This window comes from Eucyclogobius newberryi, unplaced genomic scaffold, assembly GCF_026437365.1.
Source record: "Eucyclogobius newberryi isolate DKJ021-1_F unplaced genomic scaffold, fEucNew1.0.hap1 SCAF_16, whole genome shotgun sequence".
NCBI lineage: Eukaryota > Metazoa > Chordata > Actinopteri > Gobiiformes > Gobiidae > Eucyclogobius > Eucyclogobius newberryi.
Genome location: NW_027315790.1, coordinates 10,521,111 through 10,591,382, shown reverse-complemented (window position 1 = coordinate 10,591,382; position 70,272 = coordinate 10,521,111). Strand labels below are relative to the sequence as shown.

General features: G+C 40.2%; 6 protein-coding genes across 11 annotated transcripts; 1 reads left to right on the top strand and 5 right to left on the bottom strand.

Moving 5' to 3' along the window:
• Window positions 1-7,582: 7,582 nt before the first annotated feature.
• Window positions 7,583-8,653, bottom strand: lratd2a (LRAT domain containing 2a). The gene has a single exon (XM_072447458.1). It carries the CDS (start codon window positions 8,576-8,578, stop codon window positions 7,700-7,702), a length of 879 nt encoding a protein of 292 aa, XP_072303559.1. The 5' UTR covers window positions 8,579-8,653; the 3' UTR covers window positions 7,583-7,699.
• A 2,951-nt stretch (window positions 8,654-11,604) lies between these two features.
• On the bottom strand, window positions 11,605-25,908 carry fam91a1 (family with sequence similarity 91 member A1). Of its 2 annotated transcripts, none has more exons than XM_072447456.1 (24): window positions 25,574-25,908; window positions 24,553-24,637; window positions 24,089-24,240; window positions 22,438-22,495; window positions 21,401-21,468; window positions 21,215-21,328; window positions 20,065-20,155; window positions 19,910-19,972; window positions 19,640-19,746; window positions 19,505-19,543; window positions 17,511-17,623; window positions 17,315-17,424; window positions 16,977-17,092; window positions 16,810-16,896; window positions 16,569-16,698; window positions 16,315-16,463; window positions 15,690-15,824; window positions 15,128-15,241; window positions 14,989-15,061; window positions 14,753-14,899; window positions 14,285-14,386; window positions 14,044-14,167; window positions 13,864-13,933; window positions 11,605-13,557 (listed from the first exon to the last, which is right to left on the bottom strand). In XM_072447456.1, the coding sequence occupies exons 1-24, from the start codon at window positions 25,643-25,645 to the stop codon at window positions 13,375-13,377; spliced, it is 2,502 nt and encodes an 833-aa protein (XP_072303557.1). In that variant the 5' UTR covers window positions 25,646-25,908; the 3' UTR covers window positions 11,605-13,374. The 2 variants fall into 2 exon arrangements, with proteins under 2 accessions (XP_072303557.1, XP_072303558.1); XM_072447457.1 differs by having other exon boundaries at window positions 16,977-17,089.
• A 2,305-nt stretch (window positions 25,909-28,213) lies between these two features.
• On the top strand, window positions 28,214-31,627 carry klhl38a (kelch-like family member 38a). The gene is made up of 3 exons (XM_072447455.1): window positions 28,214-29,569; window positions 30,886-30,991; window positions 31,049-31,627. The coding sequence occupies exons 1-3, from the start codon at window positions 28,214-28,216 to the stop codon at window positions 31,336-31,338; spliced, it is 1,752 nt and encodes a 583-aa protein (XP_072303556.1). The 3' UTR covers window positions 31,339-31,627.
• Window positions 31,628-33,540: 1,913 nt separating this feature from the next.
• spire1a (spire-type actin nucleation factor 1a) lies at window positions 33,541-59,752 on the bottom strand. 4 transcript variants are annotated; one of them, XM_072447451.1, is made up of 19 exons: window positions 59,359-59,752; window positions 54,398-54,429; window positions 47,521-47,790; window positions 44,353-44,478; window positions 43,134-43,205; window positions 42,775-42,939; window positions 42,564-42,650; window positions 41,730-41,859; window positions 40,763-40,804; window positions 39,349-39,396; window positions 39,075-39,229; window positions 38,578-38,644; window positions 38,343-38,488; window positions 37,064-37,093; window positions 36,490-36,627; window positions 36,334-36,404; window positions 36,207-36,234; window positions 35,972-36,123; window positions 33,541-35,185 (listed from the first exon to the last, which is right to left on the bottom strand). In XM_072447451.1, exons 1-19 carry the CDS (start codon window positions 59,711-59,713, stop codon window positions 34,927-34,929), a joined length of 2,373 nt encoding a protein of 790 aa, XP_072303552.1. In that variant the 5' UTR covers window positions 59,714-59,752; the 3' UTR covers window positions 33,541-34,926. The 4 variants fall into 4 exon arrangements, with proteins under 4 accessions (XP_072303552.1, XP_072303553.1, XP_072303554.1 ...); XM_072447452.1 differs by lacking the exon at window positions 37,064-37,093 and having other exon boundaries at window positions 59,359-59,751; XM_072447453.1 differs by lacking the exon at window positions 40,763-40,804 and having other exon boundaries at window positions 59,359-59,751.
• Window positions 59,753-61,035: 1,283 nt separating this feature from the next.
• Window positions 61,036-62,940, bottom strand: LOC140361682 (uncharacterized). 2 transcript variants are annotated; one of them, XR_011927031.1, is made up of 4 exons: window positions 62,656-62,940; window positions 62,381-62,505; window positions 61,689-62,054; window positions 61,036-61,657 (listed from the first exon to the last, which is right to left on the bottom strand). XR_011927031.1 is itself a non-coding variant. In XM_072447450.1 (3 exons), exons 1-3 carry the CDS (start codon window positions 62,792-62,794, stop codon window positions 61,929-61,931), a joined length of 390 nt encoding a protein of 129 aa, XP_072303551.1. In that variant the 5' UTR covers window positions 62,795-62,940; the 3' UTR covers window positions 61,036-61,928. The 2 variants fall into 2 exon arrangements, 1 of the variants encoding a protein (XP_072303551.1); XM_072447450.1 differs by having other exon boundaries at window positions 61,036-62,054.
• Window positions 62,941-64,804: 1,864 nt separating this feature from the next.
• atp6v1c1b (ATPase H+ transporting V1 subunit C1b) lies at window positions 64,805-69,077 on the bottom strand. Its single transcript, XM_072447449.1, has 12 exons — window positions 68,901-69,077; window positions 68,757-68,824; window positions 68,562-68,647; window positions 68,384-68,478; window positions 68,198-68,289; window positions 67,847-67,945; window positions 67,594-67,662; window positions 66,371-66,463; window positions 66,020-66,113; window positions 65,796-65,893; window positions 65,597-65,720; window positions 64,805-65,434 (listed from the first exon to the last, which is right to left on the bottom strand). Exons 1-12 carry the CDS (start codon window positions 69,030-69,032, stop codon window positions 65,336-65,338), a joined length of 1,149 nt encoding a protein of 382 aa, XP_072303550.1. The 5' UTR covers window positions 69,033-69,077; the 3' UTR covers window positions 64,805-65,335.
• Window positions 69,078-70,272: the final 1,195 nt, after the last annotated feature.

The following is a 70,272-nucleotide window of genomic DNA, read 5'->3' as shown; positions in this document are numbered from 1 at the left end:
TGGAAGAATATGGACATTCTTGTCATTATGGTTGGAGTTCCTATGGTATTGTCGGATTTGACGAAGTATATCTCCTCCTGTGCTTTTCTTTCAGCTCTGACCTACAGCTATTTTCTCCATAGGGAGCCAGACCCAGCAGCCCCGGGTGAGTGCGTTTCAAGGTTAGGATCTAAAGAGCTGTGCATGCGTCTGTGGCTCTGGAGGCATCGACCTCCAACAGCGTTTGTGTCATGTCTGCAACAGTTTGGTGGCAAATAATGAGGCTTGTCCCTTTCTAATTTCACCCACAGTTATTTAACAAGGGAACAGAAAAGGTGGAAATTAAACTTTCAGTACAGAATCACCTAATTAGAGAAAGTGTAAAGGTCAACATTCACACAGCTGCTGTGTCCACGTGTCACACTCAGCATCTGTCTGTTTGGGTAGACGTCTGATAGATACTCATTTGGTCTAATTTGTTCCCCAGACTCAGATTTTAAAGAGACAATAACTGCATAATGTGGATGTGACCTGACTGCAGCCAGTTCTGAGCTGTCCAGCTTTCCAGAGGAGTCACTTGTGCCTTTCCACAGCAGAGCAGGTGACAGCTCCACCTCCCAGAGAATCATTAGCACTGGAAGCAGGGCACACTGACAATCTGTGTGAGCAAATGCGCTGTGTGAAGAGACAGGAGAGAGAGCTGGCGCCGCATTCACACGACTCAGGCTCAGGCTGATTAAGTCACTGGGGACATAGTCCCAGCAGAGAACCGGCCAAACCCAAATAGAGCTTGTTTCACCCTGCAAATGTGTGTCTTTGATTACCTCAACTCTCAGACAGGACCTTAGCTCCTGTGGAGACAAGTGGCATGCAGTGATCGATGGATCCATTTGAACAGCACAACAGTGATGTGAACTCAAGGCCTCAGACCCAGTCTCTGACAGATGGCATGTGCCATTCTGTGTCCATCAGACACAATACCTCTGTGTGTGCTGCACATTCTGCTCTGTGGCCAGACTGAAATGATTCCACACTATCTCTATCAGGACGAGCCAAGAGCACGCCATTATGTTTCATTTACATCATGTCTTTTTCTGCTCCAATAGAGGGAGAATAGATGTTGTATATGTGGGACAGTGTTGCAAACACTGCAGAAGCCTCCTCAATATGAAGAAAACAGATAACTGTGTGACATTTAAGTCATGTCAGATAAATACATACTATTGTCTTGTACTTCATAGGTTGATAAAAGAACAAAGCTGCCCTGTTGGAATATAACTGCATAAGCACACAGCAGTCATTAAAAATCTCTAAATGCATTCATTCATAACTGAAAATTACTAACACTGCATGCTACAATTTTGTGTTTTTTAAGAACATGACACTTTGAACAGTAATTACTCTGGCAGCCTCATGAAAGTTGCTGTAATTTTCTTTGTGAGGGGAATTGTAGCGGGACGAAGAGAAGACGCAGAATGGAAATCAATTTGGAGCACCTCGCTCACACCTCTTAGTTTTCTTTGCTGTCAACTTTGTTTGATTGAAAAATAAAAGTAAATGAGGAACTGCGCAGCACATGGTGAACAATGGCACACACTGTACTGAAGAAAGAAATAAACTTTAGCCTGTAGCTTTAAAAGAAAAACAGAGGTCAATAAAGAAACGTTATGAAATGTTTCGGGTGGAGGGGACGCCAACTGTTCCATTTCAACATTAAACTTATCTTAACTAATCTCTATAGAGACGTGAAGGTGGCGCCAAGTTATATTTCATATCTGTGGTGAGATTTGATTAATGTCACACTGTGGAACATTCCAGGCAAAGCCATAACATCTCTATTTAGTCAACTATTATGTACTTGAATTATTATGTAGTGCACCTTAAGAAACATGCAAGTCAAGTATATTAATGAAAAGAATCAGATGTTGTCCTTGGAATATTAGACTGAATAGAATTAAACCCAGTGGCATTTATAAAGAACAAATGTAATCACTGATTAAAATGATTGTCTATCTTTTTAAGCACACAAACAGGAAATAATGAAGCTCTTGGTTCTGTGTGTCCTCTGAATCACCAGCGCCCTGCCCTTGCGTCCTCTGATTTAGCCGCCTAATGGTGCGTTATGGTAGGTTACAATATGGTAATGTGGCTTTTATGTTTCAAAGTGACTCACTGCTTCCCACACCACAAACAAGGTTTAAACTAAACACCCCACAGGAGTAAAGCTGCTGTTAAAAAACGATCATCCCATCACAACACAGCTACGGTAATGAACAACTCAATGAATGTGATCTTGGCTCGAGATAGCAAGAAAAATGTCCAGAGCACATTCACAAGTGGTGCCAAAAAAGAGCTGCCGTGGGGAAGCGCCACATCAGCTGCAGACAATGAAGCCACCTGCCTCTTGTGCGTCTCAAGCCACTCAGCTGTGCCACAAACAAGAGCCCGCTGCTGCTGGCAACACCCACACCAACACATACATCCTAAAACAGAAAACACAACAACAGGCTGACAAATTAGTTCAACATTAGATAAGTAATTTTTGACTTAATTAATCAGACACAACATTATGACCACTGAATTCACCTGTAGTACAATGAATTCACTTGTAGTACAATGAATTCATGAAAGCATTCTCAAAGGTCATGTGGAAGTGAGAACATGATCAAATGAGGATCTGAAATTGCAATTAAGCTTGTAAGTGATGCATAAAAAATGCGGTTCAGGCTGAAGAACCCAACATTGTAAGAGTATTTCCTGAATGTCTTTCTCCACTCTTTATTCTCATTTCACTTACAAAAGTAACACAGGCTAAAATAATCTACAAAATAGACTTACCCAAAGTTAGGTACTGGCAACTAAGAAGAATCTGTTTAAAGCCATACTGTGGAATAGTGCTGGGCAATAATGAACAAATAATAACCATCATTTGTTTTTTTTTTGTCTTAATTTCCATCTGGTACCATTTATTTATATATTTAAATGTCTTTCTCCTAAAACCACATATTTTTACTGACAGGGGCTTGAATACAGATTTCTCGATTAAAAAGACCTTAACGCTGATGATTAGACATGACTGAATCTCAATCTCTCGATTCATTTAATCCAGGCAAAGCATTTTTTTTAATCAATATTAGTTCTGATAGAAAGGTCAGCTTACACTAAAGAGGTGGTCCTGATGGTACGTCTGATATTCCACAACATTTCTACTACTGCGACGACATGACAGCATCATTATTGCAGGTAGTGCTCGGGGCTTTGGGGGAGTTTCCAGGCATCACTGCAGCACAAAAGGCCAGTGTGTTTCCATTGTGCACACAGGTACTCACAGACCACATGGCAGGTGCAATCAGACCACCAGACTATTATTATTACTGCTGTTGGTCTCTCCAGGAAATTAACCCGCCCCCAAAACAGCAAACACTTATGAATACGGCTAATCTTCACAGTAAGTTCCCAGAAAGGTATGAATTGTTGTTTTAATTTGAGCGCTCTTAGAGACATTTATAGGTATAACATTGTTGTGCACCAAGGGCATTTCTGTACTTATAAAGATGATCATGAACATAAAATCAAACCACATCTTCCAGACGTATGATGGAACAAAGTGAGTTCACAGCTTTGTAATAACATTATAGCATGAGTAAGAGTGAGGGATTGCCTGAAGAAAACAACATTTAATGGTCGTTATATAAGGTTTCTCTGTCAACAAGCACTTACCAACATGAGTGGAGCATGAGTGGTTTGCTCAAAGTAGAATGATGATGGCAGTAACTAAGTATATCAGGTATTGCAAAAATAGAACTGACAAAACATGAAACGCCAACGTATGATATGGGTAAAGATAAATAATCACAAATGAATCAAAAATGTAATTAGTGACTGTAACTCCTAGAGCTATAACTCGTACACAAGTAGGAATGTTAATGTGCTGACAGCAATCCCAAATAAATTATTTAAAGCCCACTCCAAATTCCATTCAGTTTGCTGTAGAAATGTTACAGGGAGGATTTCTCCTACATTTCAGGGAGCCATGAAAAAGAGCAATTTATACAGAGACATCAGTGGGCAGTCGTCTAAGAGGTTTTTTCACTGTGTGCTTCAGACTGGCCTTGTGTGTCGAGAACAGGCGGGACAACAAGACGAGGCTTTTACATCACATTGTTGAGAAAAAGTAGAAAACAAATTTGGCTCGTCCACAATCTGCTAACATAAGTGTAAAAGCATCTAATACACTAAAGGAAATGCATATCCAGGCGTGGATAAATATGCCACTGTTATCAGAATTTTGCCACGACAATTAAAGTCCATAGTTGGAAGGGAGCAGACACATTCATTTTACTACTGTGCAGGGCCACGAGCTAAAGTTACTTCTTCAATGCTGCCAAATCATGATTAAATAACATTACAATTATGGCTGTAGAAGACATTCTTGGTGAACTAAAAACATGCCAATTAGTCAACATAAAAAGGGGCGTGACAAAAGCTCTCAAATGTATCTTAGTACATTTATTTATGTAAATGCCCTCAAAAGTTTACAAAGCCACGGGAGCAACAAGAATTATGTATACAGAAAGGTACTAGAATGTAACAAGGTTGATTCAACTCCCAAATCTTCCTTTCGGTTCCATATAAATCCTGAATATCTAAAGAAATTAGACCTACAGGACCTACAGCCCTATTACAACCAGTACAGACATAAAACATGTCATGTACATGTATAGGCTTCTACAAGATGAAAACTGTCCTGGTAAAGGCGAGGTCAGCATACTGGCAATGTTATGAACATGTCATTAATATGGATCTTGGAAAATAAAGGAAATGTGGCTAGTTTATGAGATAAGAGTAGGACTATTTTATATGGTTGTGGCATATTATTAGCATATTAATGGGTAAACCGTTAATTCCCTGAACAAGAATACTCTTTGTTTAAGTCTTAACATAATATTCTTACTAATGTAAGATGGAGTCTGTGTTTTTGTAAGTATATGCATATTATAAATTTTGTCAAAACAGTATTCATATCCACTGTATTTTCACAGTTGAGTAAGACAGTCAAAGCCCTTGACATTGAGCAGTAATCACTTTGTTCAAAAACATCACACCAAGGCTATGAATGTGTTTCCCTTCACAATACTGCATCTAAATGTATGTGCATACATATGTATGCCATATATATATATATATATATATATATATATATATATATATATATATATATATATATATATATATATATATGCTGCAGTCTATGTTGATAAAAGGCAGTTATAATCACAGTCTTTGTTGGTGTTGAATGCGGGTGCATGATGTGAATGTGCAGATGGTCCGAGCTGTATATTATGAAAGAGTCATCGAGGGCTTGTTTAAAAGCATTGTTATCCAAATGGTCCTTCTGCTATCAATCAATTCAATCTGGAGACTGGTCGTTGTTTTAACAGTATCAGCAAACCAACATATCCTTTGATTATTATATTCAAATACTGCATCAAGTCATATACATTGATTCATCCATTTTCTACCGCTTGTATGTATGTATGTATGTAGTATGTATGTATGTATGTATGTATGTATGTATGTATGTATATATATAAGATTGTATATTTATTTATAAATATACAAATATTATTTATGTATAAATATAATTTCATATATATATATATATATAATTATATTTATATGTATATTTATACATAAATAAACGCCATTCCACTATATATATCAAACATGAATGGGAAAGAGAAGGGAGTTGAAAATTAGCTCTGGCTATAAACTTTGTATGCATCACGTCGGCTTCAGGCTTTGTTTTGTAACTATGTATGACTGTATTCCTAAGTAAATAAATCCAAACAAATTTGAAAGATGGGGAAATAAATCACATTCTGACTTAATTTGAAAGATTACCTTTTTGTCACTCTTAAATAGGACTCATTTGTTGGACAAGATGTTCCGAAATTTTTGTTTTATTTATTGGATGTCTTGAATTTCTACTTTCTCTCTGTGTCGTCTCCTTTGTTTTGTGTTTTATGTGATAACATTTTGATGAAAAAAAAGAAAAAAAGAAAAGGTCACCAAAAGTCTAAATGTGCTCAACTTTCTCTTTGGAGAAGTGTGAGTCCTGGTTTCATTCACTGAGCAGCTATAACAGTGTTGTTTGGATAAGAAAGAAGAAAGTCACAAGTATCAAGACACCAGACAAATTCTTAAAGAACTTTGACAGTCTGTGGTGCATCGACTTAAAAGAACAAAAGACGTGACTAATTAGTAAAATGTGATTTAATGTTCTCTTCAATTCCATTCAACTAAGACCATTTGACTTACAACAGCAGTGGTTTTCAAAGGTCACCAGCAAGTCCATAGGCATCTGGAAGTACATTCGAGAATTGTCAAAAGTTTCTAAAATCCAATAATAAGCTAAATAGGCTACGCATTTGAGAATTTATTGACAGGGTACAATCATAATAATAAACTGGGGTACACGGTGGCAGAGGTGTTAGATCAGGCCCAACATCACATGATCTCTCTGAGTGAAGTCTGCAGGTCCTCCCCGTGTTACCGTGGGTTCTCCCCGTGTTACCGTGGGTTCTCCCTGTGTTACCGTGGGTTCTCTCTGGGTCCTCTGACTTCCACCCCCCAAAGACATGCATGTGTTAAGTAAATTGGAAACTCTAAATTGCCCTCTGTGTGTCTCTGTGTTGGCCCCTGTCCAGGTTGTGTCCCGCCTAAGGCCCAAAGCCACTGGGAGAGGCTCCAGTCACACACGACCCCGAATGGGAACAACCGGTAGAAAATAATAAAAATGTTCATGAACAGTTTTATAATGATCTTGAGCTTTATCAGATCTGAACACCTGGTAACATTAAAGGCGGTATGGACGATTTTTTGGCGATTTGAGAACGCAGGCAGAAGTGCGTATGCGCACTCCCCTGTGCGGACTGATACAACACACACATGCGTTTGTTTATTAGCGCAACGGAGCGCATCGCATCTCTCGTCTCCCGTAGATTTCTGTCCACTTCTGCGTCAGCTCGAACTGTCTTTCTCCGTCTTCATTTTGCCCCGCACACTGAGGGAACTATATTATGATAGATCCATGCGCTTAGGCACGCGGAAACGTGGGGACGAGCCTGACACGGCTGCAGGTGAGCGATAGGTGCGTTTTATGATTGATACGTGGCAGGACAAATGATTTATCCACGCCACGAGAAAATATGATAAAAAAAATTGCTGAAAAAAATCGTCCATACCACCTTTAAGCTGGTTCTGTTTTTTGTGTGGAAAATTACAGTTTATTTTGTACAAAAAGAGGTATCGAGTCTCATCTTTAGCATTATGACAAGTACGTTCATTATTTTACTTTGAGACACTTTTATTCCCTGTCTCTTCATTACATTCTGGGTTAACTTGCTCTAGTTTACACATGGTTAATAGGTTTGACTTGGTTGGATCCTGCTTTAGTCCTGGTCCAGTCCAGGTTTAATTATGGCTTAAGTCACAGTTTAGTCTCAGTTTTGATGTGATGAATGAGTCTGGATTTGGTATAGAATTAAACTACATGGAAAGCTCACTAATTCTAGAGCGGGATGTGGTCAGTTCATATTTGTAGTTTTCACACTGTAGTTTGAGGACCACCACTGCTTTAACTGATGATACTTTAAGGCAACACAATCACACATGAAAACAGCAGCACATTGTCAGGATGATGCCAGTTTGCTACAGATCAAAAGTAGCTGGTGAAGTCCGTTAGTCCTATTTGGCCGTGGGTCAGTGCGTCCTGGGCCGGCTGACCCTGAGCCTCCTTGCCGCTGCTCCGGTGCCCCGCCAGCTCCTGTAATACGGCTGTCCTGCCCTGCCGGTCGTGTCTGCGCTTCTCCATGACCATGTCCTCCAGGCTCTGAAACTCCAGCACGTGCGAGAGTTTATCCGACACAAATATGTTGTATCTGTAGGGCTGTTTCCCGATGCGTATCTCTCCTCCACTTTTAAACTCCCTCTTCCCAAACCTGCACCACGCCGCGAAGCACTCCGCGTTCCTCCAGCTCAGTTCCCGGTCCTTGAGTCCCACCTGCTCCATGGCGTTCTGCACCACCATGTCCGCGCCCAGAGCTTTGAACTGATAAAAGTCGTTGACGATCCTGCCGCGTCTCCCTTGGCTCGCGTCCGTCAGGAAGCTGTTCTTGATCTCCGCCCGGTGCAAGTGGACCACCTGGAAGTCCCCCACGTACACGGCCCAGTGCGGGTACTGCCCCGTGGCCACGAACTCCACCAGGTCCCCGGCGCGGCACTTGTTCAGCAGGTTCTCCGCGGAGTACACGTCCAGGCGGGCGGACGTGGCGCTCTTCTCGTAGATGCGCTCGTCACGGTTGTAGTAGACGACGCAGCGCACCTCGTCCCCCGGGTTGAACGGCTTCTCTTCCCGGTGCGGGTCCCGCTGCGAGCCGTCCGCCGCGCCGCCGTCCTCCCGCTCGTCCTCGTCGTTGGAAAAGATGTAGGAAACGCCGATGCGCGGTCCGTCCTCCGCGTCCGCGCCGCCGTTCGGGTCCATGGTGGGAACTTCGGCGTAACTTAGATGAGACAACTTGTCGACCTGGTTCCCCATGGCGCCGCCGGCTCGCGCGGCTCCTCCGGTGCGCTCGCGGCTCTGCACCTGCGGCGGTGAGCGCGACGTGTCACGCGAGACCCGAGAAGCGAGCGTCCTACTCCGCGGACATCACGGCCCAAGACGAGCGCCTTCAACTTGACTCGTTTTTCCCCGCGCGGCGCATTCGTTTGAACCAAATTACGCACGAAATGCCGAAACATCAACAAGTGGAGACGAGCTTCCGCGCGCTCACGGAGTCTGGCGTCCGGCCGCGCGGGGACATGTTGCTCGAGTCCCGCGCGCGAATAAGACGCGAGTGAAGGAAATAGTCTCGAGTCATTTGAAGGTAAATGAAGAGTGTAATACTGCGGTTTGGAGCTGGCGCGTGGCTCGGAGACAGGTCCTTATGGTCCAGGCTCCGCTTCGCTTTAGCTCTTTATTTAAAGCGGAAGTGCCCCACCTCCAGTAAACACACCTTCTTGTCCTCTGTTTGCACCATAGATGTATTATATTATCCGTTTGCACATATGGCTAAAACTAATGTTATACAAATAAGTTTGCTAAGCATCAGTAGCAACCAATTATATAAATAGAATATAAATACATAAAAACAATAATTATAATAATTTTAGACATGTATGCGATTAGCCATTGCTTTAATCATCTTAAATGCAAATACATTTAGGGAACATTAAAAAAAAACATAAATTAGCCTGGGCTCAGAGGACCACTGCCTCCTCTTTAAGCACTTATTACGCTCATAATTTAAAACTAAAGAGACTATCTATATACTCATTTGCAATGTAAACACTAGTTAACAGTTTTAAAAGTGGGTTCAAGTAGCTAATATATGTAATTGTATTGCTTTTAGCACCTGTCCGTCCTTGACTGAACTGAGCAATCATGTCATTTGCACCCTTGTGTCTCCTACTGGGGCAATAAAGTCTGAATTTCAGTAGCACTGGCTTGTGGCCTGCCTTGACTCGTTCTCAGTTATGGGCTATTTTCTCACCACCATATCCCGAAGGAGAGTAGAATGTGCTCAATGTGCACCCAAAATGGCAGTCTCTGAGAGAGAGCATCTGTCCTGCAAGTGTCAGTGAGTCTGGAGGAGAGGATGATGCTGGGGCATGATCTATGAAAAGTACCATAAAAGGTAAATGTGCACTTTCACAGTATTGCAGTAAAACCAACAGCATATTTTGATTATCACAAAAACCCATGGCAACAGATTACCTCAGTTTCCTCCTTGAAACACTTTGAGGACTCTACATCTCACAAGAGCCACAGTTTTGGGAGGTTCGGATTCTGTTATCTATCAATTATCCGTCATACAGTCATTCATTTTCTACCGCTTGTTCCCGTTAGGCTTCGCGGGTGACTGGAGCCTATCCCAGTGACTTTGGGCCTTATTTTGAGCCCTTCTAATGCTTTTACAAACCAACTTTGAAGACAAAATGTTCTCTCATTGGCACAATATGCCAATTGTCATTATGTCATATTGTCATAATAATAGTTTCCATAATGCAGAAACAAACTTCATCTGTCATGATCTTAATGTTATGTTAAGCAGATATTTCAAATTATGGAAACTCATAAGATTAAAGTGCATAGATACACAGAAACACTGTAACTGCAGCAAAATGTTTTGCATTTTCACTTCCAAATCATAAACCAAAAGAGCTCTTTTCTCCTCTTGACCTTTCAGTTGTTCGGCAGCCAGATAACACAGATTACAGACTCTCTGTGAAACCATGCAGCTGACTCGACCAGCTCCAACTGAAAGAAGAATCTTTTCTAATGTAGCCGTGGTGTACAGAGGCGGTCGAGCTCTCTCATACCAGCGTTAAGGTAATTATTGAAGTGGGCCAAGCCTGATCTCAAAGCCTGATTGCTGCCTTGTGTAATCCATAGTGAATGCTTTTGTTGTCGAGGCTAAATCTAGGTTATCCTGGATTTTACATAGATTGAATCCATGTTATTATCGACAAAAGAATTTGCTCAGTAAGTTTGTGTCAACCAAGTAATTTTAATCTATCTGAAATCAATATTTAAAGGTGCACTAAGTAAGTTTCTGGTGGAGTGCTTGCAACCTGCTCGTCTTATGTTCCATGTGTTCCACAGTATGGCCATAAACCTATCCATCACTATGGAAACAAGCAGGTGACATTACTGGGCCAAGTACCAGTGAAGAGGTGACTGCACTCAGATGCTCGATTTGATTTTAGTTTTTTGACAATAAACACACCTGTAATTGAATACACACAAAACGATCTAAGTTGAATGCCATACAGTGGAACATTCAAGGTAATAACGTGATCCTTTGCAGAAAGAAAAAAATGGAAAGAATTGGATAACGATCACTTGTCTTTGCAGCATATACCTTATATTCCTTATGGTGCAGAGGGCTATAGAGGCAATAAAGTGCAGTCTAATAAGTAAACAATGTTAGGTTAAATTTGTTAACCATTGTGTTAAGCATTGACTTGTGTGGGTCGGGTAATCTTAATTGTCCTCATATCTGAACTGTTTTTCAACGTCGCTGGGGAAATGCTGAGTTTGCAGGTCGATCTCTGCGGTCGGGAGAACCAGACGGGCTCAGTCGTAAAACACAGTGGGTCAGGGTTGGTCATTTAAAGAGTCAAACGAGGCTGCATCTTTCCAAGGTACAGAGCTCCACATCAGACTAGACTAAAGGTGTTCAGGACATAATAAGTGTGACAAACAGCAGCCTATTTAAGAGGGTCTCTGTTCCTCGGGTGGCATGACCCAGTTTCTGCCCTGGTGCCCCCCAGTGACACTGAAATGTGGGCTGCTGGGAAATCACTCAGGCTGGGACATATAGGCAATCAGTGACTGGTCGATAAATTCAGACACTGAATTCAGATACTGAACACAACATTTGAACTCCATGACCCATTTAGGACACAGAAGTGTTGTGCGATACAATATTTAAAGCAGATGGACAGTGCATCCTCTGCATCCCGCACACCATCTGTTACACCTGGCTTCAGAACAAAATGGAGGAAAAAAAAAACACAAGGTTTATTTCAGTGAAGGAAAGATTTGCATTTATTACATATTTATTTATATTTTCATATACTTTTTACATATTTATCTGAAATAACATGTCTGGAGCAAAAGGGAACAAAGATGGTAGATCATGTTGAAGGAATGTCACATTCATCTATTTAAACCATTAAACTACATCAGAAATAACTCAGTCAATGATGTTTACAGTCCCAACAAGCTACAACAAAGATTTCCTAAAGTATACATGGACATATTATAAAACTAGTATATCTATTCAAACACTGTGGTGGTGGCTGTATAACAAGGGAGGACTGGGTTCTGAAACTACTACAGAGGGTCTTAGTGTGAATGCATGATTAACACATTTAAAAGTGAGATGCGCACTACACGCACACACAACATACTCACAACAGTGTTTACAGGTGTCATGCTCACACCTCACTGTAGACTGTGTATAACGCAGTAATGCAACAAAAAATGCAGACGTTTTTTCTGGGTTTTGTCTACTGATTGAACACAATAAACTAGACCATTTTGATTCACACTGGGAAAAATTAAATACAAAAGTCAGGCTTCAGACAGTTTTTGGGCCATCACTGCTCTCAGATGCTGGGCAACGCATTAGCATTTTTGTCCCATGGGCCGTCACAGCCGAGCCGACACACCAAAATCTCCCTAGTTACTCTCCAACTACAACCCATTTTTTCAAAACCCAGAGTAAACAGAGTGCTTTAGGGCAACAGGCCTGGATTTGGTGCACAGCAGGTCTGATCAAAATGCAATTAAATTAACTTGTCAAATTCCTCTATGGGCTGTAAACCAGTTTAGCTTTTAATATATCCATAAAGAAATCAAAAAGGTCATAAATTAAATGCAATAAACTTGCATTAAAAAGGCAAAACAATTCCAAAACAATAGCAAATCACGCTCAGAGGTTTGGCAGATAATTGTAAGGCAATAAAAATGTTAAAATACATAAAGAAAACTGGTCTTTGGTGTCTAAATGTGTATAAAATCAGCAGTTTCAAATCATCCTAACAAGTCCTTCTTGTGGCCATCATGTTTTAAAATGATGTGCAGACTTCATTTACTCCAACTTCTAAAAACATGACACTTTATCCGCAAGGAGAATCCCTGCACAGTGCAAATCAAAAGATGACCCAAACAACAATTACACAAGTAAAAGTGAAGTTTTCTTATGGAATATTTGTGCAACAGTATCATGCATTAGACCACTTGACATGAAACACAGCAACGTCTGGATTTAGCCCCAAGTCGACCAAGTCCAGAGACGAGGCCCTAAATGCATATGTCAAATGATTCCTGAAGAGGTCAGTTCAATACTGCGGTTTTATTTTTTGAGTCATTGTTTATAACACATACAATATTAAGGACGAAATGCTCCACTCTCAAGGGTCACAAAACATCCACTGACAGAAGGGCAGGGTCTGAGGGTCAGAACAGCGCGTGTGGATCCAGTTACTGAATATAGGCTTTAGCTGCATCACTGTTTTATACTGAGATCGCACCACTCCAACAGATAACACTGCCTTGCTATGGACAGGATGCGCCACAAGGAAGAGCCAGGGGTGGTGCCAGTGTCTGCTCACACAGTCAGCAAAAGACAAAGTGCCTTCACCCCGTGTTCTACTCAAGAGGTTTTAGAGGGTGGTCCTTGTGACACATATGCAGACCTCAATAACTCATTTTCTCAGACGCAACACGATAAGACAGTAGTTTTTTTTTACATCGAGTGGTGAATTCCTTATGACTGAAGTACTTTATGTGAGCTCCTTCTGAAGGGCTGAGATGTCCAGAGGAGGAGGGGCCCGCCCACTCCATTCCTTCAGCCGTCCGTCCTTGAAGAGCAGGTTTAGGGCGGGCAGCGGGACTCCAGCCTCTGCCGGGGGCTGGCTCAGAGGGTTTGACACGCCACTGTCCTGGTCAGTGCCCAGGCCGCTATCCTGCCAACATGGGGCAAAGGGCAGAGGTCAGAGCCCACCAGGCACACAATGAAATATGTGGGACAAGGAGACATGTCAAAAGAGAAAAACATGAGAAATGAGAGTCTGTATTGATGTCATACAAAGTTTAACCATTCAATAAAACAGCTCCACAGTTTATTTAGGAGTGTAAACAGGCTTCAGGCTTCAGGTTTGGTTCACTCGGGACCTTTTTTATAGATGTTAATTAAAATTCTACTTTATCAAGAAGTCTATTTCATGTTGGCTGGGTTTGGATTCTTGTGTTTTTGACATAAGATGTTTTACCTGGAATGATTGAACGAAGCTGAGCACTTTCAGTGAAAGCTTTCGGCTGGAGTGCAGCAGCTCCTGGAGGCTGAAAAACATGAAGACGCAGTTTGACTAAAGCATTTATAAAGTGTCTGTTTGAAAAGTTAGTCTGCAGTCCTCGGGATGTTTCTGAGTCTGTTAATGTTTTGGCTTCACCTCTCAGAGCTGAAGAGTTTGTGAGAGGCGATCTTCCGACACACTTTACGGTTGAGCTCTGAGCTGAAGAGGGGCATGCCAAAGCACAGTTCAAGAGGGACCCACTTGTCCTCAGACGAAAGAGCTGAAACAAAAGGGTGAGAGTGACTTAACATACAGTAAATTATGTGACACATCAGATATAAAGAGAGCTGAATTATAACAAACTAGAATCACGTAGATGTTCAATAATTATGCTTACACTCTGCCTTGGACTTGCTCTCTCCGTTGTTTTCCTCTGTGACCAGCTCAAAAGACTCTGTGCTGCCATTATTGTCCAAAGCACCACCGAGATGAGTTTCTCCTGAAAGAGAAAAATATTTTAAGAAAAGTGAAGCTTTGGTGACCTTAAAGAAGTCTCATTAAAACATGCACAGTACATTGTAAAATTCTAGTACTAGACAACTATAACATATTTATGTATATTTGTAATGAAGGTAATTGCCATTGTTGATTATACATTTATATGGCTAAAATGGTTCAATACTTATTAGGAAAGGCCAATCTCAATACAGTGACAATTATCCTGTCAAACAGCTGAATCAAAGTAGTCCGTGATCTTATCTACTTTGCATGGTCACATTAAAATGCGATTAGGTAGAAGGACAGTGTTGATGGTTTAATAAGGTTAAGTTTGTTGATCATTTGTGTGTTAAATGTCTCGTCTTACCCCTGCACTCCCCGCTGTCGCTGAGCCTGCGTCGGTGTTTGTCGTTTGAGTTGAGCATTGTGATGTAACCGCATTGGTGCTCAAGGTCCACAAAGTCTTTGAGCTTCTGCAGGGCTTTATGCACACACATGTTGGAGTAGGAGAACTCTGCACAGGACAGAAAACTGTCATAAGTGTTCTTCTTCTGATTATCATTATTGTAAATGTAAAAATAGTTGCAGCTGTTGTTGACTAACCTCCTTTTAGATCCTCCTCATCAAACGGGAATGGGATATGAACTGTTTCTCCATGGCCATGCATCCCGTGACCCTGAGATTTAAGACCGTTTATTAAAAGCAAAGCCCAACAATGACTTATCTGAGAACCAAAACATACCTGAATGAGTACAGCTGAGTGAGTAAGGGCATCGTTGAGCATAGTGAGAACATTGGATGTGGGGACAACGCCAGGGTCGTGACCCCAGGATGTGATCAACAGCCGGTCATAGACCTGAGCACCAACAGAAAACAAAGACACTTCAGCAAACACATTTGATTCACAATTTAGTTTCTCAGTAAATTTTCCAGTTTGGTAACCGATAATGTAATTGTCCAAACTTCACTTTATGACAGCAAAAGTTTAGTTCTGAAGAAGGATTTAGCAGACCACATACTTTTGTGTTCTCAAAAGTGACCCATTTGCATGATATTACAAACTTCCTTTGAGCTTTGCCAACATGAAATCTCTTTTGTTAACGGTCTCACATTCCCAGGATACTTCTGAGATTCCTAAGCCTGTAGGAAGCCTCGGAGGTACAACGCAGGTGCACCAGAGCGTTGACTTTGATGATGACGTGCCAGCTGCATTAAGCCCGTTTCCATCTCCTCTCTTATAAATTAAATGCTAAATGTTTTACATTCTTTTAAAAAAATCACTGATGATGAAGGATTATTCAAACCTGAAAGATGTCTGGCAGTTTGCGGAGCCTGGAGCCCTTGGACAGCAGCAGAGACGGCGGGCCTTGGCCTGTCACATGGTACAAGTACAGCTTGAACCAGATGGAGCTCACTTCAGGGATGGCCGGACCAATATGCTGTAGGAAGAGCAGCAGACAGGGTACAAATGTCAGGCACAGGCACTGACAAAAGAATCACTTTATATTTTCATTTAATTAACTATCAGAGCTTTGATAAATGCTGTACAGATTGAAAGAAAATATGCATTTATCATACGTTTACATGTTTAGCACAAAAACTAAAAACGGACAACAAAGTTTAAGAGATCTTGTCGACACCATCCCTGCAACATTGTGTGGCACATATTAGTTATTTTTGGCACGTGTTAAAAACTCTGAACAACATGGAGCACAGAGCTGCCCCAAGAGTGAGCCTCAGAATAAACAGTTAAGACCAAGCAGAGCAGTTACTACCAGCCTCATCCTTCTTTTTGTGTACTGCGGTTGTCGTGGGCAACTGCAGGCAGTGTATTCACACACAGCAACAAGGAAACCACAGTGAAACCAAACCACACATTGAACCAAAGCCCTCAGTCCACTCCTCGGCCTCCCACCAGAGACAACATACCTGGGGCGTGCAGCTGCTGATGGGCCGGATCTCGTTGCTAAGTGGTGCCATTGAGACCAGCAGTTTGTAGTTTTTGTTGAGGACGCGGCTGCATGTGGCTTGGTCTAAACCCAACAGGCTCTCACAGCGCAGCATGTCCAAGGGGAAACCTAGAGGACAAGACAGGCACAAAAGGGTGAAAAAGAAAGAAAAGCCTTACTTTTCAGAACTTATATATAAAAAAGCCCTTTGTTATTTAGTTTGAAAGGGGTCACCTATGTTTGGGATGTCCGGTCCCTGGTCCTGAGTAAGTTCTTTGTTGTAGCGCAAAAAGAGAATAGTGTTTTTGAGAGTCAGTGCATGATCAAAGTAACGCTGGGCCTCCCCTTCAGCTGTGGACTCCACCTGAAAGGAAAGGAAAATAACACAACATTGTGATTTGTCAGTGGCGTAATAGGAACATGCAGTTAATTCAATTTAATTAAAGCCAATTAAAGCTCACTTGTTTAAGCTTACCTTCTCAAGCTCTGCCAGAAAAGTGTCCAGAGTCTCATCAGACAGTTTTCCAACCTCAAACATGGTCACTGCATGGCTTTTCAAGTTCTAAAAAAAAAAAACAAGTATGTATAGGTTTACAGTAAACAAAGCATTTTTATACATTGTATTTTCACTGAAGCACTGACCGGCGACAAGTTGCCCATCATGAGAAAGGCTGTGAGGGTGGAGTCAAAGAGAAAAGCAATCCTCTTGGTTGGTGCAGCGGGGATGCTCAGACTGCTAACACTCGCTGTGTCGGCTGCTAATAAAATAATTTGACAAGATAAATTAAAAGACAAGAGAAATTAAGATGGTGGTGTCAAACTAATATTGATTAGCCAAATTAGAGTAACATCTGTCCAAAACTTGTGTATTCTTCTTTGGTAAGAGAAGGATTTTCCATGGGATTAATGAAGAACAGTTTCCAAAAATCGCAATCAAAAATGACATTATATGCCTAAATCAGTGTGTGCATCAGTCAGACCTTGGTCCTCCAGACTGGTGGTGTCTGTGTCTGTGGCCGACGAGCCTCCTTCCATCATGGGGCTGCCCTGCTCCCAGGACAGCAGCATCCTCTGAGGGTCCATGGTGCTCCTGACAGACCAGACATCACAGGTCAGAGACAAGAGGGGAAAACATACACAGCGAGATACATGTAAGATGTGGAGACAAATAAATACTTGAGCCTGTTGACGGAGGGAGCGTTTTTCCAGGTCGGGTGAAGTTGGTCTGAGCAGAAGGGCGGACCCTTCTTTACAGCAAAGCCCAGCCGACAGTACATGGATACTGCATTCTGTCAAAACAACCAAACTTATACTTTATGCCCAAGAGTCTTCAAGTTAATGAAGCTGGCATCAACACGGCTGGTGTTGGCACTTTTTGAAAAGCTCTTGGCAACTGCACTGAGTGACTCCCTTTTGTTTCTGTAACTAATCACCACTTGATTTAGTCTAAACAAAATGAAAATAAGATGATGGAGATGAAAGGCGATGGAGGAGATGGGGAGGAGAATCCGACCGATAGTCGAACCTCGGATTCAGGAGGAGCAGAGTGGTTTTCGTCCCGGTCGTGGAACACTGGACCAGCTCTATACCCTCCATCGGGTGCTCGAGGGCTCATGGGAGTTTGCCCAACCAGTCCACATGTGCTTTGTGGATCTGGAGAAGGCTTTCGACCGTGTCCCTCGGGGTGTCCTTTGGGGGGTGCTCCGGGAATACGGGGTCCGGGGCCCTTTGCTCAGGGCTGTCCGGTCCCTGTATGACCGGAGCAGGAGCTGTGTTCGTATTGCCGGCAGTAAGTCAGACCTGTTCCCAGTGCATGTTGGACTCCGCCAGGGCTGCCCTTTGTCACCGGTTCTGTTCATAGTTTTTATGGACAGAATTTCTAGGCGCAGTCACGGGTCGGAGGGTGTCCGGTTTGGGGACCACAGGATTCCATCTCTGCTGTTTGCAGACAATGTTGTCCTGATGGCTCCATCAAACCCGGACCTGCAACATGCACTGGTTTTGCAGCCGAGTGTGAAGCGGCTGGGATGAGAATCAGCACCTCCAAATCCGAGGCCATGGTTCTCGACCGGAAAAAGGTGGCTTGCCCTCTCCAGGTGGGTGGGGTGTCCTTGCCCCAAGTGGAGGAGTTCAAGTATCTCGGGGTCTTGTTCACGAGTGAGGGAAGGATGGAGCGTGAGATCGACAGGCGGATCGGTGCAGCGGCTGCAGTGATGCAGTCGCTGCATCGGACCGTTGTGGTGAAGAGGGAGCTGAGCCGAAAGGCAAAGCTCTCTATTTACCGGTCGGTCTACGTTCCTACCCTCACCTATGGTCATGAGCTTTGGGTAGTGACCGAAAGAACAAGATCGCGGATACAAGCGGTCGAAATGAGTTTCCTCCGCCGTGTGGCTGGGCGCTCCCTTAGAGATAAAGTGAGGAGCTCGGCCACACGGGGGGAGCTCGGAGTAGAGCCGCTGCTCCTCCACGTCGAGAGGAGCCAGCTGAGGTGGCTCGGGCATCTGTTCCCGGATGCCTCCTGGGCGCCTCCCTCGGGAGGTGTTTCAGGCATGTCCCACCGGGAAGAGGCCCCGGGGAAGACCCAAGACACGCTGGAGAGACTATGTCTCTCGGCTAGCCTGGGAACGCCTCGGGATCCCCCCAGAGGAGTTAGAGGAAGTGTCTGGGGAGAAGGAAGTCTTGGAGTCCCTGCTCAGACTGCTGCCCCTGCGAGCCGGCCCCGGATAAAGCAGCAGAAGATGGATGGATGGATGGAGATGAAAGGCATCCAGAGATGTAAACAATGCTTTAAACACAAATCCCTTTTTAATTTGTCATGTGTCAAGACTGTCATTCTCACTAAGTGGCACAATACTGGGATTTTTAACAACGCTTACAATTTTAAACAAAGATTAATGTTGAGTTGTCAGATTAAATGAAACATCTCTCTCACAGTCAAAACAGATGTGAAATGGAAATGTTATCAAATCAAATTCTAGTTTCTCCTTTGATCCAAGGCTTTTGTCTCAATAAAAGCATGTTGAGATGAACAATCAAATACCAGAAATAACCAGGTATTCATGTTCAGTCTTCTTTAGTACTATGCAAAACACATTTGAATCATAAAATAAATTATAAATCTTCACACCTTCTATGAATGAAACTGTTTAGTTCCTGAAACAAAGACTCACCTTCACCAAGTCCAAGTCGATCTCCAACACATTTGCAAGCTGAGGAACACAAGGACATTTTCATAAGGACCCACTCAAACTGCACATCAATAAACACTTACTACTCATATTGTGTTCAGTGTGCAGAGTTCTTACCTCGGCTACATTTGTCTGTTCATCAATGGAGACAAAGATCTTGTACAGTAGAGTTTCAAAGTAATCGCCCTGGACTCGGTTCATGACGAAGCCTTCCAACGGAGGCACTGAAACACATTAAGTCACATATCCATACAAATGATAGCGCACAGTGCACCCTTTATACTATTGCACTAGATATCTGCAGGTAAGTTTGCCTGCAATATTAATGTTTGTGTAAAGTAAAATGTCTGCTTAGTGTCAAACACGGGTAAATTGCCACTGCTATACCTGAAATGCAGCTGTCATCAGATACGGGCACGTCCAGGTAGATAAAGCCTCGATTGTACAAGCCTAAACATATACACATGTAAAATACAGAGTAAGACAAGGAACTGGTGCTTTTCATATTGTGACATAGGACAGTTGATGTGATAAAAACTCACTTAGCACCACGTTGTACTCCATTGACCCAGCGAGCTGAGGACCTGAGTCGATCATTTTATCAATAGTCTTTTTCTCAGCTGTAGAGCAGACCTAGAATAATCATACACACATTAATAAAACATTCTGCAAGTACTATATAATATGTATATAATATGTATTTGGGCAAGATACATTCATTCAATAGTTATTAAGAAGATGATTTTTTTGGATTTTTAAAAGAAGGAAATGACAACAAGCTACAGTTAAAGGTCCACTATTGCCGTTTTTCCCTTTGTCTCGACTCTGCTCGGCTCTGAGCTTGTGGCTCCGTTCAGCCCTGATTGCATTTCCATTACAGTGGTGCTGTTTTGGATGTGTGACAGACACAACAACACATGACAACTGTCTGCTACACACTACAATATCATAACTATAAAACATAAGCAGAACGGCCACAGTAACCGCCAGTAAAGCAGAGCATAGGAGATAGAACTACGGACACAGAGGAAGGATACAAACACGGAGAATAGAGGACAAATAAACTTCTACTCATCTCTCGTGAAGCTAAAGTGTATCTACAGCGTTCTCATCTATGTCTTTATCATATTTTCCTCCACAATTCAATGAGGCTTAGTCCAGAAAACATGGATATCATTCTCATCAAAGCTTTTATCTGCTCTACTGCACCACATTTAAAAAATGATATATATATATATGGTTTGGACGTGCATCTAAACTAGAAGTTCAGTGCTCTGCTTGTTTTCTTTGTCGTCTCAAATTGAGTGGTTTTACTCAGGGCAGGAAAGAGCTCATGCTAGCTGTGCTTAAGTTTGTTAATTATTGTGTGTTTAGTTTATTCTTTGCTCTCGAGGGGTTATACCGATGGTATAACACTCTCTGGATGTCTGTGGTCTGCATTTTATGTCTCACATTTATACATTTATAACACAAGAAACATTACACTTTTACTCAATCAGCGTTTGATGGTCTGTGGACGTCACGTTTAGTCCCCACTTGGCTAGACTTGGCCCAAGGGGGGAAGAGGATACTAAATATTACCTGGTCTGGAAATGCACTAAAGCAGGGCTGAGTCAAGTCAGTACTAATGGAAAAGGCCTTATGTATTAAATGCACCTTTAATATGAGTACACATGAAAAGCGTCTTCCTACCCTGATGTCGTCCTCGGTGATGTAGCCTGTCTGTGCAACCCACCACGGCTCCACTGAGATCTCCACAGGTTTAGTGGGAAGCAGGTCCCGCGCTGATTTCCTACGGAAGAATTTCTGACAAAAATAGATTTAGATATACAAGTAAAAACTAATAATAAATGTCTAAATACTTTGAGACTAACTCACTTTGGAGGACCTACACTGGTTCATTAAGTCGATGTACTGGTTTCGGCCGATGCCAAGAAGCCTCAGACCTGTGAAAACATCGAAAAGGAATTTTATATTTAACGCACTCAGTCCAATTCTCTATTTTGTGCAAAGTATTTTTTTACGCTATATAAGAAATTAAAAGTATGACTCGGGTAGAGAAATTACTCATCCACAATCCAAAATTAACCATCAAAACAGCAGATTCAATCCACAACACAATCCTTAACAACTTGAGATATTAAAGCTTAATCTTTGTAAGCAGGAGAAATGTAACTAACAGTGGTAAAGAATGTCTCTAGTTTTTGTTCACTGGGCAGGCGACGGTGACAACAATAGCAGCCAAAACAGTGATGCGCTCGTCTCCTGAAGCAGCAGTGTCCCACAGACACTTCTTGCTGCTTCAGCGAGAGACACAAACAACACACAAATGTCCGCCCACATGAGCACATTACATCCACAGCTCCTCCGGGACAAGAGAGGAGCTCAGAGGACGGCCTGCAGTCAGCCTTCTGTCCTCACAGCGAGAGGGTCCTGTACTGCCAGGACCAGGCTCTGGCACTGCCCCCAAACTGACAGGGACACGACTATAGAAAGTCAGACAAGAGCCCTGCCCTTGAGACTCTTCTGAATATTTATAAATGCAAATTAAGTTTCTTTGTATGTATGTGTGAACTAGGGATACAAGATTAATCACAATCAAATTTAAATCCCAATTTGAATGGACGCAATTAGCAACAAAACAGCAAAATATCCCTTTGTTATTCTGTAGTTTGGATCTATACAAACATGTTCTGAAAAGTTTTATTTGTTTGTCAGTTTGGTCAATTCTCCTGGAAATGTTTAAAATGTGAACTTTGAACAGAATGCTATTATTAAAACGTCACAATTGGATATGATTCTCAAATCGTAGAGCTCTAATGTGAACGATTCAATTTTTCTAAATCCTACAGGAATCGAGGCTTGTTTCATCCAATTGGAAAATATAAATGAAAAAGGAAATTAATTTGACTCACAGTCAGCAGCAGTGAAGTTGGGCAGGGAGTCGTAGCTCTTTTCACAGTTCATAATATCCTGGAGTGAAAAACAGGAAACAGATATCTTACAAACATATTTTGTATCAACAGTATTATTCAGATTTGGGCTATTTTCAATTCAGTAACTAAAAGCAATGAGTGACACGTAAATAATAGTATTTAAGAATAGGATGTTGTATTTTTACTGCTCTGATTCGAGGCAGTACATAGTGGTTAATTGAGCAAATATCCTGACATCCAAAGTCCACACAGACTAGGCCCACAGCCAGGGAATCGAACCTAGGACCTTCTTGCTCTGTGGCAGACAGATATCTATGCCACTGTGCAAACCACATGTACATTTTTGGATTGTAAGGTTAAATAACAACACTCAAGTGACCTTCATTACACACACAAACAAACATAATTCAATAATCTATTTGTCAGCAGAGTGAAGGAGAAGCGCAGGTCACAGCTTGGCCTGGAGCTCAGCAGGAGCCTGTCGTCTTATCAGAGACTGAAGAGGAAGCGAAGAGGACGAAACTCAAGTGGTCACAGGACAAACACTGGACTCATGGGTCTGTTTGTCCTGGGATGAGCCCAAAAGGTCTCTATGTGACGACACATGGGACAACATGTACAGTTTCTTCAAACTTTGATTGATTTTGTAAACTCGTTTAAAAGTGTCATGGCAAAAGAATGTTCCGAATTCCAGAATGGAGGCAAAGTGAAATAAATAAAAATTTCAATGATTAAGTGACATCAGACCTAAACAACAAGAATTTTAAGTTCCGGTAGGTATTCAGTTAGAATTTGCAGGCTAGAAATATCCCTTAGTTTGTTTTTCTCTTACAATGCATGGAACAAATCATATTTTCTATCCTCAATACAAAATATATAATTTGCGAGTATGTAAAACTGTAAACAACATAAAAAGCTATTGTGGGCTCAACATTTCTGTGAGTATTTGTCCTGTAAAACCTAAAAATCATGATTTTGCCTTCATCAAAAAATGTAAAGTGACAATCCTATTCTCCCATTAAATAAACAAATAATGGAAAATACAACTGTAAATGTCTTCAAACCTATTATACTAATATATCGCGTATCGGAGTGGAATTAATTTGCCAAAACCATCTTGATTTTTCACATTATGTTCCACTTCACCATTCCGGAATTTAGAATGTTTTTGCTCAGAAACATTTTATTTGTATTTTATTCTATTTTTTAACAGTATAGCGTAAAACACAAACTTTGAAGATGTACAACTACAGAATCTGGCTGTAAATGCACCTTTTCAGTTGGCTGCCAAACGCCATTAAAACTAACACCACAACAACAATTCACCAAGTACGTACTTAGTCATAAAGGTCAATGAACACAAATGAGTTTATTCTTTATCTCTATAAGTGCTGAACTAGGCCAAACCTGACAAAAGCCTAGACAACAACAAAGGCCATGATTAAACCAGGTATAGGTTAAGTGTTCTACAACTGTACACAAAAGTAATAAAACAGGGCTAAATGATTCTAAGAGACAGCTAAAAAGACAATTATGGCAGAATCTCAGTCAGTGGTGCAGTACATTTTTATTCACAATGACAATACTGCCCTAGTGGTGCTTGCATTGTAGTTTTGTTACAGTGGCTTACCTCCATAATTCCTATGTAATATGAGAAGGGAGTGACCCGCAGCCCTTTGACCATGATGTCTGACAGGTGGTAGGGGTACAGCATCAGGTGATCACGGCTGTACTTAAGGAGCTCTTCATAATACTTGCGCTCATCTTTCCTCACGTGACGCACTGCTCATAAAGCACACACAGCAGTTTCATTAGAGTCAATGGAGAAGCACTGAAGTTAATGGAGACAGCTCAGACTAAGTGAAGCGCAATTGATCAGACAAGGTCAAAAGGGAAATAATGCAATTAATTGAATAAATAATATATTGTTATTATCCGTCTATCATATCAATTTAAATTAAATGCAATGCAATCAATGGCAGACAACGATTAAGGCAAAGATTTTATGACAAGTTGATCATATATTATTTTATTTTACTGTTCATAGACCGTGTTAAGAGGGTGCATGTATTAGAGTGACAGATAATTACTCACCTAAGTTATTGCGGAATCGCAGCTGGTTGCGGATGCTGTATAATAAAACCTGCTTCTCATATTCACGCTGTGAGTTCCCCAAACTCTGCAGGGAAAGGTAAGGTGTAGAATGGTTCATTGTTAATAAGGTTAATAATCGTGCAACTGTTTCAAATAGTAAATTATTCAAAGATGGATGACATTTTGTTTATGCAATTGCAAAACATCCATACGGTATTTTGAATGCAAGATTTCAAAATAAAATTAAAAGGAATCCATTCATTCATAGTAATAACAATATTAACGTCTATTTGACACAATGTATTTTGTTGATTTTTGTTGTAGGATAAGCTTGTGTAGACCATTTAAAGCAACAATATTTAACTTTTGGGATTTTCATGATTCCATGAAAATAGAAAGTTAAAACAATACTTCAGATCATTCATGTCATACTGAGGAACATTATTGCCAATGGAAAACCATGTCCATGAAGACAAGCAGGTGGAGCCTCCTCCAGGCCAAGTACGAGTCAAGTCTGTGGAGACTCACAACAAGGATGCAGTTTCTGATACTTGTCAATGCAATTAAAAAACATACTTTTATTATATTTTATATCTTTTGACTCAACAGTTACATGCTGGTGCTTTAAATGAGCTCAGCAGAGACACATACAGCACACAGCCACACTAGAGCCTCTGTGAAGTGGGAGGGATTTATCACTCTTTATAGTATCGTTATTGTTATGAATGTTACAGTACAAAAACATTGCCCCAGCCGTGTCATTACAGCCGTGTAGGTGACGTCTAGTAGCTGTGAGAAGAATGCCTGTGTCATGTGATGCTGATGTCGTTTCCATAGCTGAAATGTAATCATGGTAAAGCTAACGCTCTTTCTCTGGTTGAATGGAGAAAGCTGCAGAGGAGGACACACTGACAGCTGCCGCCTGAAGACACACGGACCGCAGTGACATTGACAGGTTCACCCCAAGACACGCCGCATTCCCCTTTCACCCCTCCAGCAGCGTTTGGCCCAAACCAGATACCTGTTTGACATTAGCGGGGAGCTTGGTCCAGGGATAGTTCTGCCTGATGTGAAATTCCACGTCCGTGTTCATTGCTAGCAGCTAGCAGCAGCAGCTAACAGAGCTAACATCCGCAGCAGCGCCCCGGAGACGAGAAAAAGCGGGTCCTCGAGGGAGTCCACGATGACAGCAGCTCCACAAAGCCAAACTATCAAGTGAAGAGCTCCTACTTAATGAAATGTGTCGCCTCCGATGTTATTTTGCCTTAGAATAAACGTCCACTTCCTTGTTGTATTTTCGAAAGCGCTGTTCGTCACGCTCGCGGACACTTTTGTCACTTCCGGTCGAGGTGTGACCATTGGAATGAATGAAGCAAGTACATCAGAGGTGATGGTTTAATTATCCTTTAATCGTAACATTATAAGCCTGTTTATCCTAGCTAGAAAATTGAATACGATGTGTCAAAATGTACAAGTGTAGAGTAGCCTAGCAGTGTCTTTAAAATCAAATAAGCATTATTCATGTAAATTTGACTGGGGAATGAACATTTTTGTAATTGTTTCATTTGCATTACAAATCTATATCCCTATATTTCAAAGCCATCACTTGATTTGGTTTGTGGTATTAATCTTATATAGGCTGATTCAAATTAGAAAGGATTTCAAGCAGGAGAAAATGTCTTTAGGCTAGAGATGTCAAGTTTGATGACCACTGCTAACAACCAGGCTGCTCTCATGGCATCATAAATCTCACTTGCTGTCAGCTTGCTTTCTTGCAGCTATGTTATTCAATCCAACCACATGTAATATCAGTTGGTTGTCAAGTGTCGTCAAGCAAACATGGCTATAATTCATCTGGATGTCTCGAGGGCAGGAGACATGAGGAAGAACAGTAGTAGTTAACAGAAGATTTTACTCAAATTATTGAATGCAATAAAGAAAAGAAACAACCAAGATGCAAACACAACCTTTAGCCCACCTGAAGATTGACCTGTAAGTCTTTAAAGGAGATATATTTTGCTTTTCAAGTACGTAGTATTAGAACTATAACATATATAGATTGGCATTTTACATTTGTTGTTCTTTTTAAACGACACTATTGAGCTAAACCAGCTTAATAATAGAAACAGTTCCATTGACTTCCTGTTCAAAACTACAGAACTGATTAGACTCTTCATAGCAGTATTTCACCGTAGTAAGAAGCAAATTGTCATAACATGTTTTATTTCTGAAAAGTGGCTTTGTGACATTTTAGAAGAATTCATGTATCACTCTGTGTTGGATTTTTTTGAATAGGCCTAATCTCAACTAAGCACAGACTTAGGGGGGGTAAAAACATGAATTTTCTGAGCACTCAAGCCTTGAATGCAAGACAATACAGGATAACTCAAAAATGGATGGCTCAATCAACATACAACTTTGAGGAAGATAATCATGAGGAAACATCGTTGTAACAAGATTAAAAAAAAACATTAAAGTTAATTAAGCATATGTCCCCTTTTAAAATGTAATGAGAACTGAACCTTTCCATTTTTAAAGGCAACAGTGCATGTAGTCCTAAAATATTATCCTATTATCCATCGTCATCAATAAAAATAAGCTAGTTTAATTTAATATTCATCCCTGTTTAAAGACTGCATTCAAAGTTGCAGTATGCTCATCATCGCAAACCTTATACAGTGGTAGCTATGTGCATAATACAACAACATCAAGTCTCCCCATCAGCAGTGCTCTATATTTACCCCATCCTAAGTTACACTTGATGGATAAAGGAGGGCCTGCACAGCACAGGGATGGACAAGGGTTAGCTGTCATGGGACACTTTCATTAAACCTGGGTGGGCTTTGTGGCCGATACAGGACCCCTCTGAAGCATCAATTGTAAACTCTCCCTGCAGCTCTCCACTGGACCCCTGCCCAAGCCGCTAAGCTGGCAACGGGGTCCCAAACAGCTTTGTGTCACATGAGAGGGCCTGGCCGGGGAGTCGCAGTGGCCCAGGACACTATTCTTAGCCTCTTAAGGAATGTACACAGCGGCCTCATGGCGAGCCCCTCTGCCCTGACTCCATCATTTTCCCTGTGTCATGCTCCTATTCTCACACTGGCTTCACAGGATGTCCCACTATCGTACCATGGACTAAATATTTGTTTTTATTTAGCTAAAACATTTTTGCCTTTAGCCTTTTTAACCACCTAGACCATAATGTAAGTGTTGTTGAAGTGGTTTGAGTTTGTAAGCATGTGTTACCATTTATATTCAGTTCATTAAGAAATGTTATTATCTGTTTGATTAGTTTCTTCAGAGCAAATGATTTAAAATGTCACTCATAGTCGCTGGCATTTAATAATGTACAATAATGGGTGAATGAAGGATTACACCGACAATGTACAATAATGATTAGTGATCCTCCAAATATATCTGACCGCACAGGGCTTCTTAAGTGGGAGTAAATCTGTAGCTTCCATGTGCTTATAAATCAATTAGTGTCACTAATGGGACGGACATTTATGCTGTTTTAAAGGACAATGGCATGTCCTTTTCAGTACCCTACTATCTGCAAATATCATTTACTGTTTTCTTGAATAATAATGAAATGTATTCTATATCCTCTTTACCGTTATAGAGTTATTAAATGTAAAAAAGGTTGTATTTGTCCTCCAGAATGTCGTGTCGGCCAAGAGACTCCTTCACTTTCCGAGACTCGGAGCTGCCAGTGCACCTCTTGTCGCAGCTGAACGGGCTTAGGCAAAGTCGGGTGTTGACAGACGTTCTTCTCTGCAGTGAGGACCAGGAGTTTCCCTGTCACCGCTCTGTCCTGGTCTCCAGCAGCCCATACTTCAGAGCCATGTTCTGCAGCAACTTCTTGGAGAGCAGCCAGGCGTGTGTCAACCTCCAGGGAATCTCCTCTCCTGTCCTCAGCAGCATCGTGGACTATGTGTACACAGGTTGTATTACCATCACTATGGAGAACGTGCTTCCTCTGATGCAGGCTGTCTCCATGCTGCACTACGTGGGCCTGTTTGAGGCCTGCTCCCTGTTTCTCCAGGAGCAACTGAGTCCAGAAAACTGCCTAAGTATGATCCGACTGTCAGAGATTTTACACTGTGAAAGTCTGAAGGAGCGGGCCAAGGAGATGGCTGTGAGGAGTTTTTCTGATGTTGCCGCATCTGAGGACTTCTGTGAGCTCTCTCTACCTGAACTCATGTCGTACTTGGAAGATGACCGGCTTTGTGCTGAAGAAGAACAGGTTTTTGAAACTCTTTTGGCATGGATACATCATGATCCCTTCTCACGACGCGGCGCCATACACGACCTCTTCAAGAAGGTGCGTCTGCGCTACATTCACCCCACATATCTGTTCCAGTTCATTGCCAATGACCCTCTGGTGCAGTCTTCTACACTGTGCACTGAGATAATAGACTCTGTGCGCCGTCTCATGCTCTCTGTCAGCACTAAATGCAGCCGGGAGCTTAAACCATTATGGACTACACCAAGACGCTACACCTGCAGGGAAACATTAGTGGTCGTCGGAGGAAGAAAAAACAATGAACAGACTTCTCGAGAAGCTTTGCTGTATGATGAGAGGACTCACCGCTGGCAATGGTTGGCTAAGCTTCCACTGCGGCTGTACAAAGCTGCTTATGTGTGCATTCACAGCATCCTGTATGTCCTGGGAGGGCTCAGCCTCTGCATGGCTTCAGGTGACAGTTCAGTTAGTGCCACAGTTTACACTCTCTCACTTAAGACCAACCAGTGGAGGACTGCAGAGCCCATGTTGCAGCCACGCTATGCCCACCAGAGTGTCTCCTACCTACACTTCATCTTTGTGTTAGGAGGGATAGGTGTGGACAAGAAAATAACTCCGTCATTGGAGAGATACAACAGTATGTTTAACCAGTGGGAGTCCATGGCCCCAATGCCCACAGCCGTCCTGCATCCAGCTGTTGCTGCTAACGACCAAAAGATCTATATCTTTGGAGGAGAAGATGCAATGCAGAATCCAGTCAGACTGATTCAGGTAAATAACAACAACTTGTAATTCAGTACATAAACAGTAGAGTGTGCAATAGTATATGTTCAGTAGGTGATTTGCTGGACAATATGCCATAAAGTGCAACATAGATAGCACAGAACATCCACGGTTATCGGGGTACACAGGTGCAGACCCTCAGAAATGTGGCAATGGCGTCATAAGATGGATAAATGAATACAATAAATACAAACATACATTAGAATGGGTGGTTTTGACAAAAAAATATTTATCAATATGTATTTGCTTTATTTTGCATTTTGTTTTATTGAGGTTCTAGTATTACACAAAATGTGGACAATAAAAGTAATGGGAGATTACAGTAGATGTTCCTGTGTTTGTCTTCAATTGCAAGATACATTCTTTATTCATACTTTTTTTTTTTTTAAATAGACCAAATCAATCAGGCAAGTGATTTGAAAAAAAATATTTTTTACTGGTTTAATTTGGGGTTTGTACTAGTTTAGACCTGATTTGGTCTAGTTTAGTCCCTATTTAATTCAGCTTTAAACCTGTTTTGATTCTGGGACTAACCTGGTTGGTTCAGAACTGGATTGAAATTTGCAAAGCAGTTGGTAAAGCATTTCGTATGTCATTTTTCACAAAAATTTTATCTATCAGTAGTTCTTTTATTGCATTAACTCAATATAGTCGGTGTAATCCCTCATTCGTCCAGGCGTGTTCCATAGTAGAAAAAGCTTCAGTTGTAGTCATCTGGACTCAGTTTGAAAAAATAGACGTTTCGACTCTCATCCAAGAGTCATTGTCAATAAAAGAATTTAGATCGAGAACTCCGATATTAATACTGTTCTGTGGTAAGACCCGCCCATTGGGAGGAGCCTTCCTGAAGTAGAAAGAGTTGTTTGTTTCAACAGAAACTCCCTCCTTGTATCTACCGAACCAAAGACAAAGAGGATTCTAATAGCCCATTAAGATTCTGAATAGGCTAGCTCGGTAGATACAAGGGGGGAGTTTCTGTTGAAACAAACAACTCTTTCTACTTCAGGAAGGCTCCTCCCAATGGGCGGGTCTTACCACAGAACAGTATTAATATCGGAGTTCTCGATCTAAATTCTTTTATTGACAATGACTCTTGGATGAGAGTCGAAACGTCTATTTTTTCAAACTGAGTCCAGATGACTACAACTGAAGCTTTTTCTACTATAACTCAATATAGTGTTGAGGATATTTTGGGTGACCCACAATGTTGTCCCAGTAAATTAAGTTAAATAGCCCTGGTAAAGAACATTTGCTGAATTAAACATTAGAAATACTGTCTATTGACTGTCCTGACTTGTGAACAGGTGTATCACATCTCTCGTAACTTGTGGTGCAGACTGGAGACCAGAACTGTGAAAAATGTGTGTGCCCCTGCTGCTGTCATAGAAGATAAGATTTACATTATTGGAGGTAAAGCAAAAGCATGTCATCTTCTTAGACTATTCCTCATAAGTTTTCCTTGTGCAGGTTACACTCGGCGTATGATTGCCTACGACACCAAGGCCAACAAGTTTGTGAAGTGTGAGAATCTGAAGGAGCGCCGAATGCACCACAGCGCCACCGTCATCAACAACAAACTGTTCATCACGGGAGGACGCCTTCTCAATGCACATGACATCATCGAGGACTCTGATTGCTTTGAGTGTTACGACCCTAAAACCGATGTATGGACTTCGAAAGGCTCTTTACCTTACAAACTGTTCGACCACGGCTCACTGCCTCTCGTATGCGTTACCAACAGACCCAACCCACCGTGATGTCCTTACGGCATGTTGTCCCATTCTCTTTGTTATGAAAGACCCCTGCATTCCCCCACGAACCCGGGGTTATGCTGCTGATCAGTGGCATGTTAGCGCTGGCCATAAGCTTCAAAAGGGGACCCCAGCTGACATGCACGGCTGTTATTTGTGAAGGCACTTGGGGTGAGCTGAACCAGAGACCCTGAAGAAAACGGAGATAGTTGTGTGACGAATGTTTATGGGATCTCCATGGCGTTAATCTTGACTAAAGACGTTATAATACCATTACTTTAACACAATGAATGACCGTAATATTAATATTTTAATTTAGTATAACTCTAAAGGAGAGTGCCAACAACAGAACTAAACCAAATGAAAGCTTTTGGATTTGAACGGTAATGTGTTTGCATAAAGTCAAACATTTACAAAGTACATTCCATTTTTATTTTTGTTTATTGATGAAAACTGTTCACTATAGGTGATGTGATACTGTGACGATGATATTATATTACACTTGAATGACATACCACTAAATAATGAATAGGAAAAACCTTGAGGCAGCTCATCTATGTTTGTGATTTGACGTGTTGCGTCTTTGAGGAACCTGTGGGGGATGCAATGCCCTTGGAGAGGTGAACAGAGGGGAGGAGTTGATACAGCAGCCTTTACATGCAATTTCATTCACTAATCACAATCTGGAGAAACGGATTATACATTTAATTTAATTAAGACAAATTCTACACAGAGTTTATTGGCTTATGCTTTCTTGACATTTGTACGTGTCCTCTCCCCATAATAACTAATAGGGCCTTAGCAACACAAAATATATTCAGCCAAAGAAGATAAGCAGATATTTCCTTCTATTTGAACATTTATGAGAGGTCCTTTCCAAATTTAAAAGATAGAATATTTTAAGATGGAATATTTTAATTGCTATGGCGATGGAGGATCATTGACATAGTTTGAAACTCATAATTAATTAAATCTCTATTTGGATTGCTAATACTTGCAAATTTGTCTCATGTTGTATTATTGCTATAGCTTATTATAGTTTTTTGATGATCTTTTTTCCTGTATTTTATTTCGCTTCCACCATTAGGATAATATGTCCAGCTTAGTCACTGGAGTAACTGTCAGCGCAGGTTTTGAGACATGTTAACAGCTATCAAGTGACCCATTTGCCACACATGCATCACTAACTGCCACCACATGTCCAGCCTATGGCCCCATGTATTTATAGTGCTGTTTTTCTTGCATTACCACAACACACATGTTTATGTCTAAGTATGACAGACATGTTCTAGACTTACAGATGTTCATACCAGTGCCATTCACCTAGTGATTCATTTGCCCCATCTCTAGTTTCTGTCTATTTGCAGAAATTAGTACAGAATGTGAGTATATTATAGTGAATGCATTAGCAGAAGATATCCAATGTCACTTCAATGTTTTAATCCTAGGCCATTAGTGGGGAAAAAAACTACGGAAACCAAAAAAGTGTCATTGATACTTCTGCAGGACTCTCATTAGCTCTAGTATTTAGTGCATGGACTGATTGTTTTATAGCTGTTGTTAAATACTCAACTGGAGGAGATGCGTTTATGGAGTGTTTGCTTGTAGTCGAGTCCATAGAGACAGATGAGGGGTCAGTCTTTGGGAGATTGTAGGTTACAAAGCTATTTTCAGTCTTGGTTACCAGCCATCAGTAAATCACTAGCATCAGTGTCTATTCCCTGTGTGAAGAACAGGGCATGAATTGTCACTATGCACACATTTCTACCATTGTAAGTGCATTTTATCTTTATGTTCCTGTGAAATTGTGTGACTACTTATTTTGAACATGTTGATGTATTAGGGATTTGGGTCTCTGCTTTCCTGAGAACATGTTAGAAAATTCAATTATTTTTAAAGAATTCAGCAGAAAACATGCAATAAAAGTTGGATTTGGTGACGGTGAAAAAAAATCCAGCTCCACATACGTAAGATCTTTGGTTTATAAACAGATAGTCACACTGTATCAAAATATCCCTCTTATGTTTGAATTGCAGTGATTTTACCACTTTAACTGCACATCTGGGGATCCTTTTGCAGGACTAATCTTGCAGTTTAGAACTCTACCAGCAGATGTCCTCAGAACACAGGGCTTGAGCAGAGCTTTATTACTGTTTTTATCGCCATCTGCTGGTGAGCGATGCAAACAGTACACACAAGACTCAAGTGTAAAATCTTCACTTTTATTGTCTGTTCTTCAATAAAAAACAGAAACATGCATGCACACATTCCTTGAGGAAAAGCTGGTAATAGATGCATTTTAAACACAAGTCCTGAAAACAGTTGGATCATTGCAGTGAATGTAATTGTTTTCGGCTTTTCATTCACATTTCAATTGACATGGTTCTGAGAAATGGCAATAAGAAAAGGGTATTTCGGTAAAATAAAATAAGACAAAAATAAACAATTCATTGGCCTGGTAAAAGTGCTACAACTATAATACTTAAATATATTAAACTATACATAGAAATAGATCTTTATAAACAATAATTAAGTAAGGAAAATTAAGATGAAACTGAAGTCTTGGAACATAATAAAATCGAAATTGTTCTGCACTTTTGTTGCAATAAACATATGCCTAGTCTTAAATACAATGTACACCGTTTCTGCACTTCTAATAAAAAGGCATCATATCATACATTACCTGCTTTGCTTCAATGACACATATGTACAGCTGTTCACCAATTACAAAGGCAATCAAAAAACATTAACATTTTGGCACCAGGCACAGAATTGAAATTTACATAAATCCACACCCCCCTCTGCCCCAGGCTGAAAAATATAGTCCCGTCACTGCTATTTATCTCATCCCAATGACACTGAAAAAAATAGCATTTGTGAGATGAGCTATAAAATGAATCAAGTAACATTTGGCATATCAATAGTTGCTGGAAGTGAGAGGTGTGGCAGACTGACACGAGTCTCTACAGTGCATCTCTGTCAAAAGACAATCACTTGTATTTCCTGAGTGCTCAAAGTAAACAGGAATTTGAACTGATTTATAGCTAATATTGGGGAATGTGCCTTTATAAATATCTACACTTCACTCAAAATATGACTTTCAGTATATTGTACCTTTGACCTTACAGGCAAATGTAAGAACATATGAATATTGTGGACAAATTAAAATAGTTCATATCAATAATTAGATAAACAGATATTTTTGTGCTAGTGAAAAATAACTAATATTTGGATTTTGTTTTTATTTTTATGGACAATAAGCTCTGTGTCTATACTTCAAACGCTATGGGCAACATAAGATGCACTTTTTATTGAATAAATACGTGCACTTCCACTATATTCAAATGTCTTGACATGTGCTTGTTTACACAATAGTTCCTCTTGAATAATCACTGCTATTTCAAATACAAAGCTCCTCATTCATCCGGCAGCTAACACAGAAGTCCAGGCCACTCTTTTCTTCAAGACATAATTTGATTAGCGTGCCAACATTTCCTGAGAGGAAGGGTAAGGTGCAACATCCTTTTACTAACTCCAAGTGGGATCTACAGTATTGTCCTCATGCTAGAGTCTGTTTGAAAGCATCGCCTTGGTTTATACTTCTTTGATGGAGCGCTCCAGCTGTCTGAAGTTAGCCGACGCCGATGAAGACAAGTAAAAGGATTGGGTTTTGCGGTTGAGGCGAGCGCGTTTGGTGGCAACGTTGAGACTGCGTTTGCTTGAGGAGATGATCTCTGTGATGAACTTCTTGCAGTCTACACACACCTCCATCGTCACCCAGTCCTCCGTCAGCTCCTTGGGAAGCTCCAGATCATCCTGTGACTTGCCGTCTTTGCTGTTGTGCTTGGACAACCTAAAGCAAGACACACAGTTAAGGATTAGAACGAACAGATGCTCAGGAATAGACCACTGACACTTGAACTTTGTCATGACCAAACTTGACTCAAACCAGGGATCTTCAAATCCAGGGATAAAATATGCACTTTCTTTCACTGACTTCCACATAGGGTTGGAAATGTTGGCTTGATGATGAGCAGAATTTGAATATTGAGTATATTTTTTATAATAAGGTGAAACTTTTAAACAATTGTCATTCATTTTATGGTCCATTCACTTTATGTACTGTACTTGAACCTAAACCAAGGTTTATGCAAACATTTTAGCACATATCTGATGGATTGCCATAAATATGTCATCAGGATAATAAAAAAAATATATATAGATATTCTTTTTTTGTCAATATTGCCCACCCCTTCAACCAGAGAATCAGTATTGTGCAAAAGTACAAACACAATTGGATCTGCCGGTAAATCGTGTCAGAGCTAATATTAAATGTACTTGAATGTAATAACTAAGATTTTTATAAAAAAATACTGTTCTTGCAAGGTACAGGATTGAGGTACCAGAAATTGTGTTAATAGTATTGTATAATCATTGAAAGATGAACTCATTCGTCTAAGTTGTAATTTGTGTAAACTCTCTCTGAAAGCGGGTGGATCGAAAAAAGGCTGCACTTCTACCCACTCCATCTTCAAACTATTTTCTTGAACAAATACAATGTAAATGTTTTTATATATATTTTTTGTTTCACGTTCAAAATAAACTTAACCAACCCATAATAACGCTTATTGTGTCATACTTGTGAACACTTCGGCGCAGACTGTGGCGGTGCTGTCCAAAAGGTTGTTTGTCAGTGTCAGGGGCTGTAGTCGATCCTTCATCTTTAGCCATAGAACTCGGACCCAATGAATAAATGGGCAACATGGAATATGGTTTAGAGGGAAGTCTCATCTGACAAAAAATAAAGAAATAACACTTTTTAAAAATGCATCGAGAAAAAGTTGAAAAAGTACTACACAGTTTAAGTCATTTACCTTTTTACTGCACTGAGAACACACAGGCCTGAAACGCATAATTCATTTGTTGAATGATCTTACTAGAGCCATAACACTGACATGAATAACATGTGATCGAAGATTTAACAATAGTACTACAAATTACCTTTTGCAAAACTGACATGTGTATGACCAAGTAAAGAATGAAAACCTCTTTGTCCGACATGAGAAGCAAAGCTACAAAGAAAACACAGGCTTAGTGAACAACAACAACAGTGCGTTTCATTTCAGAGAGCTCACGACACGCTTTTCTGGTGGATACCTTTCCTTTCTTCAGTGCGTTGTAGATATCTTTGTATTGCTGAAATTTCTCAAGTTCGGCTTTGACCAAAACTTGGCGGATGTGCATGACCTCCTCCACCGTGAGAGCGAGGCACTCAACTGGATAACAGAACTCCTCCTGGAAAAGAAAGACAAGAACTTCAATCTTAATACGTTTAGTTAGTTAGAGTTGATGCGCGGCAAATACACCAAGTAACACCACCGAACCAACGCCAGAGTGAGCTATAGACATGCCATAATCATGAGTGACACAAATGGTTTCAAAACAGCCAAAAACAAAAAAATATATAACCACCTTACACCCACGTACACGCTTTTGACAGTTAGTAATGTGATAATGTACCAATGGACATCAGTGCGGTGGAAGGAGATTTGTCAACATACTGTACAGTCAACAGACGCATCTAAAGTATTGTATAGCTCGATTTGTGGCGTATATATGCAAGTAAGTATGCCACAGATCTCCTTCTCTTTATAGGCATACACACATGCACCGAAATGAAGGTCCCCAAACAATGACATGAAACACATCTACAGTAACAGCAAAGACCTACCGCGCCCTGAGCTGCGCCGGCTCCCTTCACCTGGCCAGCATAAAGGCAAAGAACACATTCAAAAACATACTAATGACTTCATCCTGAACTGCAGCTCGACTGTTGCAAGGTTCAAACTCAAGAAAATCCACCTTGTACTATTGTATATTTTATTGTATTATTCATTACAGTTTTACATCTGTGAAGTAGCGCTAAAACAGGATCCCTCTGTCTATGTCATCAATATGCGACGTTCCGACATGTTTAAACGATCATTTAACAAACTAAAGGTGTAATCAGATCATGTTTGTTGTTGAATCATAACTGTTGTTGTTTGGATCTTTTTTATAGTATGGTTGATAGGTAACAGTTGTATAGGTGTCATATTTACTGCTCATGTCCAACCAGGAGGTACAATTATGAACTTAACCAAAATTTACAAACTGAGAAAAGACAAATGTAAATATAATTGTCATACAGTTTGTACTTTGAGGTGAGGGTCAGGAATATTCCAATACAAACAATGTATTGAATAATGATTGCAAACAAGGTGGCAAGGTTAAAACCGGTGATGCTACACATTAACGTAGCCAAAACAATATTGTATTATGTATATATTATCTAAGCATGTTGATTGGCTACTACGATTGTCTACGCCGTTCCTCTCCTCTGCCCCAACGATTTCAACAGTTGTCACTCAGATCGGTATTACAGAGGTTACTGTTTACTATGAATACAGGACGCATCATAAGAACAAACACTGGCGTTTTGATGAGGGGTGTAACATTAGGCCCAGGACCAATCACAACACACAGCGACGTGTTACAAATCACTGTATACTGTACCCTACTATTAACTATACAGCCTATGATTTTACCCCATACAGCAGGACTTAAGAGACTTGTAAACAATATAATTTGTTCATAATGATCTGAGCCTGATGGAAGCAAAAAATACTCCTGGTTTGGCGCCAAGTATCAGCTGTTTAAAGATGTGTTTGGTGAGAATGGGGCAGTTCTCTAGTCCCTTCATACAGCGGCCTGTCCTGTGGTTTCAATTACGTCCATCAGCCTCAGAATCATACGACTCGTGCAAACACTGACCTCATGGCGGACAAATGAGCAGTCACAGGACGAGGGCAATGTCAACGGACATATTGTACAACCAGGAGTGTTGGGCAACTTATCCTCAGTAATAAGGAGTAAACATTCACATCAGGCTGTGCTCACAAATAGGATTTCTTACGCTTACAGTTTAGCCTTAACCGAACATTATTAATGAGCTGGTAAAGCGGACGTACCAAAGACTTGGAGCTCTGTTTAGATGGAGGTACGAAAGGGCGTACACTCGTGGGAGTCTCTTTCTCTATTGAATGCCTCCTCTGTGGGGACGCCTGGCGCTTGTCCAGCTGTGGAGACGCAGAAACTGGGAGAAATTTGGGTGGAGCTGTAGGAGAGGATATAAATGAAGATATAAACAATCAAAACCAGAACTAAACAGGCAGAATAACTGAAACACAAGACAACATACAGTACCTTTCTTTTCTGCGATTGAGGGTAGTTTTTCCTCTAGTATACTGGTGCTGCTCTGTGACGTCTCCTCCTTGAAGATCAAAATGATTTGTTTTTAACACCACAATAAAATAAGTATATTATCTTTAAAGACATACGTTTCTAATGATATGTTGAAGAAGGCAGATTTGTAATCATTAGTGTCCGTCTAAATTAGCATTGATTTAATATATATTTTTTAGTTTATTTATTTTGATTAAGTTTGACTTATCGATGTTGCAGCACTTCAGAATCAGAATCACAAAAAGGTTTGTTGTCATAGAAATTCTCAAACCAGAAACGACAATAATAACAGCAAAATAATAGCAAATATATAAAATAAAGCATGTATAAAAATAAGCATTCACTAAATAAAATAAAAATAGACGGACTAGATACTTTGATTCTAATATACACACAATTTACAGTTTACGCTTAGCTTAATTTCCAAAATCGTGCAGCCCAAGACAGAGATTTGTTACCTCAGATTCAGAGCTGTCCAGTTCTGCCAGCGTGGGTGCCTTGAGGAGCCTCTTCCTCTGGGACAGGGGCAGGACGCCGCTCTTGTTTGGGGTTTGGGTGCCGCTCGTCAGAGATTGCGTACTGCCAGCAATCTTCCTGTGGGTGTCCGGGGTGTCTGTGGATGAAAGCATTACATTTAGAAAAAAAAGTACATTGTTTTCTTTGAAGTGGTTGCTTTTAACCGTTTTGTGGACCATGTTTTTGTTAAAATATACAGTATAATTGGTTCTTTACCTGAACTGCGAAACAAATCTTGTGGAGTGCTGATGCTCTTTCCTGCACCTGTGAAGAAATGGTACAAAAACAAGAGTATTTACACAGAGAATAAGCCTGTGGTTGCCTTGGCGCACAGTGATAAGTGTGCATAGTTGCTAAGCCCAGGGGAAAGGCGGGGGGCGGGTGCAGGTGCAAGGGGAGCAGGCAGAGACACTGAGGCATAGGCTACTCTAGTACAGTACATCAGATTAGATTATGATGCCCCACATTCAAACTGTCATCTGCCATACACAACTATTCATCTAGAGGGGGCTTATGTCATTTTTCACAGGCAGATTAGGGCGGTGAGCAGTGCTGGCGGGCTGCAGTGACCCGCTTTGACTCAGCGGCTCATCACCTTGTGGACAGATCCTACCATTTCCACTTAAAAACATACTAGGGCTGCACAATAATTAGCAGATTTTTCACTGTGCTGTAAGCAAATGCAAGATCTGTGTTGGCCCAGACTAATTATTACAGTACACAAAAATATTATAGTCGAACCAACTGAGATTTAGTATAAATGTCATTGTCTTGTCAGAGCTTATAATAAAGCACTACACACAAGGGCTGCATCAACCAATTGAGACTACCGGTAGTCTAAAGTATAAAAAAAGTAATTGTAGTCATATTTTGATAATAGTTATCTAGACAATACAGAGAACATTCTGGTATCAGTCGGATCGGATATTGAAAATTTAGCCGATATTTGGCATATATTTTCTGCAGTGGCCCAGCCTGTGATTGTCATGTGTAATACCCAGTTTATCCTCAGTGCATCCAATTGGACTTTTTGAACGGACTATTGATTAGAAGTTGTTTTATAACCCTGATGAATATATTTTGTAAAAGTGAAAAGTTAAGCTAGAGTAAAGTTCACAAATTAACATACATTTGTGGTCTGGCTAAATATCGGTGACAACAGTGAGATGTATATCATATATGTATGATGTATGTCATAATATTTCAATGGTCACTACTTAACTACTACTAAATAATCATTAGTTGCAGCCCTACTATACATGAATGCTAATAATTCCGCAATAATAATAATTCTTCTGGTTTAATTGGCCAATTAAATACAGAGAAGTCCAAACTAAATCCAAATCACACTTAACACATCTTATAATTTGCCGATATTGTGCAGTCCTTAAAAGATAAACAAAGAAGCGACACTAAAGTGTGCACCCTTAACATATAAACAGTTCACACTCTAGAGAGAACTTATGTTGTACTGGACCATCAATCTACAACAACCAGCACGTGACAGTAGCGTGTCATTCACAGAGAACAGGAAGTGATGAGGACGGTGCAGCAACATCACAAAGAAGCAGGACCTACACCTAATATAAGCCTCGACTTACAATTCTTAACTACACAGAGATGACATTACCTGAAGAGTCAAAACTCAGAGACATGCTAAGAGGACGCATGACTGAAAGATTCACCCAGGTTAGAAAGAGAGAAAGGAAAAGATATGAATCAATTTGAACGACACAGAAGAATATACTGTACTAACATATACATTAGGCTCATTATCGCTTTAAAGCTGCACTATTTCATCAAATCATTTCTGCTGGAGACATCATTGATTTGCCTGCAATGTTCAACAGTATGGCATTAAACTTATCTCCATGGAAACAACCAGGTGACGCCAGAAGGCCAAGGATTTTCCAAAAACACCAGCCATTGAATAAATGTAAGATAGACAAGTTTAACGCCTTTCCAAGCAAAGCAACAACATCTCCATGGAGACGAGCAGGTGGCAGACCCTCCTCTGGAAAAGCTACACAATGCACCTTTAAAATATGGATGACAAAATATGTGAATGAAAGAACAAGCGTGTCATACTATCGTTTTCAAGTGATTTTATTTGAAATCATGGGGAAAATAATAAATCATGCTTATTAAATGATTGATTATATTATTATTATCTGCTGACCATAACACGGGTAAAAGTGTGTAATAGTTCCAGTTGTAACGTTTTTATGTAACATGCCGTTCTCAAACAAAAGGCATCTTTGTGTGTTTACCCAATTAGTGCTAGAGTGTATGCAATACTAAAGCTATAATGTGGTTTAAGACGTTGGCCACTTAAGAGGTCTGCATACCATAGAGATTATCTACTTCCCATTTACCCAGAGCTCATGAAAAACATCTTTAGAGAAAAATCATATGCCTATGTGTGGGCCACACATCAATAATCAAACAGAAATTACTAATAATAGTTAAGACTTTGAATGAGCAAACAAGAAGAAGGCAGAAGGGTCAATGCATCTGTGGTCATTCATAACATGATTTGCTGGACTCGAGCTAGTTACAAATACAGAGTGTGTACGTTATGCGTCCCGGGGCCTCACCCAAACGATGTCTGCGGATCATGTCAGGCGAGACGGGTCGAAGCTTCCTCTCGGCTTTAATGCCCTCCAGAAGGCGCTCGTGGAGGCTCCGGGGACGAGGAGGATGGGGCTTCAGTTTACGAGCCGCAGCCTGACGGGAGCGACAGAACGCCAAAACGTCAGTGACAGTTACGCGCGGAGTCGTGTAATTGTGGAAAATAAGTTCAATCAAGAAAAATAGAGAATGCAGCAAAGCAACACGATACACAGAATACACTACGCACTAATTAATAATGACTCACTAAGCTCAAGAGATACAAACCAACTGGTCAAAATATAAATGAGATTACTGAAAGAACTGAATGTTGAATAGAGATTGGGTTTGTCATCTACTAAATACTAAACTGAGCGTTCTTTTTGACAAGTCAAGTGTTTTGACAATGTTTAGTGAAAACAATATTCCAAAAGTGACACAGCAGTTTATTGGGACGTTTCATGTCTCTTTAGTTTACTTTTTAACATTGTTTTTGGCTAATGCATCTCAACTATGGCCAGAAAAAATGTGTATTTTGCTTATGATTTTTGCTTTTTGACATTTGATCCTGTACTTGTTGAAAAAGTTGAAAAATGAATCACTATTATAAATAAATAACTCATTTTACCACCATATACTGTAATATTTGTGTTTGTGATGCAGCCACAGTCCTCTGTTCGTAGCAAATACAATTATTTTGTAGTGAGCCCTGTTATCTAACCAAAAGAAGGACCCTGGCCAATAGAGCGACAGCTTAATGTGGTGCAGGTGGGGGAGGTATTAGAGCAGATTAGGGGATATGATCTTCTTTTGACACTCACCGGGTTTAGAGGAGGCCGTGATCTGATGAACTCAAGGATGATCTCATGGGCGCTTTTCTTTAACTTTGGGGGGATGTCACCATTGACCTGCAAAGAAATGAAAGGCAAATCAGTTCAGCACAAAAACACATTGTTAAATGTGAAAAAAAAGAGAGGAACAGATATTTTTAAAAAGCAAGTAAAGAGGGCGGGTGTGTTTTTTTCAGCTTACCATGACCTTCCTCAGCTTGTACCGTTTGGAGCGAATGTCGTCCATGAGCATTTCGTAAGGTGTCAGCTGGTACTCTATGGGCAGTGGGTTGTATTGTCGCTCCTGTACTTTCTTTAACTTCACACCGTTTCTGAGATCTCTCATGACCTGGACCCAGAATCGAGCCTGGATGCAAAACAACATCTCTGTCAAGTTTAATTACCGGTATCTTGAAACCAGCTGGAAATGTCATGGAGAAAGTGAATTATTCAATGTCATATAATGTCAAAAGTACTTAAATCTAGTCAAAAATTCTAAACGGCTGAAATTAATTGTCCTATTCACAAAGGCAAGAAAAAAATGTTTGTTGGTAATCTCACCCAGTCTGCATTTTGCAACTCATCCAGGTCTTGAACCGACTGTGCCCGGGTATCGCCCATTTTCCGCAGGTTCTAATCAGAAACAGAGGAAAAATAACATCAATCACCCATTTAAAAATCACTATGGCATTGATTGACCCAAAGTGACTTCACCAGAGCTGTACTGGAGACGGTTTAGCTAATGCTGCATTGACTGTGAACCAGACGGACAGCTAAACAACATAAATTAAAACCGCTGTCTTATGCAACAGTTTTAATGTCTTAAATGTTCAGAACTGTTAAAAAAAACATACTTAAAAGTTACTTATTTGACACTCTTTTTGTACTACCAAAAAAAAAACCTAAACGTTCCCCACAAATTCAGAGAAAAAGGTACAAACGAAATAATACTAAATATTGTTCTTTCCATCATGTATTGAACGATATCGTGACAGGCCTGGTTATGATGTTGAGTTGATACTAATTTTAAAACACGACAAAGCATTAATCAGACATCTTTAGTCTCATAAACATTAAACAAGATCGGAATAAATAAATCATGACACATCTCTCTTGCAATGGCATCCTCATACAGTTTGTTACAGTCTAGAATTGTTATGTATTAAATGTTCTATAAGCCACTTAAATGACTACAAAAATTGTGCTTCAACTGTTTAGTACAGAAGGTTTTCAACATGAATCCCCTTCAAACAGCACTAAAGACTGTTGTAGAGCTTGACAACATAAAAAGACTCAGATTTTTGCCCTTTTACAAGAAAATTACAAGAGCCTCTAATTAAATCTCTCATATCAAACATAAGTCAAAGCATTTTAACTCTGTTCGTTTGTCACATGTCAGCTCGTCTGATGTGGCAAATGGACTGCCAGATCGCATCAGCAAGTGTCACCAAAGCGGTATGAAATAAAGTGTTATTTACTGGAATAACACAGGGTCGCACAGACCATTAGTCCAATAAGCTTTAGCGCTGTCGTTAGAAAAGTGATGGGGGTTATTTTAGATTTCTATTCCCGGAACCGTTTCGAATTCCTCAAAGGACAAACCCAGATCTTGAAGCAAAATGCCAGGTACTTTCTGAAGTCACATTTTTACTTCCATTTTTATTTTTGAAAGAAACTGTGGGCATTTAAGAGAAGCCGCGTCAATAATGTATGAGAGCATGTTGGTCGATATTAGAGAGTATTTTTAGGACAACAGATCTTGACGGCCATCGCTCCATACCTCCTTGGCACTCTTGATTTTTTCCAGAAAGGTGTTAAGTTCTCTGGTCTCTGCGTACAGGGCGCGACACACAGCCTGGTAGTGGTTAGGGGCATCTGAGGGACTCGGGAGGTGAGAAGAACAGATCTGCAATGAGGGAAACAACTGGATTGAGTTATGCATTGTAAATAGAGGCGATATGGATAGTGTGAATTATGCAAAATACAGATTAATGATGAAAATGGTGCATAATCAGTCTCTAAATTACAATAAATTGATCGTAAAATTGACTTTTGAAATTTTAACCATATTGTAATATGTTCCCTAACCACAAACTTACTTAGACTTGCCTTTTGTTTTATTCAGGCATGTCTGGGTAATCCTGTATTGTCCTGCATTCGAGGCAACAGCTTTGTACTTACTTGTGAGTCATCTCAGGGCCAACATAATAATGTTTAATAATGTCTCATAGCCTTTTCTCAACAATAAAAACATTTAAATGGAAATCTGCTGCTCGATGAATTGTGGCCATCAGTTCTGAACAGGAAGTATGCCTGACTAAAATTAACCCCAATTCAAACTGAAGCTGTTCTTGAACCTTTTGAAGGACAAACATTTGGACTCTTTCCGAAGCTGACCCTCTGTCGTTTTGGCCTCTGATGTCTGATTTATAACAAGTGTGAACAATCCCTGCACAGAGGAAGACAAAATTAAAGTATTATTATTATATAAGTAAATATAAAGAGCAGAAACTTTGAAACTTCATTTTGTACTCTCTGGTTGTGTTCTGTTCTATTTGTGTTTGGTGTTATCCATTTGTACATGAAAAAAGACAATTTAAAAAAGGAAATATAAATAAGGAGCAGTAAAGCTGGTGTCTGTAGGAAGGTCTGATTGACACTAGTTGGGCATTTGTTGAGTTTTGTCAATGCCTCTTTAGAAGTTGAAGTAAATTTCACTAAAATGAGTTTTAGAGACTTAAAAATGTCCAGGCAGAATCCATATCAAAGTCCTATCAAATGAATCAAGAGTAATTTCTTTATTTGTTGTTTTGGAGTACAAACTGAGCCCTCGATCTTGCTGCTTTGACAATATAACAGAACGGTACCAGTTGTGGAGCATTCACAAACTATGTACCGAATTGTGAATCGTGCAAACAAAAGCCGCCAGCAAAATAATGGATGAGACCAAAATAAGCACACACAAAGAAGAAAACCAGACTAATGACATATTTTCACTTCTTTAAAAGGGCAGGGTGTGTCTCAGGCATGTGGGACGAGCCTCTGTCACTGTCACTGGGGAAATCACACTGTAAAATGACACATGAGGGTTTCAGGCTTTTGGAAAATGCTGTGTCATACGTTTGTGGTGATAATGATAATATCAATGTGGAAAGAAAACCCATTCTTCATAAAGAATGCTCTTGGCGGTTTGTGTACATTCTTTGCATAACATTTAATGTTTTGAAATACTCAAGTAGAATAGATAATGAGGTTGTCATAAGCAATTTAAGATTTAAACGTTTTCTTTTATTATCCACATTGTGATAATTTAAAAGCAGAGATGCTGGCTCTAGTTACTAGCAATCCCTAGAATCTGAGCTCCAATTGATCTAATTGATCATTGTAATTATTTAGGTCACAACATAAATGTAAGAATCAAAATATAATAATAATCGGGACACTTTAAGAAGCAAAATTAAGTCTTTTCACTTCAATCTAAAGTCCAAAAATGTATCTAAATGTAAATTACTTTTTTAATCTGGTGGTTTTTGTCACATTAACTTTATTTTTCTTAATTCAGAAAGTTCAAGTTCATATAACTGGTCACGAAATGGAGCAATAGTAGCATTAATCTAAATGACTGAAAGAAAACTAAATATTTCACAGTTGTTGGTTTAAGGATGTTTCTTCTCACAATAATTGCAACACTAAAATGTATATTGCAACATCCCTAATTATGAGAAACTAAGGGGAAAATAAATGAAATCTACATTCTCAGACAAATCTGCCTTCACCAGCTCATTCAGGAGGTCTTTACGTAACGCTGTCGTCTCGAGTCAGCTCCAATCCACCAAACAACTGTGAGAACCGCACAGGCCACTATTACGCACACAAACTCAGGAATATGGAAACTAAACTCTAGATGTACAACTCAAAACCTTTTGCACTGAATACTACAGACAGAGAACATTATAAGGCTATTGGGGAATTTACAATGTGATGACTTCTTCAGGGGAGTTTATTTAGGCTGGTTGTGATCATTCTAATGTCTGACTCTGAATACACGGAATGGAAGACTGAAGTGACTGAAGTCTGGGCTTTAAAATATGCAGCAGATGCAGAAATGTGAAACGTGTCATAGCATGTGCAGGTAAGAAGCTACACCTGAATGTTTTTAAAAATCATTACGGCTCACAAACATGTTTTTGGTAACGCTGTCTTAGAAACTCATAAATCATTGGGTATATGTGTGTATGACAATATATTATATATATATATATATATAATTGTTTACCAACTCTGCATATTATGTTAATTATATGATCTCAGTTATATCTAATTTTATACTGTGATATTATGTTACTGGTATTTATTTAGTGTGTGTACCGGTATATGTCGTTTGTTAGATTTTAAGATTTTCTTCAGAGCAAAAGGCATTAAAAAAAAATTCTCTGTGAATAAAATAAAATAAAAAGGCACAAATGTCAGAGGAAAAAAGCCCATTACTATGACTGACACGTACTTTCTCTTACAGCATTAAGGCACCGAAGCTCACAGATTCAGATTCAGGACTGTACTACTCCAATCAACCAGAATGTGTATTATATGTCTTGTGTGTCTTGTAGGGTCACATTTTTGGTCAAATATTTGGTCAAATCATTGAGACACTAAGTAGTCTTCACAAATCTTGCTACGCCACCTTTTAGTCGATGTATTAAATTTATTTATTTGGTCGACTACAGCTCTTCTGAACTGAATTTCACCCGTCAGCAGTCAACAATCAGCCTACAGGTTGTGTGTTCCATTGTTTTTACACCACACCACATTCTCTGCATTATTACTTTGTCTACTTGTCACTATCACGTTCACATTCCGTTGTTACGATGATCAGATATGAAGACAATACAGTGCGTTCCATGTTCGTCTGTTAAGGAAATGCACCGCGCACATCAGTATTTGAACCCACCGTGAGGATGTCTTTATAACTTTGCACTCGGCTCACAGTACTGGCCCCTGTCACAGATACCGGCTTCTTCTCCTCCTCTTCCTCCTCCTCCTCCTCTTCCTCCTCCGTGGCCTCGTAGCCTTCGTCGGGACAGGAGTCGCTCTCTGTCACCCCCGTGTTGGTCATCATGTCGATGAGTCGCTCCAGGGGCGGGCTCAGTTCGCGCTCCTCGTTCTCCTTCAGTCCAAAGTCCAGAGCTTTGTAGATCATGATGCCCAGAGAGTCGATTACCTGCGAAACAAAATAACACTTTGAGGATATGGCAATTACAAGCTCAAAGGTAGTGTCTAAACCAATGAAGGCACATGACGAACACGTAAAAGAAAGTGTAGATGGATCAATTGAAAGCCATGGCAGATTCTGTATTTTTCTCATTTTCATGATAGCAGCACTCAGCATGTCTCAACAGCTTCTTTTAGAAAAGGTGAGAACCAGTTTCAACAGCTTTGTGTGAAGCAGATGGCCTCGTGTTCATATTGCCGACTGATAAAATGACATAAAGCATTTGGTACAACTACAATTCTTAACCATTATCATCACCGCTCTAACATAATGATTATTTGACATTCTTAAGGGGCCGTTTCAAACTAAAATCACTCTCATTTGTTTACACAGCAGATAAAAACTATATGAAGTTGCCAAGTTGGGTTGTCGCAGCAGACCTACTTTCAAGCACAGTTCACATCCTCAACTCAAAAGTGACGCATTTACAAAGATTTCATGATTAACACCACTGCTTCACTTATTAACACCGACACAGAGATCGTCCTTGAATTTCCAACAGCAGAGGGGTAGAAAATTAGCCACAGAACACGACGACTCCACAAAAGCTTTCAATTCCAAGTAAGTCATTTAGTTATAAAAAACCCACCTAAAATAAGACTTAAAACCCACTATTACTTAATTACAGGTGTTTTTATAGTACTGAAAAAACACGTGAAACATCTACTCTCCTCCACAAACTTGACTTTTGTGGAAAAATATATTAGAGAAGGTTATTATATATGTCATAATCGTTGAATAATGCACTGGACACAAACTTGATTAATGTCGTGAATGTGTTTTGTTCATCAATATCAATGCACATGGAATAGTATGTAACATTTTCTTATGCATTATCCTAGATGAGTCATTCCTACCACAAAGTACAGGCTCTGGTACAAACACAAAGGTGGATTAAAGTGGGTGAAGCGCTTGTTTTGATGCCGTTTAAGTGCAGCGTCAGTGTTGTGGTCAGAGGGAGTGTCCAACAGCACAGATGATCATAAAGGGTGTGGTCACAGCAGCAGGTGAGACAATGGAGCCTGTAAATTAAATATTCTGATCTGAATAACATACTTGTGTCACTGGTTCACATTAACTGCCTTTTAAAGATCAACTCTTAAAAACAACATGGGGAGATGATCCATTCTTTGTCTTGATTAAAATTGTATGAAACGTTATGTATTGTCTTGTCTAAAGTATATTAGAAGCAGGGGACAATTCCTATAATTTATCAACCATCTCTGCGGGGCCAATAATCCTGTTCCCGAGCAAAAACAAATAGCCCAGTCCTCGTATGATTATGTAATCTTTAATCCATCTGCAGGACAAGCCGCAGCGGTGGGCAGGAGCACCAAGTCAATGGCAGTAATGTGTTTAAGTCTGATGTCACAATTATTCTGTTAACAAAAAAATAAGACATGTGAGATTCGTAGGCAGAAACAGTTAGTCATTTCTGTTTACTATCTGTAAAATAGTAAAAATATGCGTCAAAGTACTTTTTTTTAATCTGGCTGTTTATGTGTCAATATCATTACTTTTTTATTCCCAAAGTTTTGATTTCATAAAGCTCACAAAGAATAGTGAGCAATTAGACTTTTCACTGGATTTCAGTGTGTGCGATCATTGTACCAGCAATCAGAAATAATCATGTTTCTTCTCACAATAATTGCACATTAAAATGTGATATTATGGAATCAATATGTTAACCTCTGTCTTCGGACCACACCTCTATTCCCCAGGAGCCTTCTTATATCAGCCCAACGCGTCAGTCACCGCTCGACTTTGTTCTCTCAACACGCCCTCCCTCTCTTTGTAACATGCTTCTTTCAGCATTCAGTCTTCTAATAAACTAATAAATGTATTAGTTGATGTGTACGTATCAAACTAATGTGAAAGTACTGTAAAATTACCCACAAAAGTACAGAAACTTTTTGTGACATTTTGAGACGGGTCATTTACTTGTGGAGTTACTCTGGTTGATGCTTAATGGACAATAGAAAGTAGAGATTTATAAAACATCCTGAATTTAGCTAATCCAAATTAAAATGGAAAGCTGCACTGAGGAGCATTACTTAATTAGTGTATGATTTTTTTGCGATTATGAGTTAACTACCTAAACGTCATAGTCATGTCTACTCAATGAAACCATTAGTCAGAAGAACGAGGCCGATTCCCACTGTGAAACTCAACAGGAAATAGGGAAAAGGGACAGCTAAGTTTTCCAATTACACACCACAATCTTATTTAAAGAAGAGTGACTCAGAGCGCAGAGCCAGAGGAGCCGAGGGAGGAAGAAATAGGGAAAAGTATGCAGCTAAACAGGCAACTAAATCCATTGGGTTTCAGGCTAAAATTTTAGTCTGTAATCCTAGCGCTTTGAATGGGTGGAACAATGAAACCTGGCTCCACCCAGAAAAAGTGGCATCAAGTACAATGAGTCGCAAACAAATCCCTGGTGAAGAATGAGGAGGGTCATTTTTGTCAAGGACAAAATATAACTACTCCATTACATGCCTTTGTCGCCCAAAGCATTTAGTTCTAAACACTCAAACAATCAAAGAAAAGAAACTAAGAACTCTCATATTACAAGGAAGTAGGATTACAATAGAAGTAAATGACAAGCATCAACTGCATTTTTTGTTCATGACAAATATTTTTCTAATGAGATATACCATATCTGGTTTTAACGGGTAATAAATACATTAAATTATATGATATGATATGATATACATGTACATATTCTGTATGTATGTCATGCTATAATAGGATAGGAGCAAGCATAGTGTCTCATGTGACCAAAATGATGTAAAGCTCTTGCAAGGGTCATACTGCTGCTATCATGGATGTTCAAAGTCACAGCCAAGATCAGCAATTTGTTCTGATTAGCCTCAATCGGCTCGTGATGACTTGCCCTCTTAAATTTGAACTCCTCTTACATAAGACTAAACCATTCTCATTAGGAGTCAGCTGACTTATGAGGAGTCCAGCTGAAAGGACAACAGGGAAACACACAGGACGGACAGTCTGATAGACACAGGCGAACCGTGACCGTGGACGCATCAGTGAGTCAGGGTTTGCGCAGATGGACGAAGAATGGGCCACTTGTTACAGCGCAGCAGCACTTTCACACAAACGCACAGAAGTCAAGACTATATGAGCTGTTGTGGAGTTGTGCAACGACAAAACATTCACCACTGGTCACTAACGGCATTGTTGTTGCAATGGAAGCAATACATTTTATACTGGTGTATAACCAGTGCTGATACCAGTACTTAGATCATTATGGAGCAACACGTTCATCTTAAATAATCTAAATATTTCTACGCTTTAAAACATTTGCACTGTGTCTTCCAGGACAATGGACATTTTTCACATTTACTGACATGATTGTGTGTTTTGGGTAGGAGAAAGTGTGCTGGAGGAGGAAACTGAAAATGTCAAAAGTGGAACTTAAATGTTATCTGCAATTACATGTATTTGTTGTCTAAAAATGTATGTAAGGTATTTGGCTACCTGTGTAGTTTGGGTAGTACATTTACTTGAAAATTCATGATAATAAAATATGTAAACAACTTTAAATCGTGGAACACAACGTCTGTACATGTGTAAGACCAAGCAGCTCCAGCTATGTTCTATGGGTTCATATAATATTAGTATAGAACGGATTGTAGCCATGAATGACATTTACAGTAAAACCAGCAACAAAGCAATCCCTTCCAGACAAGAAGTCCTTAAACCTCTCTTGTGGTGATATTACAAATGTGGAGACAGTCCTGTCCCTGCAGTGTCCACAGGCCGAGGCTCAATGTGGCCCTTGAGATCATAAAGCAGTCACATAAGCCGCTGTCAGCAGTTACTGCGGCACTCGAGCAAAGCATCATCGCAGACAGTTACATAATCGCCTCTAATGGTGGAGGACTTCCAGAGCTGGATGCAGCGGATGCCCCGTCTCATCAGATGCTCTGCAGAGTGTGGACGCAAAAAACATCTTCAAAGCTTGTCAAACGGGCGAAAGAGGACGCCAACAAACTCACAGAGGAAGAATAGTCAGAGCTGTACTTAGAACATGCCAAGACAGTGTGCGTTACTCAATATATTGTATTTCTCATGCTTTTAACACCCAACACATATGAGAGCACTGGCCAAATGTACCCCAGGGAATGGATCCAATTCTGTACCAAGGCTTTTTAGGGAAACTGTCAGGAAATCAATAAATTGACTAGAACAAAAGCGAGATGCAATGTAACGTGATAAGGTCATTGGAGAAATGGTATGACTACTATATAATGGTCTATATATTTGAGATACAAGTTCAGGGTCAATCAATATTGATACATACAGGAGATACAGGGGTATGATAGATGTCCTTAGTAAAGAATGTCATACATTACTCTAAATTGACTGCAATAAATATATAATGCATATAAAAATTAAGAAGAGATTTTCTTTTTAAAAGCATTAGATTGTGTTTTTTGACTGTCATGTTGTTCCAACCACACCTTAACCTGACAAATCGGGCTAAGCTAAAGTAACGCAACATCAAGACATTCAAACCAAACCTTATTTACGACCAATGTAATAAAAATATGAACATTCCAAGATGAAATATACAGGACCCATTTCCTCTGTTGCACCTTGTGAGCAGAATAACCATGTGCCTTTCTCTTTACAGTCGGTAAGCAGCTCCAAAACACTGCATGTTGTGCAGTGGAACGTTTCTGAAGATATTCGCAGACTTGGAGACAACATGCACATATTTGAATTGAAACAGAGTCAAACATATCAAGTTATGTTCAAGCAGGTAATCTGTATGCTGAACTGGGTTGGGTGAGATGAATGATGTGCCACAGTATTATAGGATAAACTAACATACAATATTTGCTCACTCTGTTAGTCATTAGTCATTTCACCACCAATAGTAAAAATCCCCACAGTAAAATGTATATTCTGGCATCTTAAACTGAATATTTCACATGTGAGAGAGTAAAAAGTAAGGCCTCTTTCATGCATTTCTCAAAAGTGCAGAACATCCAATGACAAAACTACTCTCTGAAATACTTTGTTTACTTGATTTAACTGTCTGTGGTCAATACTTAATGTTTGTTTACTAATAAATATACACAGGGCTGTTTTTAGCTGTGGGTGTGCCTTAGGTTTCGCCCTGTTGCAGACTGGACACAGGCAATTATTATTATCATCATTATGCAACACCAATTTAAGTAATTACCACATGGTAAAACACTTAAATACACTGCAACACACAATTCATTCAAAATCCCTCAAATAAATGTTAAAAAGGTCTGGCAGATGATGAGACCTTTCTTTAGCCTGATAATGAGCACACCATCAGTCACATGACCTTGAACAAACAAAGCAGCAGACGGAGTTGACCACATTATTATTTAATCAACTCTGTGTACACATAATGAGACTTCCTGTATCCTCGCCTTTTTTATGGAGAAAGTTTCAGACCAAACTTGACTTTTCCAGGTCACATGCCAGGCCCGCTGTGGCAGCTGACCGCAAAATAAGATATTACAAAAAGCATTGACAATGAATTATTTTAGCTTTAGTTTGGTTGTCAGTTTTGTACATGCTTAACTCTGCTAAGAAAAAAACAACAGAGCACTCTTATACTCACACAAATGCCATACAAGGAAAATTGTGGTTTTGGAGAAATGCAACATTAGAATGTATCTACACATACATGCATACATCTACATATATATTTAAGCAGTTCTGATGGATTGTAGAAAGATTATCTGAATATCATGAAGATAATACAAAATATTAAGATATAGTTTTTTGTTATTATGGCCCGCTGCACACTAGGAGATATTTAGCCCAATTTTAAGTCCAATTTGTCTTGCGTGGCCTGAATAGCGCTTCCTGTAAACAATGATTTGTCGTGTTACTCCTGGAGTCAGTGGGATTCTGTTAAAACCATTGGCCAGGTGACTTGCGCAGACAGACTACGCCAGACTCTTTTTCCTTTAGCGTCACATCCACAATGACTGTAACAAGCTCCTCACGTCCAGCTCACGCTGTAGTGAGTGCACAGTTCGTGTTCATGTTCACAAGGGTTTAATCGCCACATTTTTAATTTTTTTATTAAATGTATTTTTTTCGCTCATCTCGTACCCGCACATATTTGTTTTCATACAATTTCTAGCTTGATCCCAGGACATTTCGTAGTCTTTCGCTTATAACAAATCTTTCCTGAAAACCTTAAGTGTATGACAAATGAGACAAATAATCGTTGGAAAATATTCCTATGCCTTTGAATCACGTCTTAAAATCCTCTGGTGTGAAAGCAGCCTAAGTGAACAGTGCGAATAGTCGAGTGAAGTTAGCGTTACAAGCTGTTTGTACATGTGGTAATGCCAATGCGTGAAACACTGAATCAGGTAGAGTTGGGTGTTTATGCACAACAGAGCTGTTGAAAAGAAAAATATAAATATTTCAAAGTAGATGAGGGTTACATTTATAGTTTTGAATAATCAGGCTAAATCAATTTGAGTAAATTGCGTATTAAAGCTGGTATGGGGGTGGGTAAAACTTAAATAAAACTCACCTCTAATGACGTAGGTGGCGGCCTGTATTTATCTGAAATGACAGAAGAGAGGAGGCATTAATGACCAAACCTGTTATTATTAATTGACAATCACGTGCATTCATACAGGCAACACACCCTCTGAAATTCATTTACGTGAAACCTTCTTTGAAAATATGCATGGCATCTGTAATCTGTAATCATGCTGTGTTTGTACATTAAACACTGTCGAGAGATCAGCCTCATGATTGTTCTCAAAGGGAGGTGGCAGAATACCCTCCAGGCGATTCTCCATCACAAGTGGGTAAAGAAAAGATGACGTTTTGATCTTTGACATCTTTCTTCTGGGACCAGCGAAGGTGTCAGACTCTGCCTCTGGTGTCCATGTGCTATAAAAAGGACCCCCGCAACATCAAGTCTTCTAGTCACACTTACACATCAATTCGTTATTATTACCTTTGCTAAGAATACTAAGTTTGGTCAATATTACTCTGTTTAATTCTTTATGACCAAACCATGCAAAAGGAAAGTGAGTTGGACCCATGTCATTGTCAGTTTTTGTTACATTTGAGATTTAAAGCTTTGGCATTAAATCTTCACCAATAATACACAGCTTCACCAATAATACACAGCTTTGTAAAAATAGTACAACCTTCACCAATAATACACAGCTTTGTAAAAACAGTTGTGAATATTATTTCCCCCTAAAAGCAAACGTTTTTTTCAGTAAATATTACCACAAGAAATTGCACTGACCTCTTTGTGATAAAATGTAAACATAGGATTATATTTCTGTGATGTATATTATCTGCATAATAGTGATATGACGATATTTGTATATTATCTGCATCATTAGTCTAAGAGAAAAACGGCATGTGAAAAACTGCATTTGTGAGTGTGTCGTAAAGATGGGGCAAAGGAATGTTTACTCCAGGGAGGGGTGTAGCACCTCAGGGGAGTTTAGGTAAACATTCCCCACTCTTATCTCTAAGGAAAATACCAACTGTTTAAAAGACAAGTGCCTTGATGTGAAGTTAACCAATGAGAATGTGACCCGCCTATTCCATAATTTGTAATAAAACCAACCTGCAAGAGAAAAAACGGCGTGAGACCAAGGAGGGCCATCGCGTTGCTTACAACGGCGTGATGGCCCGGCCCGACGGTTTCTCCCATGCATGCTACACAAAAGTCTGACGTTTCTGTATCGTTTCATATTCTAAGTTGAATTGTGTTCTCTGTGTTTTAAGGAATAGCATTGGTTTATGTCTAATTTCTTGACACTCTTTTACTCTTCTATCATACAGCACATATTTTTTGACAAGTAGCTTTAAAGAATCTGCATGAAACTAGAGCTAAAGAGGTTATATACTCAGCAAAATGATATAAAATAATTAAATACACAGGTCTGAGAGATGGGTAAACGCTTCTAAGGTGGACAAAGCTTCTAAATGAATTGCTCACAAATCAATCTAATGTTTATTTGACCATTTATACTGCTAAATATCCAAATATCCTAAATCAAATGATCTGCCACCAGAGCTCTAGGTCTTAGACGAGTGAAAACCACAGATTACAGCTAAGGAAGCACAAATAGAGGAGAAATCACTAGTCATCCAGCGGCGCACATGAGAACACTGGGCGCTGTGTTTGGCCTGTCCGAGGGGAGGTGGCCTGGTCCCGCTACTCTACGGGACAAGTAAATTAGGACAGGCAGATTTGGAGCGGCCTGTTCAGTCACTTTGGCTGTAACACACTGTGCGGGAAGTAAACAGCAATTTAAGACACATTAGGAACCGATAATGTTGACTTCATTATGGTGTGAATGAGAAAGGGTTCTGTTTTCAGAGCTTTTGAAGAGTTGAGTTCGGTTTAGTTTTGACGTAGTCCCAATTTAAAGAAGTTGTTGATTTGTTTTGAAGAGGCCATTTTAAGATATGACACGGGTCAACAAAAAGGCCCATACTGCATCACTGGATATAGAGGATATAGATCTCATATTCATACAAAATGCAACAATAATGTGTGATTGAGATGTAGACGTGTTTTATGTTTTTTAATAAAAGAGATTCTGTTTAACTTTACACACGTTCACGGGACATTAATATTTAACAGAAATATGAACTGCTAAACTGATATAGTTCATTGTAGAGGTCTAAACTAGGCCTGTGCAGTGATATGCTTGGGTCACAGCAAATCCTCTGGCATGTGGTTTGAAGCGGAGTTCAGACTTTTGAAGGGTAAGTTTAAGCAATGTTTGTGTTAAAATGGTAAAAGTGAGTATTTTACTGAATACTGAAAGTAAAGATGGGGCCTTTGCTAACTAACATGCAGACTTTTACAAATGAGATACATGGAGCTATAACTACAATAATACGATCTAGTAAAACAACAACGTAGCTGCCATTACTTTGGATTACGGTCCGCGTTCTGCACAGCCTCAGTTCAGTTGGGTTGCGTCCCTAGGTTTCTGGGTGTGGGCCAGATCGAGGATGTACCGCCTTGTCACTGACTCACGAGCAGGAGATGCATACTGTGTGTTGCACAAGCAGTGATTTGGTGCTGCGGAGGGAATAACCGCGTAAATCGGAGCTGCTGGACGCTTAATAGCTCTCATGTCTCTCTCATCACTAGTCCTAATACGAATCAGGAACAGGGCCAGGCTTTCCCAAAACACTTCACCCCTCAGCACCGAGGAGAAGACCAAAAGGCCAACTCTCAATCTCTCAATCTATTATCGTAATTGTACTCGGTGATCTATTTGCATTAGCTCAGTGGTTGAGAGTGCTCGTCAATTGATCCGATGTTCTGGTAGAGCGGTCAGATCCACTGGGCCACAGGCTGGCGGTGCGATCTTCCGTTGTGTCCTTGGGCAAGACACTTAATCTGACTTGCCATCAGTGTCTGCGAACAACTGGTGTGTGAATGGGTGACTGGGTCCTTGATGTAAAGCGCACTGAGTGCCTTGACGGTAGAAAAGCGCTATATAAATATGTCTTTTTTTATTTTAGGGCGGCAACAAGTTAGATGGTAAATCGCAACTAATCGATTATTGAAATAATAGTCAACTTATAAAGTTATCAAATTTGCGTTTTTATGAGTACTGAAATTGAGCCGCAATTCCATGAAAACAACTTAAGAATTTTTCTTTAATTCAGTGTATTTGATGAAACTATTTGATGAAAACTCGCTTTTGTCCATAAATGTGCTCCACCAGGATCGGCTTCACTTCAGCTTCAACTGGGTCAAATTTAGTACAAATCTTTTCATTGCCTGATTTTATGCATTTTAAAAAACAAAATCGATTAATCAAAAGAATAATCGCTGGACTAATCGATTATCAAAATGTTTGTTTGTTGCAGGCCTCGTCCATCTATGACATGTTCGGAGGAGACACAAAGCGAACAGCAGGGTTAGACAAGGAAGGAAGATCTTTAAATATGTCTGAAAAATACTTCCAACTTCCTGCCAAAAGCCTCCTTCCCTGATGCCAAACTTTATCACTCACACTACAGGAATGCAGCGAACAGAGAAAGGCTTTGAAACTAATGTGCCACTATGAGCCCATTTGAATTGAAAACATTCTTGTGCACTTAAGGCTTTGGTTTTGTTAGCGGATGCATTTGGAGAATAAACTGGTAAAACTATTAAACAGGAGCCAAGCCAGGCCCTGCTGTGGCAATACTGTGTGACCTAGCACGTTTAATCAGGTAGTACTATGTTGTCAAGTTGGTGATAGGTTTGCTTTAAGTTAAGATCACACTTGCGCATTCACTGCATAAAAATTGTGACTAAAACAGGACTAAACTCAGAACTAAAGTCAAGTCAACATCAGGACTAAAATGGGCTCAATTTAGGACCAAATAACAAACAGTGTGAACGCCCCAGACATCTGTGGGTCAAATATAGGGGCTGTAGATGACAAGAAATGATTGGTAAACATGCCTTGCCAATTGGATTAGTCTTTTTGAAAGAGTGAGGCAAATTAAGTCGCTTTTATGTATCTGACCCAAATTGCACTCACAAGCGGACAACTGCACTAAAGTTCATGCAAAAAGCACATCTTATGAAGAAAACTACTTGGAAAAATTCTGTATTTATGTCAAAAGGCAGATTAAGCTCACGATTCACTCGCCAGTCTTCAGCTCACTTGGATACCAGCCGCCATAAAACACCAAAGAAGAAGAAGAAGTAAAGTCTGAAGTCTTAAGACGTAGAAGTATAGTGGGTGGCGGTAATGTAACACTTGGATACCAACCGCCACCAAAGAAGAAAAACTCATTCACACATGTCTGCTCCTGTTTGCTTTTGTTGTCCCATATAAATACTTATACCCTAAATAAAACGGACTAAGACATCATCAGCCAATTAATCAATCAAATGAAAGTGAAATTAAATGGCATGTGCTCATTTAACCTCATAATAGCATACATTTCTGAGCTTTCCCTTTAATCCTTTCTTATAATTTGCACCAAAATGACTCAATGTTAGACTTTGCCTTTTGAGATACAATCATAACTTGAACCTGCAGTTAAGATTTATGGCCTTGATTTGGTCTGAGTTGCAGTTTGAATCAATCACACGGTTCAATGATTGCTGTGGCTGTAACACTACAGGTCATTTTCAAACCTTGCTATAAAGCAGCGTCATTGGTCAGCAGGAGAACGCAGCAACAACAAAGACCCGTTTGTGTCGTAAACCCACACACTACAGTCTGTGAGGTAGAGCTTTGTTTATGAATTATTAATAGCCCGATGCGGCGTTTGTTCCATGATCTCCAGACTGCTAACGTGCCAGTGACAAGCGCATCGTCTGCAAACACATGGCCAGAAGTGAGGGACCACAGCAACATGGCCTCTTTGTGGAGATGCGCTGCGTGTGGGAGAAATGTGCACAAATATCATCCATTGTCGTCTGAGCGAAACACGACGCGGTTCTTTTCAAATGCGCAGCTACAAACATCAGAGTTCAAACATCTCAGTTACCTGTGTCGTTTTTACGCAGTAATTTGACAGTCCCGTCTCTCCCGATCGCCACATCCCCGGGTCCTTCGATCCTCCTCCGCGGGGAGTCCTCAGGTGCTCCGCCGCGGCACTTGGAGCCGCGCCACCGCGGTCTGTGCGCTAGTGTCCGGCAGCATTGGAAGCACACGGCCCACGCTTGCTCCTCGTTGATGGGCTGACTGTACAGGCTCAGGATCTCCGCCAGCGAGACCTCCTCGGCCCCGTCACCGCAGCCCGTGCTCAGGTTCTCCTCCTCCGGGTTCAAATCCACCGCGAAATCCCGGGGAATCGGGGGCGAAGGCAGCATCGCGTCGTCGGTCCCCGGTCGTTTGGCCATGTCTCACTTCATCGTGTATCCGTGGCGCTTGTCGCAGAGTCGATCACGGCACCTCCGTGAGTCCAGCACCTCCCATGAGCCTCCGCGGTGCGTCTGTATACACGTCTGAACCTGAACCTGCTGGAGAAGTCTGTGTGCATCATGAAGAGAGACGCGCGGTCCTAGCGCCGGAGTCGCGTCCCCGTCACAACAGGATGGTGGGCTGTTGCCATGGGAACGTCTCAAACACCCTCACTTTGTCCTGCCCAATAAGCCTGTGTTTGAAATGTTTCTGTCCTCTATTAAAAAAATGGCACATTCACGGCCTAAAGACAAGGCCCGGGGGCCAAATCTTCTAAATATTGAAAAAATCAAATTACTGGTTTAAGTCTGGGTTAGCACTTGTTTAGACCTGGTTTGGTATTGGTTTAGTCCTTATTTAATTCTGATTTAGAAATGTTTGATCAGGGGTTAGTCATGGTTCAGACCTGGTTGGGACTAGTTTAGCCCTAGTTTAATTCTGGTTCAGTCCTCGATGGGCAATGTTGATAATGTTTGTGTGTTATTTCTCACCAAAAATAAATAGTTATTATATTGTATCAATTTGATTAATTGAAAGAGTGTTGGGGATATTTGTCTAAAAATGTTGTCACAGTAGTGGCCTCTGGTCCAGAGGCCTTGACCTTCCAATACGCTATAGCCCACATGGATATTGTCAGAAATATAGAAATATAATATTAATTAATGTAGATAGAAGATGTAGTTTATGAAATCAAATTTCACTTTTATTACAATAATTTCATGCTGTGTTCAAAGACATTATTTGAAAACCCTGACATTCTGTGTGTTTAAAGGTGCTGGGGGAATCTGGTGAACTTTAATAAGTCAATGATGCTACCATTATGTCTCCAGGAGCCTGTGCTCTCTCTCAATCAGGTTTGACTTTATGGTGAACTTGTGCCTCATGAGTCCACAATATTTTCACTGCAGTCTTGAGGATAAAGTTTCTGAGTAATAACATACAATCTTTTAAGATCGTGATATTCAATATGAACATCTTCCATGGATTCACGTTTAGGTCCTAGGGCCCTGGCTTTGGCATTCAGCCTTTGAAGATTAAATAAAATTGAATATGTTCTAACGCCTATGGTACTTTCTGTTACTTTTCAATTCAGTTGAAAACTACTTAAGTTATTCAGTAGTAAGAATTTCTTATTCTTAAAATACCATTTGGATTAGATGAAGTCATTTCAACCTTCATTAGACCAAAGACATCCTAACGGCATAACAAGACACAATCTCATTTCACACATCATTAAAACAGCAGTGCCTTTTGAAGCTGATGGCTCTGAACAGCTTTTATTACTCTGATGTTCTCTTGTTGTTGACAGCAGCAGTTTCTTGAGAGCTTGAAACAAATAGTATATTTTAAATTAAAAATCAACACCGCCATCTGGTGGCCACTGCACAAAGTATGACTTCTGTTAGTATGCAGTACTAAATGTGATGATTACATGCAGATCCATGTAAGCCTCACAAATGATACATAACAACTCCAAAAGTGAAATAATAAAATCCTGTATAGTGAACAAGTGAAAAGTGTTCAAAATCAAGGAACACTAATAAGTCTTTAAACATGGGGCAGTACAAATGAAGACGATGCGTAGGCACATGCGGGTGAGTTTGATTCTTCTTCCAGCAAAGACTGGAATCGACTTCAGGCTTTACATCTCCAAATATCAGTATCCTAAACAGCACTTCGGGTTCTTCTGAATGTAAACTATTTACAGCATATACTGGCATTAAACAGCCTCATCATTAATCACTCACACTCTTAAAGAATAATTAATCATAAAAGATTAATTTTGACAAAACTAAGCTTATTTCCAGGAAGGTCACACACAGAAACATTGGATGTGCAGTTTGTGATTATCATGTGCATATGAATCACTCTCTCAAAACCATCTTTAAAACTGGATTTAGTACACAGTGACACGTTCCCTGACCACCAGAAGCATCCATGGGTAAAAGCACAGTGGAGCTCTTTGCTTCACACATGCATTTGCAATGGCACAACAAAGATGCAGCATCCGAGGTCTTTGGATGGAGACATATGCAGGTATTTTGTATATCGCTGAGATTAGCAGCCATGATTCTGTTGCCATATATGCCCCTTGTTTACTCCAAACTGCAAACAGCTTTGGCCGCCATCTTCTAAAGAGTTCTGGCTTTTACTTCATCTTTCATCACACTTGTTTCCAGATTCAGTATCTCCACTTGTGTTGATGTTTACTAGATGACCATCTTTACACGAAATACTGGTCTCCTTCGAAGCCCTTCTTTTCGAGTCGCGAGTGGATTGCTGTGAAAAGACAAGATATTTTTGAACTTCTTTTCATGTAAATGTCACAGCATTGAAAAGTCAATGAAGGGCAATCAAAGTACCTCATTTCAGTTTGCTCATTTTGTACACATTTCTGATGATATGTTTAAAAGTTACACAGTGCTTGCTCTCTATAAACCTAGATTAGTTTTTTCAGGGTGGTCTTAAATCTTAAGCAATGTTTCAGCAGCTTTCTGTGATTGAAAGCTGTTATGTAATCTTACTGGGTTCAGAAAGCAGGCGTCTGTGTGCTGTGATGTGATGGTAGCCTATGTGATGACAGATGAGGGGCAGGTGACACCCACCTCGCTGAGGGAGCGCCGGGCTCTCCTCTGGTGTCCGGAGCCTGTGGGCCCCTGAGTCTGCTTTCCACACTGGGTCCCCGTGTTCACCATCCTCTTCTCCTTCAGGTTAGTCTCCAGGGCCTTGCCTTAGACAGAACACCACAATGAACAGGTCGTTGGGGGAGTTATGAATCTAGCTTTCAGAATGTCATCACCAAAGTGTTCCCCATAAAACGCGTCATTTTCATTTGCAGTGATGCCACACAACTGTAACAGAACAAAACACATGATCTTACTGTTGGCTACAGACAGCGGGGTCTCTACGTCGGTATTGGTCAGCCACGTTGATTCCGTTTCTCTGGTCCAGCTTTCATGGTACCTTGGCTCGATGATGGCGTCTGCCCGACTCCCCCCACAACCCATCGAGAAAACCATCCAGGGCACGTGCTGCAGCCGCAGTGTCGACAAAAGATGGCCCGCGGCACGCTTCGTGTTACAGCACCATCCTACTGGCCTCTTCTACTCCATCTGCATCCTTGTTTCCGTGTCCATTACGGCGCACTGACAAGCGGCGACTGCGTGCGTCATCGACAAGGGCGGAGCCACATCCCGTCACTCAGGCAGCATCAGCAACACTCTGTAGACCACCCTGAGGACCTCTCCTGTTCATGTAGAACACTCTGTAGACCACCCTGAGGACCTCTCCTGTTCATGTAGAACACTCTGTAGACCACCCTGAGGACCTCTCCTGTTCATGTAGAACACTCTGTAGACCACCCTGAGGACCTCTCCTGTTCATGTAGAACACTCTGTAGATCACCCTGAGGACCTCTCCTGTTCATGTAGAACACTCTGTAGATCACCCTGAGGACCTCTCCTGTTCATGTAGAACACTCTGTAGACCACCCTGAGGACCTCTCCTGTTCATGTAGAACACTCTGTAGACCACCCTGAGGACCTCTCCTGTTCATGTAGAACACTCTGTAGACCATCCTGAGGACCTCTCCTGTTCATGTAGAACACTCTGTAGACCATCCTGAGGACCTCTCCTGTTCATGTAGAACACTCTGTAGATCACCCTGAGGACCTCTCCTGTTCATGTAGAACACTCTGTAGACCACCCTGAGGACCTCTCCTGTTCATGTAGAACACTCTGTAGACCACCCTGAGGACCTCTTCTGTTCATGTAGAACACTCTGTAGACCACCCTGAGGACCTCTCCTGTTCATGTAGAACACTCTGTAGACCATCCTGAGGACCTCTCCTGTTCATGTAGAACACTCTGTAGACCACCCTGAGGACCTCTCCTGTTCATGTAGAACACTCTGTAGACCATCCTGAGGACCTCTCCTGTTCATGTAGAACACTCTGTAGACCATCCTGAGGACCTCTCCTGTTCATGTAGAACACTCTGTAGACCATCCTGAGGACCTCTCCTGTTCATGTAGAACACTCTGTAGACCACCCTGAGGACCTCTCCTGTTCATGTAGAACACTCTGTAGACCACCCTGAGGACCTCTCCTGTTCATGTAGAACACTCTGTAGACCACCCTGAGGACCTCTCCTGTTCATGTAGAACACTCTGTAGACCATCCTGAGGACCTCTCCTGTTCATGTAGAACACTCTGTAGACCACCCTGAGGACCTCTCCTGTTCATGTAGAGCACTCTGTAGACCACCCTGAGGACCTCTTCTGTTCATGTAGAACATTCTGTAGACCATCCTGAGGACCTCTCCTGTTCATGTAGAACACTCTGTAGACCACCCTGAGGACCTCTTCTGTTCATGTAGAACATTCTGTAGACCATCCTGAGGACCTCTCCTGTTCATGTAGAACACTCTGTAGACCATCCTGAGGACCTCTCCTGTTCATGTAGAACACTCTGTAGACCACCCTGAGGACCTCTTCTGTTCATGTAGAACATTCTGTAGACCATCCTGAGGACCTCTCCTGTTCATGTAGAACACTCTGTAGACCATCCTGAGGACCTGTCCTGTTCATGTAGAACACACTGTAGACCATCCTGAGGACCTCTCCTGTTCATGTAGAACACTCTGTAGACCACCCTGAGGACCTCTCCTGTTCATGTAGGCCTGTGAGCTTTTATGAAGAGGGTTCACGAAGTACACGTTACACTAATGTTCACGATGACCAGCTTTGAAAGAGGTTAAAATAATCTAATCGAGCAAACAAGGCAATTGTGTTGTCTATGTAGTGGTCCCCAGACATTACAGAGCTTTGACTGGTTAGAAAGGGACTTAAAGTCTTACAATTTGATATGCAATAGCCCATGGGTTAGGTTTGAACACAATGTTTACCTTCTAATATATCAATTGTCTTGATTGTTTTAAACAACCTTTGTGTCTAAAATAAAGTTAATAAATTGTTTGTGAGTTGTGTAGTCCCTTCTAGACGTTTTAACAAAAAAGATCAGAAACCAAAGTGTTATCCACATACAATATTTATTAATACTGTAGTATTTCAACTATAAATACAATTTCAGACACTGCAAGACAGTGCTTTTTGCAGGTCAATATACAGAAATAATAAATGCGTACAACCACCAAGCATATTGCTTTTTTGTTTATATTAGGACCTATTTAAACAAATGTTTGGAGTATTTTTACAGGCTTAAATAGAATGGGGGGAAATACCAACATCAAGCAAACAGACAGTCTATACTTAGAGAAAAAAACTATAAAAAACACACCAATTTGGAATAATTAAATAAACAAAATATGTAACATTATCTAGTATCCCCTTACAGTAAATAAAGCATATAAAAAATTGCATAATAATGTGTAATTGTCAACCTTAATACAGGTAATGTACAAATGTGAGGGAGGGTATATTGTAGGTCAAACTAAAATGTTGTCACAAAATACTGAACACAAAGAACCAAATGTATTTAGAAAAACATAAATAACAGATATATGAAAATGTCACATAAAACATAAAAGATATGGCAATGTTACTAAACTTTGAAGTCCAGCAAGTTGCAGTCTACCTTGTAGTAAACATAGGGGTAGTACTCCTGTTGACTCAGGTTCAGCCCTGGGATATCCATAGCAGCCTGTAAATATTTATTTTACAATTATAATTTTCTGCTGTTGTACCAAACATGAATATTTTATATTCAATAAAGTCATACTATACTCTTTATTGAAATAAATTGTGGCAGTTTAAGGCTTTCAGCAGTAATCGATCGACGCAATCAACGCAAATAGTAACTCACATCAATTATTGCTGCGCTGCTGTCCAAGTGTTTGTAAAGGTCATACAAGACCTCTCTCAACCTCTTCATGTTCTTCTTGTTTGGTTGAAGCAGCATAGCCTGGAAGTTCACTGGCAGCCCATATCTAAAACAAAATAATACAAAATCATCAAAAAAAGGTTTTAAATAAATATAAAGCACAGGTGAATAGTCTTCTTACCTCAGCACTGACTCCACAAACACTCGGAGGGCTTTTATGTGAATCCATGCAATGAACGCTTCGCTGAAATTCACTTTGAGCCATCGTACCAATGGTCCCTAATTAAAATGAGCAATGCATAAGTTAAAATAAGGCACAACATATCTGAACACATGTGGTACACACTACAAATGTGTGTACTGCAGTAAACCCCCTTAACCCCATAATAGGAAACACGTTCATACAAACTGTTTCTTCTTGTCGGTAGACAGTCGTGTCATCTCTTCTTTGTCTGCCTTCATTTCCTCCTCATTGTACTGGAAATCACGTACGGCAAACCTGGGTAACCACACATAATATAAAGCTAACAATAGGCTATAAATGAACAACACACAGATCCACATCAGTGCACCACACATTCACTAGAACTGGCCTACAAAAAGTCGTAGAAACAGACACAAAGAGAATAAGACTTTCAAATCATAGGTTAATTAAAGCTCTAATTTCCAGTAAAAAATCAATAGTAAATATAAGACTACTATAATAAAAGGTATCTATAATTTCCCTAAGCGAAATATGATTAAATCAATGTTTACTTGTTTTCTCTGGCTTTGTGCTTGAAGTCATCAATGGCTTTTCTGAAAAGAGTGACGCTGAACAGACCACTCTCATTGTCCTCAAACAGCTGCCTGTAGTAAGCAAATGGCAAAACAACATCCAAATTAGCCATAAAGCTCTGAAAAAGCAAACAGAAGACTACAGAAGTACAGCAGGCTACAGTGAGCCATTATTCCATCATTTCATTAGGCAAAGCAGGGTGAAGATGACGAGGTGTCAAGCCAAACAACATTACTATAATGTACAATCTTTTCAGGCTTCTCTTTTTTGCTGCCAGTAAAAAGGTTGCTAGGTAGGCCAAGAATTAGATCAAACTGTTTGACAAACAACAGAATGTCTCAAATCTTGTCTGTATTATAGGCAAAGGTCAAGTGCACTCTTGACCCCATTATAGATTTAAGTCATTGGATTTTGTAAGTAAACCATGAAATTTGGGGTTGGGACCAGTTTTGGGATGTAACTAAATACATGTAGTGAAAACATATACTCAGAATACTAGTTTTGGTGGTTAAATGTGTATTCAGAATATACAGTATTGTGATTGGACCAGGTAACAAAATATGCTAAATACCGTATTTTTCGACTATAAGTCGCACCGGAGTATAAGTCGCACCAGCCAAAAAATGCATTATAGAGAAGAAAAAAACATTTATAAGTTGCACTGGAGTTTGAAATGCAGTTGCAAGTGTGAAAATAACAAATAATATCACATATAAGTCACTCCGGAGTATAAGTATAAGTATATAAGTATAAATATAAGTATTTTTTAATGCAGGTATTCAGTATTCTGCAACTAAATACATTTTCAAAGTGTTCTTCCCACTGGTCGCAAAATGATTTCAGGGGTCCCCAGATGATAAGGGATATGAAAATGTATGCAGGAGTCTGAAACAGGCTTGAGAGCCTTCAAATGCAGTGGTAAATGTAGATTCCAAATTGTTGGCCAACCTCCTCAAAAAGGCCAATGTCCTCGAAATAAAATCAAACATTAGACAAGGCAACGTTACCATTTTGTAGGTAGCCAACTTTTTGTGTTTGGGGTGTTGTAAATGCCAATGATTTTAATTAACAGGAAAAGGTTGACAACCACTGGTTTAGGCAATAGGGGTTGGCCGCGTGAGCAAGGAACGAAAGCTGCAAAAATGCTGGATGAAAAGCCCATTACAAAGATCCGTCATGTTTGTTAATATCTCCTCCTCACTTTGTTGAACGAGGTACAACCATTTCTGACAGAGTTTCATATGTCTTCTGCCACTCAGCATAGCCCGTTCTGAAAGAAACACAATGAAACGACTTGGTTTGTTAGGCACACATGACTTATGAGTTTGAATTGAAAACTGATCATGTGGAATGTCTTGAGCATATATACAAATAAATTAAACATAAATCTCACTTAATTTAATCTTGAATAGCTGATAACAAATATAATGTAATGTATTGACAAATGTACTAACTTTGGGACGACAACCAGCATAGTAATGAGGTACTCGGAGTCCAGTACAAAGTCCTCTTTCTTCACTATGTCAGCCAGACTCCTGGTCAACAAACTTCCACTAAACAAACAAGACAAAACCATAAAGAAACAAAACAATACAAACAAACAGCTGGAAAATGTGCAAAGACAGCAGAGTGTAATATCTTGAGTAGCACTAACTCTATTGCTACTACACTTTATCATTGGTTTCACATTTATGACACTTAGAACCATTTCCATAGCAACTAACAATTTAAATCAAAATATGATATATTTTCAATGGGACAGTGTATTACCAGAGGAGAAAGTACTGTCAAGTAGTTGTACTTACGCATTCTTTCTCTCTAGATTCTGCAGATTTCCCTTCAGGTTGTTGTAAGCTGAAGCTCGAGCCTTTAGATCATTGTCAATTTGCATTGCTTGCTACAGAAAAATACATCTGAATTTGAATGCGACCTAAACACTAATGTTAGGTATAATGAAAGAATAAAACTTAGGCAGAGCATATTTTGCCTACCTTGGAGATTATTTCTGATATATTCTTCAGCGATTGTTTGATGGGATATTTAGCCATGTCCCAATGAAATCTTGTAATGTAAGTTACCAAATCAACTGCAGGGGGAAGAAAATAGATCCAAGAGTTCAAATCACAATTTGCTTTATAGCTCCTTTTAGAAAGATGGTACATGATTTACCTCCGTTGGCAAGTAGGTTTTCTTGAACTTTGTCCCTGCTGTCCTCCAGAACATCTGCCATGTACTGAGCCACTTTCTTCACCACACTGAGACCGTCAAATAAAGACATAGCACACACAAGTGAATGTGAGGCTCACTGCATGTAATCACATCACATTACCAACACTATATGAAAATAAGACTGGGAAGCTTTACCTTTCCACAAACGTGTCTAATTTAGCCAGTTCATCTGACAGACCAACCAAGACATCTAATGTGCCCACCTGTAATAAAACATATCACTGAGTTTCAGTTTGTTTGTAGTACACTTTTTGTCTCAAAGACGAAATAGTAGACAACCTTGAGGTCAGGGATATTAAACTTGTTGTTGGTGGACAGGTTGTTTGTGCGTGTGGTGGCCATCATCAGCTTGTCCCAGGTCTGTTGGCAGGTTTTCTCCCCTGGCGCTGAGATCAACCAGAATTCAGTCATGGCTGCTGTTTAGAAGTCTCTGCACAGGAAAGGCCAAGAGATGAGAAGAGACAATTAATCGATTAGCTGGATGGAGAAAATGTGAAAATGTGAAAATTAGATTTCTACAAACGTTGACCAAAATTAAGGCTTCATAGTGCAAATGCACAAGAAATTGCTTTTTTCATTAAAAACACACATTTTACACATTTCTTGTGTAATTTTGGGGTAATTACTGCTTTATCAGAGTCATAAAACTTATCTCAACAAATAGCATGTTTAGGAGTTTTTGAATAGTTCAGAATACGATCATTTGATTACTAAATTAGTTGACGATTAATTGAAATAATGTATTAGTTGTGATTAATCGCTTAACTTGTTTTCAGCCCTAGCTCATAGACATGTCTCAATGCTTTTTCTTTGTCTCCTCGCCTCCTTGAGCCCTCAGCTGTCAATCAAATGTGCCATATTATGTCCCAAAGCTCAGAAGAGTCAAGGGAAGGAAACCATCGAGGAACAGGAATGAAACAGGAGTGAGGGTTCAGGAGACAGACATCATTTAAAATAAAAAATAAAAACACTTTGTCTCAGAAACAGAAGCAAAGGATGAGGGACGGTGCATCATCTTTAAAGTTAACGGTTTAATAGTGAAATGTCATAGTAGATAGCAGTAAAGTCTTCCCCACGGGGTGTTTTTGGTCAGAGCAGCACGTGAGGAAAGGCTGTCCCCTTGTGTCCCCTCTGCCTCGCTCCTGTTGTGTCCCCGCTGGAGCTGAGGCCCTACTGCACGAGTCTGTCACATGATCACTGTGTTATGAAGCGTTACATCGTCAAACCATCTAAATCAAGAAGAAAGACATTGCAAAAAAATTAAATGTATATATATTTTGACCAACGTCTACGATTAAAGATGTCGTACAAATAATACAGCACGCAGCTAATCCAGTGGCAGGCTGTTGATGCTCGGGTACAACGTTATCACGACATCAATATTTGGTTTGTTTTTTTACCTACCGAATAGAATACCTTGAAGTATTTAATCCGTGTTGATTCTTCTAGTATAGATGAGTCGTCTTCTCTTGCATTGCGCAGATATATTTGCAGCAAAGCATTTCATTTAAAGTCAGCTGATCATTGCAGACATTCTGCGCATGCGTAAAGCATGTTGTGGACGGACACTTCTTATGGGTGGAGTCATGGATCTATTAGGGTGGAGTTAAAACTAAAATTATTTTATCATGAATTATATTTAGATCATTCA

What these genes read in the sequence shown, in the direction of transcription:
- lratd2a (XM_072447458.1), bottom strand. Translation starts at nt 8,578, where the DNA reads ATGGGGAACCAGGTCGACAAGTTGTCTCATCTAAGTTACGCCGAAGTT.
- fam91a1 (XM_072447456.1), bottom strand. Translation starts at nt 25,645, where the DNA reads ATGAACACGGACGTGGAATTTCACATCAGGCAGAACTATCCCTGGACC. An exon ending in TTCTGGCAGAGCTTGAGAAG is followed by an intron (nt 16,699 to 16,809) that starts GTAAGCTTAAAC and finishes CTTTCCTTTCAG; the next exon opens with GTGGAGTCCACAGCTGAAGG. An exon ending in TCAGCAGCTGCACGCCCCAG is followed by an intron (nt 15,825 to 16,314) that starts GTATGTTGTCTC and finishes CTCTTCCTACAG; the next exon opens with CATATTGGTCCGGCCATCCC.
- klhl38a (XM_072447455.1), top strand. Translation starts at nt 28,214, where the DNA reads ATGTCGTGTCGGCCAAGAGACTCCTTCACTTTCCGAGACTCGGAGCTG. An exon ending in ATCCAGTCAGACTGATTCAG is followed by an intron (nt 29,570 to 30,885) that starts GTAAATAACAAC and finishes ACTTGTGAACAG; the next exon opens with GTGTATCACATCTCTCGTAA. An exon ending in TAAGATTTACATTATTGGAG is followed by an intron (nt 30,992 to 31,048) that starts GTAAAGCAAAAG and finishes TTCCTTGTGCAG; the next exon opens with GTTACACTCGGCGTATGATT.
- spire1a (XM_072447451.1), bottom strand. Translation starts at nt 59,713, where the DNA reads ATGGCCAAACGACCGGGGACCGACGACGCGATGCTGCCTTCGCCCCCG. An exon ending in AGATTTGTTTCGCAGTTCAG is followed by an intron (nt 39,230 to 39,348) that starts GTAAAGAACCAA and finishes TTTCATCCACAG; the next exon opens with ACACCCCGGACACCCACAGG. An exon ending in ACGCACTGAAGAAAGGAAAG is followed by an intron (nt 36,405 to 36,489) that starts GTATCCACCAGA and finishes TTTTCTTTGTAG; the next exon opens with CTTTGCTTCTCATGTCGGAC.
- LOC140361682 (XM_072447450.1), bottom strand. Translation starts at nt 62,794, where the DNA reads ATGGTTTTCTCGATGGGTTGTGGGGGGAGTCGGGCAGACGCCATCATC. An exon ending in CCCGCTGTCTGTAGCCAACA is followed by an intron (nt 62,506 to 62,655) that starts GTAAGATCATGT and finishes GTTCTGTCTAAG; the next exon opens with GCAAGGCCCTGGAGACTAAC. An exon ending in CCCGGCGCTCCCTCAGCGAG is followed by an intron (nt 62,055 to 62,380) that starts GTGGGTGTCACC and finishes GTCTTTTCACAG; the next exon opens with CAATCCACTCGCGACTCGAA.
- atp6v1c1b (XM_072447449.1), bottom strand. Translation starts at nt 69,032, where the DNA reads ATGACTGAATTCTGGTTGATCTCAGCGCCAGGGGAGAAAACCTGCCAA. An exon ending in TTAATATCCCTGACCTCAAG is followed by an intron (nt 68,825 to 68,900) that starts GTTGTCTACTAT and finishes GTTTTATTACAG; the next exon opens with GTGGGCACATTAGATGTCTT. An exon ending in AAACCTACTTGCCAACGGAG is followed by an intron (nt 68,479 to 68,561) that starts GTAAATCATGTA and finishes TTCCCCCTGCAG; the next exon opens with TTGATTTGGTAACTTACATT.